Genomic DNA, 72,089 nt, shown 5'->3' with positions numbered 1-72,089 from the left:
ATCCGAAAGATGGGATGATGACTATGGGAACCTCTTGTAGAACATGTTTGGCAGGTTTAAACCCTAGTACACTCCCTTTGGGTGGTTCTTAACCGAGACTCCATGCTCGTGACTTGAAACAAACCTTTGATTCATGGTTGATCTGTTCTTGTATCCTTAATATCAATGGAACTTGGGTGTTGATAAGGTGTAAACCATAATCCACCAAAATGGATGATTGATATTAAGGATGACATGATCCATCCCATGACCTTTATTTGGTGTACTTTGCTTGATCCTTGAGTGTGATTGTTGCATCCATACATTCATGCACCCATTTGCATCCATATCATCAACAATGAGAAAATTTTCAAGGAACTTAAGAGGTCTATTTGCAAATTTTCAGACATGGAAAGACAAAGAAGGAATACGAAGAAGTACAGTTTCAGACAACCCGACTTGAAAGAGCTAAGGAATTTGACATCCTATGTATTAGATCCCTTGGGTTTCAAGGCTCGTTATGGGAAGCTTCTATCTATTCTGAATACTCAAGTGGACGAAGGATTGATGAGTGTATTGGTGCAGTTTTATGATCCCTTGTACCGTTGCTTCACATTTCCGGATTTTCAGCTTTTGCCCATGCTTGAGGAGTATGCCTATCTTGTGGGTATACCTATCTTAGATCAGTTGTCGTTCAGTGGCTTAGAGAGGGTTCCTACTTCTCAAGAGATTGCTGATATGTTGCATATAGATGAATCTCTGGTTGGTGTGCATATGACTACCAAAGGTGGAATTCAAGGTCTCCCTTCCGAGTTCCTTATTGCTCAAGCTACTTTGTATGGGAAGGCCATGAGTGAGGACGCCTTTGAGGCCATATTTGTACTTCTCATCTATGGGCTAGTGTTATTTCCCAACATCGACAAATTTGTGGATGTGAATGCTATTAGGATTTTCTCTACTCTTAATCCCGTTCCGACTCTGTTGGGTGACACTTATTTCTCTTTGCATATGAGGAATGCAAAGGGTGGTGGTACCATTGTGTGTTGCTTGCCTCTGTTGTACAAGTGGTTTATTTCGCACTTGCCACAGACGGTCGCCTTCAAGGAGAACAAAGGATGTCTACGGTGGTCCACGAGACTTATGTCTCTCACTAATGATGATATCTTTTAGTACAACCGTGTATATGATGGTGTGCAGATCATCGACTCTTGTGGTGAATTCTCCAATGTGCCTCTTCTTGGTACATGTGGTGGGATTAACTACAACCCTATTTTGGCACGTCGTCAGCTTGGGTTCCCCCTAAAGGATAAACCTAATAACATTCTGTTAAAGGGTGTGTTCTTTCAGGAGGTTAAAGATCCCCAAGGCTTGAAGGGCAGGATGGTCCGCGCTTGGCGCAAGATTCATAGGAAGGGAAGGAAGAAGCTGGGTCTGAAGAACTGTATCACTTTGGAACCCTATACCTCTTGGGTTAGGAGGAGAGCTTCCGAGTACCTCATGCCTTATGAGTATCCAAGACCTACACCATTGGTTGTGGTTGGGCCTTCAACCCTCCCTGACCAAGGAGTAGAGGAGTTGAGAGACGAAGACCGTTCACGTGCCCAGATCCGTGAACGAGAGGAGTTGCTTCAACAGATTAGGGAGAAGGATGCTTTGATAGAGTTCCTTGAGCACCAGGTTATTGATGAGCCTGATGATGCATTGACTTATCTGCTTCCTCAGTCTTCCAAGTTCTGGAAGAGTGTAGCACCTCAAATTTGCCCTCCTCATTCATTCATTCATTTTTTAGGTCATTTAACATTTCATATTGCATTTCGTCATGTCAATCAGAATTAGCTCCAAGAGGATGTCATCCAAGTCACTTTGTGGGTTCTATCTGAAGGATCAAGCTTAATGGGCTCAGTACAGTTCAAAATTCAACTATGAAGCCAAAAGTCAATTGTTGGTCAACTGAAGGTGAAATGGCCAGGGAATGACTTGAGTTACTTCCGACATGTTCAAATAGGGTCTATTCATCATTCAAAACATTAATCTTGAAGGAGAAAAAGTTTGTTCATGAGTTGTCATGCTCGCTAGGCGAGCAGAATGGGTCGCCTAGCGAGTCCCAAGAAAAGCCACCAGAATCACCTGCGCTCAGAGGAATTTCCTGAACTGTCATGCTCGCTAGGCGAAGCCCGTGCGTTTTGAAATATATATATATATATATATATATATATATATATATATATATATATATATATATATATATATATATATATATATAAAACAGAAAAATCTTGGACTTGGACCTCTCTCATTTGAGCCCACAAAGCCACGAAAACCAGGTTATAAATTCTAAAAAAATTCAGTGGAAAAACCCTAGAGAGATTCTAACTAATTCAGAGCAACCTCCAGAGACTGAAGGGAACTCATCTGCAAAGAACCAATTCCCTCTCATATAAACCCTAAGATTGTTCTGCAAAGCCAATGGTGCAATTCAATTTCAATCGATCTCTCCAATCAGTAGGTATGTCATGTCTTGATGTGTGGATCCTTATCCCTGACTTTGAGTTCTGATACCCTTTTGATGCATTTGTTTGACAAGAGGTTTAGGCTTCCTATCCTTGGTTGCTTTTTGTGAGCTTTTTGTGAACTTTAATGGCATGATTCATGTGGTTACATTTTGATTCTCTTATTCGGTGCAACTCTTGATTGCACCCCACCTTGTTAGTCTAACCTGTTTGTCGAGTTTTTTTTTTGTGAGGGCTCACATGAACCTTGAAGAGATAGTTTGCTTGGTATTCCCCTTTATTTGTGGGATACCATTTGGAGATTTATTCTGATTGCTTTGCTGACTTGTTTTCTTTGATGGTGCTAGCCTGAGAGATCTCTGGGTTTCTTATTTCTTTAGTTACTGTTACTTCGGATCTTTGTCCGTGTGGTAGATCTCTTGATCCCTTTTACATATTTTCCCGTATTTTACCGCTTTCTTAGCTGGAAGACCTCGATAGGAGGCAATGTTTTTGTGTGTTTACTTTTGTGCCCAAAGACCTCCAAGAGGAGGCACCAGTGCTAAAGACCTCCATGAAGAGGCAATTGATGGATAAAAGGGATTAGTAGTCAATCCCCCGTTATTCAGTGTGTCGTTCTTTATGCTTCAGAACAAAAGCCCAAGATCTTTTGTCCGGTCAGTCAGTGGAGAGGGTTCCACCTTTCTGAATCCCCACTTTTTGTCGTGAGCTCACCCTGTCCAGGGTTAAGATCTATGAGGTCTTATCCTCATTACCCACTTGATCTGCTCACCCTGACGTTCAATGTCAGTGGTTAAGAGCCCCTTTGATTACCTTTCCATGGCTTGTTTGTCGAGGTTGATATGACCCCTCTTGACTAAAGCCCTACCCACGGATGTTTGAGCCCCCTTGTTGGCGTGTTTACTTTATGCATGTTTGTTTTGTATGGTGTGATCGTCTCCCCATAGGATTGCTAGGCTTCGTATAGTCTCTCGTTTGCATGTCAATTAAGGTAGCACGGTTCCTTCGTCTAGGACTTCCTTTTTGCATGAGCATTCCTAAAACAAACAAACTCATTGATTTTTCTTCTCCTAAGAACACGTTAACTCCTTCTACTACAGGTGAGTAAGTCTCCAAAGGTCGAGCATCCGGTAGATTGTGTAGTAACGACATTCATCACAAAAAACAAACACATAGGTTAGTCGGGCTACGGTGCTCTGATTCTCAATCCTTCTTGAGATACGTATGCAGTAGGGTAGGGCCTGTGCGAGCAATAACTCTTCTTTTCCCTGCTTTGATTTTCTCTCTTTCGCATTGCATATAGGACTTTTATACACACACTTTAGACATAAATAGCAATCGTGGATCCTGTGGAGTACCACAGACATGAAGGGGTGTGATAACCTTCCCTTCACGTAACTGGCCCCCTTACTCAATTTTCTTTGGTTCGAGACTTTGTTTTATCCGTTCCTTCTTGGTTATGCAGTACTACCTTTCCCTCCTCTTGGGGATAAAAGTACATAGCTGGCGACTCTCTTTTTTCCTCGCCACTCTTTTTCGTGTTTGTACTTGGATTCGGGAAATTCGGGGAGCGACAAAGAGGAAGTACGGTCGACTCACCAAAGAGAAGGCGGATATGGAGGCAGCCTATGAGAGGGAGGTGAAGAGGCTTCGTGCAGCTTATCTTCCAGTCTCCAGAGCTTTATATGATTGTTTCTAGGGTTCCATAGGATGATCATTTTCCTTCTCTCTTGCATTGTATTTGGTTACCAAGACTATACTTCTTTGGTGTAAAAATATTTCCAAACATTATTGATGTGATATTTCCATATGTGATAAATGTTTAAAATTTCCAATATTTGCAAATAGGACTCTAAAGTTCCTCTAATATAAAAATTAAATCATATGCATTGCATGCATCATGTGCATAAGCAGGTTTTGCTCCAGGCTTCTTGTTCTATGGTCTAACCCTGTGTTCTTCATTTATTTTGAAGACAAGCTGACTCACCGGTACTACACCCGAGCCAACGCATCAAGACTAATGGATCATTTAGAGAAAGAGAACTATGAACTCAAGGAGGAAGTAGTCAGATTGACTACCCTGATGGAGTCATTCATGGCTGCCCAGAGCCAGTCGTCTCCGACACCTTCAACTCCTCCCTAGAGGACAGTCATCTCCGAGATTGCCTCTTCAACCGTGCCTGCGGTCAGCGCCCACTTTGCACCAACAACTATGTCAACTGGGTTTCCGTGGGGGATGCCTCCCAACTTCATGCCTGAGGGTCCTGCACCCACCTTTGATTCTCTGCTGGCATCTAGCCCGGTCCTTGTCGTCCCACCTCCTGTCGTGCATACTATGCCTAGAGTAGACGACACCATCTATCATTCTGAGCCGTCTGAGGGCCCAGGTGTCTATGAAAAGATGGATGCTATGAATGATCAATTTCTTGAGCTCCGCAAGGAATTGAAAACTCTCCGAGGAAAAGACCTCTTCGGCAAGTCTGTTGCTGAACTCTGCTTAGTACCAAACGTCAAAATCCCTATAAAGTTCAAGGTACCTGACTTTGAAAAGTACAAGGGAAATACTTGCCCTCTCAGCCACCTGGTCATGTATGCCAGGAAAATGTCGACTCAAACCGACAATGATCAACTTCACATTCACTACTTCCACGACAGTTTGTCCGGTGCTTCCTTGAGATGGTATATGGGCTTGGACAGCGCGAACATCCGATCCTTCAATGACCTTGGCGAGGTGTAACACCTCAAAATTTGCCCTCCTCTTCTTGGGACTAGTTTAGCATATTGCATTTCATTTTTTAGGACATTAGGCATTTGCATTTTTGTATATCATACAAAAATAAGGAAGTCATCCTCCAAAGTCTTTTCAGAGATGGAGAAGTTGCATGATTCAAGCCTGAGGGTTTCTATGGATTGGTGATCAACCATCTGAGGGTTTGCAGTGCATTAGGGTTTCCTGATCCTTCAAAGGTCTTGAGTATTATATTGTTTGCAAGGGTATCACCATCATCATGGTTCTATCCTCATCAAGGGTTTCATTGTTCATGCTCAAGTTCCTTTGGATTAGGGTTTTGACCTCTGGTCAACCCTAATCAATGACTTCTATTCCAGCCAGGGTTTTTCAAGAAGAAGAGGTATTCTATTGAGATGGAAATCACATGATCATTATATTAAGCTTAGTTTGTTTCTGACAAACTACGTAGGCCTAGGATGCGACATCCTGCCGAGTCTGTTTCCTCCGTCTTCCACCTGTGTTTTATTCCAGTTTTGTGCAGATTCTTTGAGCAGTTTATTAGCAACCTTTTCCTATTCTTTTGAGCATGGATCCCGTCGAGTACGGCGGACGTGAGGGGTGCTAATACCTTCTCCTTGCGTAACCGACTCCCGTACCTTGCAATCTCTGGTCGTAAGACCGTTCCTTTCCTTTCTTAGGTTTACTTCGAGCGTTTCCTTTCCCTCCTTTGGGATAAACAACGCACGGTGGCGGCTCTGTGTCTTTTTCCCGCCGGTTGTTTTTCGCGTTGCGACACGAGGCCTTCGTCAAGCAATACAAATATAACGTGGATATGGCTCCCGATAGGGATCGATTGAGAGTTGTGTCCCAGAAGGACAAGGAAACTTTTAAAGAGTACGCCCAGAGGTGGCGAGAGTTAGCAGCACAGATTATGTCCCCGCTGGAGGAGAAGGAAATGACCAAGATCTTTCTGAAGACCTTGAGTTCTTTTTATTACGAGCGGATGATTGCCAGCGCTCCTTCTGACTTCACCGAGATGGTGAATATGGGGATGCGTTTGGAAGAAGGAGTCAGGGAAGGGCACCTGACCAGAGAAGAAGGCTTTTCTGCCAAACGGTATAGGATGTTTGGAAAGAAGAAAGATGGCGAGGCACATGTTGTGGCCTCCCATGCTAAACCTAGAAGACCCTCAGTGAGGAGGAAGACTGTGCGGCCTGCCAGTAACCAGCATCAGGTGGCTCACATAACACCTGTTTTCAGAGAGAATCAGCAGTATCAGCATCATAATAATCAGCAACAGCAACATCCGCAAATTAAACAACAACAGCACCGTCCTCAACGGCATGCCTACTAGCCTCGAAACAATAATTAAGCCAGTACAAGCTATGAGAGGAAGAGGGTCACCTTTGATCCTATTCCCATGACCTATGCCAAATTATATCCCTCCTTGATAGAGAGGAAATTGATTACTCCACGAGACCCACTGGCTATACCTACCAACCCTCAGTGGTGGTATAAGCCCGAGCTACACTGTGTTTATCATTCTGGTGCTCCCGGACATGACGTGGAAAACTGCTACCCACTGAAGACCAAGGTTCAAGACCTTGTGAGATGTGGTATTCTGTGTTTCGAGGACGTAGGTCCCAATGTGAAAAAGAACCCATTGCCCGAGCATGGGAAATCCTCTGTCAACATGGTCCAGGGCTGCCCTAGTAAATACAAAGTCAAATATGTCAGCCATATTCGACAATCTTTGGTCGAGATGCACAGACTGCTGTGTGAGTATAGTCATTACGAGCACAACCACGACAGATGCAGAGTTTGTACTGTCAATCAAAGAGGGTGTCGCCAAGTCCGCAAAGACATCCAACAAATGCTGGATGAAGGAGTCATTGAGATACTTCATAATCGAAATGTTGATGAGGATGATGATGAAGTCAATGTAATATCTCCGGTATTTCGGATCCCTGAGCCCGTTGTCATCAAGTATGATGGTAGCAAACAGAAGGCTTCTCCCTCTTTGATTATTAAACCAGCTGGCCCTGTGCCATATTCTTCTGATAAGGCGGTTCCCTATCGCTACAATGTTGTGGCATTGGAGGATGGGAAGGAGGTTCCCCTGCCCTCTACCTCTGTTGTTAATATTGCCGATGTCAGCGGCCTGACCCGTAGCGGTCATGTTTTCTCGGCTCCGCCGAAGCCCCGAGCTGATATTCGAAGGGTCGATGTTGCTGATTATGTTGAACGCCCGATTGGGACTGCTGTGAATGCTCCGAATCCGACACTTATTGCCAGTAAACCTGTCTCCGTTGTAAAAGCTCCTGTCTTTGTTGGCCAGAGTGGCAATACGAAAGAAGAATGTGATGAGATGCTGAGGCTCATCAAAAGGAGTGAATACAACGGTGTAGATCAGCTTCTATAGACGCCATCTAAAATCTCTGTATTATCTTTGTTGATGAATTCAGAACCACATCGAGAAGCTCTGTAGAAGGTGTTGGATGTGGCGTATATAGATCATGACGTTACAATAGAATAATTCGACAGTATTGTTGCAAACATTACCGCTTGTAACAATTTGAGTTTTTCTGATGTTGATCTCCCTAAGGAGGGAAGAGACCACAATCTGGCACTACACATCTCTATGAGCTGTAAAGATGATGCCATGTCCAATGTGCTGGTGGACACTGGATCATCATTGAATGTGTTGCCAAAGTCCACTCTTGCTAAATTGTCATATCAGGGGCCTCCCATGAGGCAGAGTGGAGTAGTGGTTAAAGCTTTCGATGGGTCCCATAAAACTGTGATTGGAGAGGTTGAGCTCCTAGTCAAAATTGGACCAAGTGATTTCCAGATCACTTTCCAGGTCATGGATATTCACCCATCGTATAGCTATCTGGTGGGCAGACCGTGGATTCACGAGGCTGGCGCCGTGACATCCACCCTACACCAAAAATTGAAGTTTGTCAAAAGCAAGAAGCTGGTGGTGGTAGGGGGAGAAAAGGCTCTCCTGGTTAGCCATTTGTCTTCCTTTTCTTACATAGATGCTGAGGATGAAGTTGGAACGTCGTTCCAAGCTTTATCTATTGCTGAGCCTACTAAGAAAGGAACTTCTTCATTTGCGTCCTATAATGATGCTAAGTTGGCCATTGAGCATGGTACAACTACTGGATTGGGGCAAATGATCAAGCTGGTAGACAACAAATCTCGGACTGGCATAGGGTATTCTTCTGGCATTTTCAACAAGCATGGGTTGTTCAAGAGTGGTGGAATCATCCACACTGTTCAAGATGAGGAAGTTGCTGCTATTGTGGAAGAGGATACAGAGGAAGATTCTGACAACTTTGTCATCCCTGGAGGGGTCTGCAATAATTGGGTCGATGTTGATGTTCCAACAGTTATCCATAAGTCAAAGTAATGTTCATTGTGTTTAAAAACCCTCATCCCATGCCAAAAGGAGGAGTGATGACATTGTGGGCTCATAAATACAATGATATTTTCATTCAATAAATTCATGTTAAATGTTTGTTTTTCCATTTATTTTCCCTTTTCACTTTTGCATGAAATTGGTGATCACATAAAACCTTAAAAAATAGAATAAAATCAATCTTTTCATCTGCATAATGATTTGCCTTGTTTAAATTCTAAAATCTCTTTATATCCAAAATCATTATGCATGTTGATCAAACCCATTGAACATAATGATCCAACACCATCTCCCAACTTTGAGTTCCCTATATTTGAGGCAGAAGAAGATGATGTTGAAGAGATTCCTGACGAGATCACCCGTCTACTTGAGCATGAAGAGAAGATCATTCAGCCGCATCTTGAGAATCTGGAAACAGTCAACTTGGGGTCTGAAGATTGTGTGCGAGAAGTGAAGATAGGGGCACTTCTGGAGGAATCTGTTAAGAAGGGGTTGATTGAGTTGCTGCGAGAATACGTCGATGTCTTTGCCTGGTCATATGAAGACATGCCCGATCTAGATACTGATATCGTGCAACATTTCCTGCCTTTGAAGCCTGAGTGTGTGCCTATGAAGCAGAAACTCAGAAGAACTCATCCTGATATGGCAGTGAAGATTAAAGAGGAAGTTCAGAAGAAAATTGATGTGGGGTTTCTGGTGACTTCTACATATCCTCAATGGGTGGCCAATATTGTGCCCGTGCCTAAGAAAGATGGAAAAGTCTGAATGTGTGTGGACTATAGAGACTTGAATAAAGCTAGTATGAAAGATGATTTCCCTCTACCACATATTGATATGTTGGTAGATAATACAGCTAAATTCAATGTCTTCTCGTTTATGGACGGATTTTCCGGATATAATCAAATTAAAATGGCACCCGAGGATATGGAGAAGACAAAATTCATCACACCTTTGGGAACATTCTGTTATCGAGTGATGCCCTTCGGTTTGAAGAACGCTGGAGCCATCTATCAATGAGCTATGACTACCTTGTTTCATGATATGATGCACAAGGAGATCGAGGTATATGTTGATGATATGATTGCGAAATCAAGAACGGAAGTTGAGCATGTAGAGCACTTGTTGAAGCTTTTTCAGCGTTTGAGGAAGTATAAACTTCGTCTGAATCCTAACAAGTGTACATTTGGAGTCCTTTCCGGCAAGTTATTGGGCTTTATTGTCAGCGAAAGAGGTATTGAGGTTGATCCCGCAAAGGTCAAAGCAATACAAGAGATGCCTGCGCCCAAAACCGAGGAGCAAGTCCGAGGTTTTCTTGGCCGCTTGAATTATATTTCCAGATTCATATCCCATATGACCGCCACATGTGCGCCGATATTCAAGCTCCTTCAGAAAGATCAGTCTCATGATTGGACCAAGGATTGCCAAAAAACCTTCGACAGTATCAAAGAGTATTTGTTTGAGCCTCCGATTCTGTCTCCACCTATGGAAGGGAGACCCTTGATTATGTATCGAATTGTTCTTGAAGACTCAATGGGTTGTGTCCTTGGTCAGCAAGATGAATCAGGAAAGAAAGAATATATTATCTACTACCTGAGTAAGAAGTTCACTGATTATGAGTCTCGATACTCGATGCTTGAGAAGACATGTTGTGCTTTGGCTTGGGCTGCTAAGCGCTTACGCCAGTATATGTTGAATCATACGACTTGGTTGATATCCAAAATGGATCCAATCAAGTATATCTTTGAGAAGCCTGCTTTAACTGGGAGGATTGCTCGTTGGCAGATGTTGTTATCTGAGTATGATATTGAGTATCGAGCTCAGAAAGCTATAAAAGGTAGTATCTTGGCTGACCACTTGGCACATCAACCAATTGAGGATTATCAGTCAGTTCAATATGACTTCCAAGATGAGGAGATTCTGTATTTGAAAATGAAATATTGCGATGAGCCCACACTCGATGAAGGGCCAGAGCCTGGTTCCCGATGGAGCATGGTGTTTGATGGCGCTGTAAATCAATACGGAAATGGTATTGGGGCAGTGATTATTACTCCTCAGGGCATGCATTTTCCTTTTACTGCAAGGCTAACTTTCAAATGCACGAATAATATGGCTGAGTATGAAGCCTGTATTATGGGATTGGAAGAGTGTATTGATCTTAGGATCAAGCATCTTGATGTTTATGGTGATTCGGCCCTTGTTGTTAATCAGATTAAGAGTGAATGGGAGACGAATCAGCCTGGCCTCATCCCATATAGAGATTATGCGAGGAGGATTTCAACATTCTTTACTGAGGTTGACTTCCATCATATTCCTCGAGATGAGAATCGGATGGCAGATGCACTTGCTACGCTTGCTTCAATGATTGTGGTTAGACTCTGGAATGAAGTTCCTAATATCACTGTGATGCGCTTGGACAGACCAGCTCATGTATTTGCAGTAGAGGAGGTGCAAGATGATAAGCCATGGTATTATGATATCAAGTGCTTTCTACAGAGCCAGATTTACCCGCCTGGGGCATCTGTGAAAGATAGAAAGACTTTGAGGAGACTATCAGGCAGTTTCTACCTCAATGGTGACGTGCTTTACAAGAGGAACTTTGACATGGTTCTGCTCAAATGCATGGATAGACACGAAGCAGACCTGTTAATGACTAAGGTCCATGAGGGTTCATTTGGTACTCATTCCAATGGACATGCCATGGCTAGAAAGATGTTGAGAGCAGGCTATTATTGGCTAACAATGGAGTCTGATTGCTGCAAATATGTGAAGAAATGCCATAAGTGTCAGATTTATGCGGATAAGATTCATATTCCCCCGACACTTCTGAATGTTATTTCCTCACCATGGCCTTTCTCCATGTGGGGAATTGACATGATTGGCATGATAGAGCCGAAAGCATCCAACGGTCACAGATTTATTCTCGTAGCAATTGATTACTTCACCAAGTGGGTTGAAGCGGCGTCATATGCAAATGTGACCATGCAGGTGGTTGTGAAGTTTATCAAGAATCAACTCATATGCCGTTATGGTGTGCCATATAAGATCATTACTGATAATGGATCTAACTTGAACAACAAGATGATGAAAGAGTTGTGTAGCGAGTTCAAGATAGCACATCATAATTCTTCTCCTTATAGAACCAAGATGAATGGGGCTGTTGAAGCTGCTAATAAGAATATCAAGAAGATTGTCCAGAAGATGGTTGTTACGTACAAAGATTGGCATGGGATGCTGCCATTTGCCTTGCATGGGTATCGTACATCTGTCCGCACTTCAACAGGGGAAACCCCTTTCTCTCTTGTTTACGGCATGGAGGTTGTGCTCCCAGTAGAGGTGGAGATCCCATCAATGAGAGTCTTGATGGAAGCCAAGTTGACTGATGCTGAATGGGTTCAGAGTCGTTATGACCATCTGAATTTGATAGAAGAGAAGAGATTGACTGCCATATGCCATGGTCAGTTATATCAGCAAAGGATGAAGAAAGCCTTTGATAAGAAGGTCAAGCCTCGTGTGTTCCGAGAAGGTGGCCTTGTGCTCAAGAAAGTCTTGTCTTTCGCGCCCGATTCCAGGGGCAAGTGGACTCCAAACTATGAAGGTCCATATGTTGTTAAGAGAGCCTTTTCAGGTGGTGCTTTGATACTTACAACTATGGATGAGGAGGATTTCACTCGTCCTGTGAATTCAGATGCAGTCAAGAAATACTTTGCCTAAAATAAAAACAGAATAGCTCGCTAAGTTAAAAACCCAAAAGGGCGGCTTAGGCAAAAATGAGCGTCTCGGTGGATTGAAAACCCGAAAGGGCGATCCAGGCAAAAGTTAGAGACATAAAAAATTAATATGTATCCCGCTAGATTGAATACCTCACCCTGGGGCAATCTAGGCAAAAATTAGGGATTTGGCAAGTAACTGCATCCTGACAAGACTTTGTTCTATAAGCTGTCATCCGTCAAAGATTCTTGCTCAGTCATCGTCAACTGAAGCTTCAAATACATCGGATTCGGAGTTGGTGGATAAATGGCCATTATGTTCAATGTAGCCCTTTTCCAATATATATCACCAATTTCAAATTTGTAAAGATCTATGGAGTCTTGCCATTTGCGGACTACCATTCCATCAAATAAATTTGAGCCTTTATCCAATTCTTTGCACTCTTATTTGTTTCTATTCAACAAATGTTTTGCATATTTTAATTGAGAAATATCATTGTTTTAAATAAATAAAATGTTCATAAATTGTTTTTAAACAAAGTGAACATTCACAATGACAGAAGGATACTTGGGATGTCTTCAGTGCTCTCCCAAAGATGGTATGATTTCCAAAAGGGTAAGACATTTGTTCATATTCCTAGCATACTTGTATCCTCTTCATTTGCCTTTCAGGTTGTTTCCTCCGCTGGCACAGAAGAAAGTTGTACTCCCACCAAATCCCAGGAGGTTTGGGAGTTCTGGGTGTGATCTCAATCTTCTAGATCCCCATTGAGTCTGGATTTAGCATTTGTGTTATCAATTATATGGTTGTCATCCCTTATGTGGATTGACCTAAAATCCCTTATAGATTGATAAATTGAGTATGCTAATCTTTCTGAAGGAGTCAGTTTCCTCCCACTCCAAGTAAGAAATTCCCCTCAGGGTGAGCAGGAAATCCTTGACATAAGTGGAGTTTTCATCAAACTTGGTTTGTAGCTTTCCCTCTGTGGACCTGTCTACTTTTGATCTCCAGCAATCTTGCTCCTCGACCATCCTCAGCAGGGTTAATTCCACTATTACTCCCCAGTATGGTCACCAGCAGGGTATCCCCAGTAGTTGCCTACGGGTAATCCTTGATTCAGTCATCAACAATGTTTCCCTAGTGGAATTGTCTGATCAGAGCCTGTTTGTGGTTTCCTCCCGAGCAGAGTGGTTGATGAAGATGTTTATCCTTCCTTCAGCGAAGTAGTGTCCCTTCCTCCTCGGTAGATGTGATTTCTTCGGTAGTGCGATATATATGGTGACACTGGAACCTTCTGATTGGTGGTTGTTCCCCGGAGAGTTTCATCTCCCCCTTTGATAATTTCCCCAGTAGAGTTGCTTCTACGGCGAATTTTATTTGTGTGTTGATCCTGTCCCCAACTGGAGTGGCTGATTCTCCTTGCCCTGCAGAGATCTTTATTTCCTGGTATCTTTTGTCCCCATCAGATTGGATGTTTTCTAGTGGGCCTGGCTTTCTCTCTCGAGATGTAGTACCGGATGTTTGTTCATTGATTCTTAGACCTGTTTGTGTTAGATATGTCTGTTTGTCAACATTCATCATACATAAACCACGCATATACATGCATAATTTTAACATTCAGATATTCATGTTGCATTCCTTGCCATATATCTTTGTTTGTTGTTTCCTGCTATTTGGTGATACATATTTCTCCAAGCAGATATTTGTGTCTGATCTCTCCACATAGAGTTAGCCCTATAGGCAGAAAGTATCTATCCTTTCTTCCATATTCCCCACTGAGTTATGTCCTCGTGGATGATTGTTGTTTATGTTTCCTCCCAACACATATATTAGGATGGAGTTCCCCCCCTGAGTTATATCCTCATAAGGTTAAGTATTGTTTCATCGTGTCTCTCTAGTTTGTTCCTAGATTGACCCCTTGTGATTTTCCCTGCACTTCCCCGTAGTCTAGATGAACGATCGCTCAGTAACCAGTAATTGTCCATCTTTTTCCGGGCGGAGTCTCTGTGGCCTTCTACCCAATAATCGATAGTTGTAAGTCCTATTTCTGTGGTTTTCTACCCTCATACCGGTAGTTATAAACCCCATTTTATCCCCTCGCAAAGTTAACCTCGTTTTGTTCATCCTAACCGATGATGGTTACTCTTCTGTGGTTTTCTACCCAGTATCCGGTAGATGTAATCCCCTCTTTGACGGTTATCTTTATCCAATATTCGGTATTGATATTCCTTCACCTTTTGAGTATATCTCCCAGTAGCCGGTGATATATCTCCCGGATCATTGCCTTTGTCAATGTATCCCCAGCGGGTCATCTTTCATTTACCTTTTGTTGGTAATGATCGTTTCTCCCTTCGATTGGTCATCATTTTATACCTAGTATTCGGTATCCCGGTGTCCTTGCTTTTTGGTCGATTTATCCTTTATTAGCCCAGTAACCGGTTGTGGATAATCTTCCATGCGAGTATGTTATCTATGTTCTGACGGTAATAGATAATATATCTCATGCGCTCTTTGGTCGAAGTCTTTTGTTCTTCCCCAGCCGAGTAAGATTCGTATCCCCTTTTGCGGAGTCGAATGTCCATCCAGTAATTGAGTTTGCTTTTCAGCTCTCCTGTTCAGATGATGAGTGTCTTGGAAATATTCCCCAATTCACGCTTGGTCGGTCACCTATTACATGCCCGGTAACCGGTCCTTGGTGTTCATTCCTTTCTGCTCCCTATTATGACTTTTTTGTCCCCTGTGGAGTCAGATTCCCTGAGTTGAAATATACCTTTTTAGGTCTTCCTCAGATGATTTGGGATGTTTGATATCTCTCACCCTTATACCGGTCTTAGATATTCATTCTCCCCGAGCATGTTGTTCTTTCACCCTCATACCGGTGTTTTGATCACATGTCTCCTTGAGCTTATTACCCAGCAACCGGTAATACCTCATCCTGTTGTTTCCTCGGATGAGTCCTGTTTGGACATTCCCCAGCGAAGTCCCTTAGTGGATTTTCCCCCCATCTGAGTCCGGATTTTTGTCCGAAGTATCCTCCACGGATAGTTTTGTTGTATTGGCATATTCCCTAATACATGCACCTTTGAGTCAGCTCGAGTCCTTCCATTGATTTATTTTCATGGAATTCTTCTCGTGTCTCTCAGCAAGTCTCAAGTCGTGACCTGCTCACGCATTTTATTCCCTTTCTTAACCCCATTAGAGTCCCCAGAGTCTCTGTCTCATGGAGTGTATTACTCATATGGATTGTCAGTTTCTCCTGATTTCTTTTCTCTTTGTGGACATATATCTCCACAGAGTATTACCCTTTTGCATACATACATTTGCATCATGAGGTCTCTTAGGGGCCAAAATTCGTCTCTTTGTTATTATTTAAGCCCATTCTACCTCGTCGAGACAAAGATTTTAACCTTCACTTCTCCGGCTAGAATGACCTTAAATAGGGGCATCTGTAAGACCCCAATTTTGGGCCCTAAGATCCCTCATGGCATCATAACATTGCATTTTGCATTGCCTCAAGGATCATAAGCATCTTGGATCCCTTACCTTTGGGTGGGATCTCTTGTGAATTGGTTTAAGATAACCAAGCATGCTTGAATTGTATATTATTGCTTTTCTCATTTTTTTTTACTAACCAAAAGCACAAAAATATGTCACTAATATTTCTTGTTTGTAGCTTGAGCAGTCACAAGGTCTAAAGCTTCTAGGCGATCCTATGTGCATTGATATGGCCAAGAGAAGATGAAAGCAAGCATGGCAATGGTTCCCAAAGCTCTCATCCATCAAATATGCCTCCCAAGTATCTCAATTCATCATTTTGATCAAAGCAAATCAAAGGGCTTGAGGCTTGTTTCCCAAGGAAACCCTAATTCATTTGTTCATCAACTGTGCCTTGCTCATGAAGCAATCTCAACCCATGATCAAATACAATCAAGGGAAGTTCTTTAATTCATCATTTCATGCATATTTGAACTAATTTGAGTGTCCTCAATCATCAATTCATCAAGATATGAGGTTTGGACTTGAGAAGTTGATCAGTCAATTCATCTGACTATTTTGAAATGCACTGAGACCTAACTTTTTATGTGTTGGTCAAATGGAGATGACCCCAAGATCGAAAATGTTCTTATGAACCATATGAACAACTTTCATGTTCATAAAAAATTGATTTGAATCTTGGAAGGTCATTATCCATTTCAAGACATTATAGGTCATTTTGAACGAAACCCTAATTTTGGGCCAACTTCCCAAGGACATAACTCCTTCATTTTTCATGATTTTGAGGTGAGATAAAATTAATTGGAAAGCTTAAGATGTCTACTTCAAATGTTATGTTGAGAAAAATTTCAAAATCTCAAAATAAATACATGTGATAATGCAAAACATTATAGGTCACTTTGGACCAAATGCATTGAAATGTGAAAAAGTCCAACTTCAAGTGCCCATAACTTCTTCATAAAAACTCCAAATGATGCAAACTGTAAGTCCAAATTGATTTCCTTGAAAATATCTACAACTTTTATGTTTAATATTTTGTCATTTGAAGCTTTCATCATTGAGACAAAAAGGCTTGAACTTTGGCCAATTTTGAAAATCTCACATATGCATGTTTTGCACCCTACACTTCATGGCCAATTTTCATCAATTTCCAAGGCCCAAATGGAGTTTTGATCAACATAAAAAATGATCCTTATGCAATAAGCTTTCCAACCATTACTCATAAGGTTGTGTTTCCATTTTTGGCATAGCATTTTCGAAAGCTTGAACATAATAGTGCAATTATGGAAAATCATTTAATTTGCCTTGCATGAGCTAATACAGTCCAATCTGCACGTCCATTTTGCTTTCATCATGCATCAGCTTTCAATTCCAGTTGGAATTGGGCCCTCCATGCGCCTGTACAGGCCCATGCATGGAGGCCCTTTCCATTCATGCAAGCATTTTGATCATGCATTTCAGCTTGCTTCTCCTATAAATACAAGGCCAATGCTCTTCATTTCTTCAACCTTAAGGCGCCCCAATTGCTGCTAAACTGAAACCTCAGCCCTCACTAAAGGAACTAGTTCATTTTGCTCTCAAGTTTTCAGATCTGAAATTTGGTTTCCTTGATCAATTTTCAGATCTTAAAGTTCCTAAACCTTCTTCTCCTTGATCTATAGTGTGGACTGTAAGCAATAGCATCCAAGAATTGTGACTCAAAGCCTTGCAAATCAAAGGTTCATACCAACTGTTATTTTCTTCGAATCTACTTGCATAGTGCTTAATTCTCATTGTTATTGTGTGATCTGAAGTCCTCTGCATAGAGGCAACATTGATGTGCTTTCAATTTTCAAAAATCATGAAGTTCATATGAACACCACAAATCTTCCATTTCTGATTTCTCTCAATATAAAGATCTAAAATGGATTTGAGTGGTACAGGGGTGATGTACATCACCCCAGCTCTCGATTGATGCCTGGATCGTGCCTTTTGGTTACCATTTTTTCTCTGCAACTTTTGGACATGGTCGGAACTTGGTCGGAGAAGACGGTGGCGCTGGCCACCGTCTGATCTCCATATTCGATCTGGATCATTCGTTCATTTTTCCAGATGCAATCACGTGTGTCCATTGTTATGACTTTTCATTTGGCATGGTGTACCACGTTTGACTCACGCATATGGTGAACATGCGCTTCTCAGCCGTGTGATGATCCACGTCAATTAATGAATCATCATCAGACGGCCCACGCATTTTCTTATTTTTCTAATTTCTGATTTTACTTCTTTTAATTCCATTTCTTTTTAAAAATCCATATCTCTCTCATTATTGGTCCAAAAATTATGGGACCAATTTCTTTTTTCTCCTTTTAATTTCTACTTTCTAAAAATGATTTTTAATATTTTTTATTTTATCATTTGATATTATTTCGTAACTTTCTCTTTTCTGATTATTTTTAATTCATTTAAAATAGTTTTTGATATTCAAAAAATACAAAAATATTTTTCCAACCTCTTTGAATGATGATAGATCTATGAAAAATATTCTCATCAATTTATTAATTGTTTCGAGATTTATTTGAGATTTTAATTCAATTAGGTTATTTTTTATGCATTTTTCATTGATTTAAAATAGTTTCTGACTTCTAAAAATGCTGAAATATTTTGTCAAACTTTGTTTGACCTTGTTGAACTTAGGATAATTCACTTGGACTTTTCAAAGTTGATTTGAAGTGAGTTTGAAGTTTGACCTTTCTTTATTATTTTAATTCAAGTTTTATTTTAATATTAAAAAATACCAAATTTATTTTATGTGCTACTTGACTTCTAATCTTCGTTTTGCTTCTGTTTTCTATTGTTTGACCTTGATGTTCTCTATCTTTGGTCAATGCTTGTTGATTATCTCATTCCATTTCAATTAATGCAGTTTAATTCTTCATCTTCTTCTTCTTCTTCTTTCTTTTTCTTTTTTTGATCAATGAGTTAAAGATTGGTGGTTAGCATTGATACATGGAGGTTTAATCTTCCTTGATTCAAATCTAATTCATCTTGATCATGGATCAAGTGAATGACTTTGCATTAAGGATAGGTTGCTTCCTAAATCATGCAAAGAACCTAAATCAATACAAGATCATTTCTCATCTTCTTTTTGGCATGGTAAGTTGTTGGAGTTTGGTTCACTAATCAAGACCTCTAACTTGTGTTGTTGCCTACATTATTATTGACCGGCCTCAGATAGTTGTGACTTCTACATAAGTCCAATTACGATTGCTTAACATAGCGCTAAATTGCCTTATGGCACCCTAACTCTAACACTAACCATTAACCATTAACATTTACTTCTTGCTCTTTACATTTATGCAATTTACTATTCTTGTACATATTATTCATTTGCTTTTTTCCTTTGCTCATTTGAGCACATGTTTATGTTAATGCAATTTGCCTTTTGCTCACTTGAGCACATAATTGTGTATATATTATTGTGCTTGTGTTTTTGTTTTGATTGTTGTGGACCAAAATCCAAAAAAATGGACAAATGGACTTAGTTTCTAGGACATTCCCTATGCAAAATTGGAGTAAAAGGACCTTAATGTTGAAGATGGATTAGAAGGACCAAACCTCTAAACTCACTCTTGTCCATTCTTGATTTACTTCATAAAACTTTTTGATGTGTGTGCTTTTGTGCAAGGGAATCCTATGTGAGCCAAATGGAAGAACCATTGCCATGTTCATCCAAAGTGAAAGATACAAGAGCCATTGGGGATCTTCTAAGAGCTTGTTTGATTATGTTGATTGCTTGAGCTTACACTTATTTTGCTTGCATATTCCAAAGGATGGGAGCTACTTGAATTATCAATATGATCTCAAGAGAGGAACTCCATTTGTGGTCTTGTTTCTTATCCTTCATCTCTTGTATGATTAGGGCTTTAGCCATTCTTCTTCTTCCCTCCACTCTAACCCAAGCCAAAACTTTTGTGCAAACATTTAACACTTCTTTTCAAACATTAGAAACCTAAGCCTTATGCTTTTGATTTTCAAACTTTTTTTCATAACAATTATTTTGAATTGAATCTTTAAGTCAACTTTGACCATATTTTGTAAGTACTTTTCATTGGTAAATATAACTCATTCAAATACTTTTGTGGTTTCAATGGTCATTTTCTTAATCAAAACTTTTTCATAACCTTTATCTATTAGGTTTGAGTTATCCTTGAGGTAGATGTAATACTCACCTATATCCTTAGTGATGGACAATGAGTCTTCCATGCTTATTATAGGGTTAACCCCTCACTGGCATATTGAAGCTATCCTCACATGGTGGATTTGTGGTTTTAGGTTGAGTTTTCTCCCTTGGATAACAAAAGACCTTAAGGCTTTTGGACCAATCAATTCACCAACTTATTTTGAGATTTTTACCCCGAACTACGAGGTTTTAATCCTAATCTTTTTTTAAGATGGTACGTAGGCAATGGGTTTATCCATCCAAACACAAAATGTAAATAACTTGTATATTCTCTTCTCATCTCTTCAGTCATGTTTGCACAAACAAATTTTCAAAAAATACCAACCTTACAACAAGTGTGAAAAGGGCTCCCTAGGAGACCTAGGATGTTTTGGGTGCTTAAAACCTTCCCATTGCATAACCAACCCCCTTACCCCGATTTTTGACATTTTTACTAGTTTTTGATTCGATAAAACTTTTAGGTTTTTGTTCGCTTTCTAACCATTCCTTTGGATAACTCGAAGTGCGGTGGCGACTCGATTTGTATGGTTTACCTTAGATTTAGTAAATATCTCTAATGGTAACGAATACCCCGCTACAATGAAGATACTGAGGAAGATGAGGAAACTATCAATGAGTTCTTGTTGGTAAGATATATGCCAAGAAGAGTCATCAAGCCACCTCAAAGACTTGGGTATGCATATCTTATAGCTTATGCTTTAATCTCTACAAGTGAGGTTCTAGCTGAAGAACCTAGAGACTATAAGGAAGTTATTAGGAGTCGAAATCAGACTGAATGGATGAAGGCCATGAATGATGATATGAAGTCTCTTCATGATAACCACGCTTGGGAACTGGTCAATACACCTGTTGGAGCCAGGTTAGTCAGCTGTAAGTGGATTTTCAAAGATAAAGAAGGAATTGAAGGAGTGACGTCGAAGAGATACAAGGCAAGATTGGTCACAAGGGGTTTCACTCAGAAAGAAGGTGTCGACTTCAATGATGTATTTTATCCTGTTGTGAAGCACAGGTCCACTCGAATGTTACTTGCCATAGTGGCACAATTCGACCTAGAACTGGAACAAATGGATATGAAGAATGCTTTCTTGTATGGAAATCTAGATGAAATAATCCTGATGAGGCAACCTGAAGGGTATGCAGAAAAGGGTAAGGAAGATAATATGTGCAGGTTCAATAGATATTTATATGGAACAAAAAAATCTGCTCGATAGTGGAATAGGAGATTCGACAAGTTCATGGCACATATAGGTGTCATTAGAAGTCAGTTCGACCACTATGTTTACTTCAGATTTCGACCCGGAAATTAATTTGTTATTTTGTTACTTTATATGGATGATATTCTCATAGCAAGCAACAATGTCGAGGATGTAATGAAGGTGAAGGTTGAACTCAATAAGGAGTTCGATATGAAGGATCTGGGAGCAACATCCCGGATTCTTGGGATCGACATCCAAAGAGACAGAAAGCAGTCTAAATTATGCTTATCTCAAGAGACATACCTACGAAAGATTATCAAAAAGTTTGGTATGTCGAATTCAAAGCCCCTTGTGACTCTGACAAACCCTCAATTCAAGTTGAGTAAAAATCAGTGTCCCAGTACTGAGGTCGAAAGAGCCTATATGAATAGAATCCCATATGCAAACATAATAGGTTCTTGGATGTATGTTATGGTTTGTACTAGACCTAACATAACATATGCAGTGAGCTTGTAAGAAGGTAAATGGCGAATCCTGGAAAGGCTCACTGGCAAGCATTGAAGTGGATTCTAAGGTACATAAATGGGTCTCTGAACAGAGTCATGATTTATGGTGGAGCATGTGGTAAAAATAGTAAAGCAGAAATTGAAGGGTATGTCGACTCTGATTATGAAGGTTGTATGGATTCCAGAAATTTTATTTCTTGATATGTGTTCACTATGTTTGGCACAACAATTAGTTGGGAAGCAACACTTTAGAAGGTTGTTGCATTATCAACCACTGAAGCGGAATATATCGCCCTCACTGAAGTTATGAAAGAAGCATTATAGCTTGAAGGTTTTACTAAGGAAATACAACTTCAAGGTCTATTTATCACTGTTAAATGTGATAGTCAAAGTGATATACACCTATCAAAGAATTTAACATATCATGAGTGAACCAAGCACATCGATGTGAGGATGCATTTTGTCAGAGGAGTAATCGAGCATGGAAAAGTCCAAGTGTTGAAGGTTTTGACATATCACAATGTTGCTGATATGATCACCAAGACATTACCAAGTTGCAAGTTTTTCCACTATATACAGTTGATAAAGTTGCATGAAGAAAGCTAGTTTGTTCCCGTGATGTTATAGAGTTTATTACAAGGTAGAGGTTTATGAGATATCAGATCGAACTCTAGTATGGTCAAAGGGTAGCTTCTTGGTTTGACAATTCGACAGGACCTTAGCATGCCGTCGAAATTTGTTCACATGTTGTAGTCTAAGTATGCTAGGATTATTAGCATGTCGAATTAGGCATGTTTGTTATGTCCAACTGTTTAAGTTAGCTTGTTCTCTAAGTTAACTTGCGTAATGCGCATGTATGTAAAATATCATTAGTTTGGTATGTTAGTTTTCTAATAAATAGCATATTAGTCTCTCATCATTGAATAATGAAAATTTTAATTAGGGCGAGAGAGGTTATAAGCTATTCTATAACACTTGTAATCTTGTTTCTAAGAGAAAATAAAGAATAACAGTTTATAACCAATTTCATTGTGTTCTTGTTATTTTCTTCTTTTCTACCCTTGTGGGTTTCTTACCGATCAAGAAACCAATTATACTTTGTAATTACGACATCGTTTTCACAACAGTTTGTATAACTCATTAATACCACAACTTGTAAACTTGAAAATTGAGCAAATCTTGAAACAAAATGGATTAAGGGCCAAAATTCATTTCAAAGTTTTAATTAATTCATTTTTGCTATATTTACTAAGACTTAATCTTTATTATAATTAGAAATGTTAATTTATCAAAGTTTAATAATAGGAACGTTGAATAAGTATTATGGGTTATAAGTTACTATAGTTTGTTATTCCTTATTATTCTCTGATGTTTCTATTCAAAATGTAAGGCTTATATAAAGCCATTATATTTTCACTTTGTAAAGACAAGAAGTGATCCCACTTGATTAATATTATTAAAGTTATTATTACTACTTTTTTGTTTGGTATTAGAGCTCCATCACGGAGCCTGATATAGTGAGTAAACAAGAGTGTTTCAGAGAAAAAACACTAAAGTGACCGAAAGAAGTGAAATGGTTGAATCAAGCAATTTTACCGCACCAAGTATGCCTAAGTTTGATGGAGACTATTCTCATTGAAGTTTGATCATGGAGAATCTACTTCGATCAAAGGAGTACCAGAGTGTTATTGAATCTGGAATCAAGGAACAAAAGGAGAATGAATGGATAACTGCAGCATACCAAAAGGTATTCGATGAAGAAAAACTCAAAGATTTGAAAGCAAAGAACTATCTATTTTAGGCCATTGACAAATCCATCTTAAAAACTATTATCTAGAAAGAAACAGCTAAACAATTCTGGGAATCCATGAAAGCTAAGTACAAGGGAAGCACTAGGGTAAAATAGGCACAAATGCAGAGGCTTCGATAAACATTCTAAACCTTTGAGTTGAAGACAACTGAATTAGTGAATGATTATTTTGGAAGAGTGATGGAAACAACAAATGACATGAGTAACTGCGGAGAGAATATGAACAATGTGAAATAGTTGAGAAGATACTTAGATCTCTGACAAAAAACTTCAACTTTGTTGTATGCTCAATTAAAGAGTCTAAGGACATTGATCTCCTAAATATGGATGAGCTGCAAAGTTCAATACTTATTCATGAGCAAAAGGTAAGAGAGAAGAGGCGTGAAGAACAAGTTCTGCAAGTTAAGAATGGCATATGTTATGGACGTGGGAAAGGAAGAAGCAATTTTCAAAGAGGAAGTAGCATCTATGTTAGGGGACGAGGAAGGGAAAAACCATTTGTAAATAGGAGTGCTATTATATGTTATCAGTTTCAAAAACAAGGACACTAACAATTTGAATCTCCAAGTTTATAAAAAGAAGTAAACTATGTCGAGTTTGACGAGGAAGGGGAGTTACTCCTAATGGCTCATGCTGAAGCTCAAGATATTAAAGATAAAGGGGCATGGTTTCTTGATTCTGGTTGCTCAAATTACATGACAGGAAATAAAAAGTGGTTTGTAGAACTAGATGAAAATTCAGTTGTACTGTTAGATTGGGAAACAACTCAAGAATGTCTGTAATGGGAAAAGGAAGTGTCAGGTTTGAAGTGGATGGAATCATTATAACTATGAGTGATGTTTACTTTGTCCTTGACCTTACCAACAATTTGTTAAGTATAGGCCAAATTCAGGAAAGACACCTGATAATCATAATAAAAGAAGGTGCATGCAAAATTTATCATCCTTGAAGAGGGAAAATTGTAGATAACAATATGACTCTAAACCTAATGTTTGTGATTCATACTACATCAAAACCACTTCCATGAAATTGGTTAAAGGCTGAGGAGGATAACTTAGAGAACCTATGGCATATAAGGTACGAGCATGTAAATAATAAGTCCATTGTTGCTATGAAGAAGAAACATATGGTGAAGGGCCTACCAAAGTTCAAGGAAACATCGAGGATTTGTGAAATGTGTAATATTGGCAAGCAACAGTAAGACAAAATACCAAAGAAAATCAATTGGAGAGCATCAGGAAAAATTGAATTAGTGCATGCAGATCTGTGTGGTCCAATCACTCCAATCGCTCATAGTGGTAAGAGATATTTGCTAGTGTTTGTAGATGACTACTGTCACAAAACTTGGATTTATTTTCTTATAGAAAAAGGTGAAACATTTGAGATATTCAAATGCTTCAAGAATCTGGTTGAGAAAGAAGCTCAGAAACATATATGTTGTTTACAAACAGACATGGGAGGAGAATTAATCTCAAACACGTTCATTAAGTTTTGCATAGAGAATGGAATTAAATGACAATTAACAGTTGCTTTCACACTACAACAAAATGGGGTGGCCGAACGAAGAAGTTGAAAAATTATGAATATGGTGCGCTGCTTACGTACTAAGAAAGAGATGCTAAAGACCTTATGGAAAGAAGTCGCGAAGTGGATAAATCATATGATTAACATAAGTCTTACCAAAGTAGTAAAGGAGATGGTACCAGAAGAAAGATGGAGTGGACTGAAACCTAAAGTTGACTATTTTACGGTGTTTAGATCCACTGCACACATATATATACCTGAGCAGAAGAGAACTAAACTTGATGATAGAAGTCATAAATGTATCTTAATTGTAGTGGGTGAAGAATCAAAGGCTTATCAGTTGTATGATCTAATATTAAATAAAATCACAGTAAGCAGGGGTGTCATATTTGAAGAAGGATAAAAATGGAATTGGAACATAAATTCAGAAGAATCAAAAGAAATTACTCTTGATTGGGGAAATGATGGTAGTGACATGGAAGATTCTGATGAAGAATCAGATACAGAAACATAGGTGAGTAATGAAGGAAACCATGAGCATACATTACAAAATGAGGAACGATAACATGAAGAGTGACAACATAAGAAACGACCAATAAGAGAGAGAATATCACCTAGTAGACTGCAAGATTACGAAAGTGGTAAGGGTTTCTCTGAAGAAGAACAAGAGGTGAAATGGTTTTATTCATGTCAAATGATGATCCCAAAAATGATAAGGAGGATGTGAATGATGTAAAATGGATAGAAACCATGAAACATGAAATAAATGCCACTGAGAAGAATAAAACATGGGAGTTAGTGAATCTACCAACACAAGCTAAGAAAATTGGAGTGAAATGGATTTACAAAACTAAATTGAATGAAGAAGGCAAGCTTGATAAGTACAAAGCTCGACTTGTTGCAAAAGGGTATACACAGACATAAGGGGTAGACTATAATGAAGTATATGCTCCCGTTGCGTGATGGGACACAATTTGAATTTTATTGGTTGTGGCAGCACAAAAAGGATGAAATGTGTACCCGTTGGATGTGAAAAGTGCCTTCTTATATGTAGAATTGAAGGAAGATGTATTTGTGGATTAACCTGAGGGCTTCATTAAACACGAAGAGGAAGAAAAGGTATATAGGTTGAACAAAGCCTTATATGGCCTAAAATAGGTGTCAAGAATATGGTTTAGCAGAATCGATAGTTACTTCCAGCGAGAAGGATTTACAAAAAGTAAACATAACCATACTTTATTCATTAAGAGAAGAGAAGAAAAAATAATCATAATAAGTATTTATTTTGATGACTTGATATATACTAGGAATAATGAAAAACTGTAGGCAATATTTAAGCATTTCATGATGAAAGAATTTGAGATGACGAACCTTGGTAAAATGAGGTTCTTCCTTGGAGTTGAAGTAAGTCAAAAGGAAAATGGAATTCATTTATGCCAAAAGAAACATGCAAGATAAGTTTTGGAAAGATTCAATATGTGGAATTGCAACTCTGTCAAAAATCGAATAGTTCCTGGAACTGTGTTGTCAAGAGAAGGTGGAGAATATGTTGATTTAACTTTGTACAAGCAATTGGTAGGTAGTCTAATGTATCTTACAGCTACACACCCAAATATGATGTACGTTGTGCGTTTGATTTCACGTTACATGACTAATCCAAAGGAGGAACACATGCAAAATGCTAAAAGAGCATTGAGGTACTTAAGAGGTACTTTGGATTTTGGTTTATTTTATTGAAGAAGGATTGCCTCGAAGCTCTTGGCATATAATGATAGTGATTATGCAAGAGATGTAGATGACATAAAGAGTACTTCAGGGAGTGTGTTTCTACTAAGCGAGACAACAGTTTGTTGGAGTTCGAAGAAGCAAGTCATCGTTACCTTATCCTCTACTAAAGCTGAATATGTGGCGGCAACCTCGTGTGCTTGTCATTGTGTTTGGGAGAACGATGTTCTTGAAAAAATTGAAGAAGAAAATTGTGAATGTATTGATATTCTTTATGACAACAGTTCATCAATCAAGCTCTCTAAAAATCATGTGATACATCGGAGAACTAAACACATTGATGTCAAATATCATTATTTACGTGATCTTTCAAATCAGGGAGTGGTAAAGTTGATTTTTTGTGGAACACAAGAACAAATTATAGACATTATGACAACACCCTTGAAGTTGGATCAGTTTGTGAAACTTAGAAGGCTACTAGGAATACAACCACATAAAAATTAAACTGTATGTTCAATGAATATTTCAGTTTAAGGGGAGGAATTTGTTGGTATATTTACTAAGATTTAATGTTTATTATAAATAGAAATGTTAATTTAGCTAAGTTTCATAATAGATAACTTGAATAAGTATTATGAGTTATAAGTTATTATAGTTTGTTATTCCTTATTATTGAGATCTCTATTACAGTTTATATAAAATCATTATATTTTTATTTTGTAAAGACAAAAAATGATCCTACTTAATTAATATTATTAAAGTTATTATTATTATTTTTTTATTAACATTTAAAAAAAACTTAATTAAAATTATTTATAAAAAATATTAATTTATAAATTATCTTAATCATTACTGCAGCATTAAAATTAAAAAATATCAAATGAGAGGGCCAAACACAAGCATATCAAATCAAATTCCACCAAAACAATTATATATATATATATATATATATATATATATATATATATATATATATGAAAGAATAGTGTTAATTAGACATTTTAATTAAAAACAAAAGTTTCTAAAAAAATAATACTAATTATAAAATGGAACGAGTATAAAGTTTATAAACAGAGGTTAAATAATAAAACATTTAAAGAATTATTATCAAATTTTTGACGTCATAAATAAATTCTTAGTGGAGAAGAAATCCAAATTTCTACTTTGAAAATTAATATAATAAAGAGAAATTAATATATAAATATAATTATAAATGATGATAATTCTCATTGAGTTGAGGTTTTCTATGAAAATATTGTGAAGGAGTCAAGAAGAGGACTTATTCCGAAAAGGCGACGACTCGACTCCTTCCCAGTTCCCACTTCCCTATACCATTTCTCTCCAATTTTCTCAATTTCATTTCAATTTCGTTTCCCTGTGATTCCAATGGGAACTCCAGAATTTCCTGATCTAGGAAAACACTGTGCCGTTTCGGATTGCAAGCTCATTGATTTCTTACCCTTCACATGCGACCGATGCAACCAGGTTTTCCACATTTCTCTTACTCATTTCATCATTATTTTCAATTTTTCAACATTCATTTGTGATTGATTATATACTTAAGTTTTAAATTGGTGAATGGGGACGACTTTGATTGATTTCCTGCTATTTCTTTGGTGAAAATCACTTTTTCAATGAGCTTATCCATTTAAGCTCGTTTCGAAGAGTTTATTTATAATTATTTATTTTGATTTGTAAAATCAAATATAGGTTGTTTTTGATTTGTTTTTATTAGCTCCGAAAAGTTTGCATCTCTAGAATAGCTTATCAATTAAGTACACGATTAAACTATTTAACTCACCAGTGGTACTTGCTGTCAATTGATACAATGTCTAGAAATCGTGGTGACAAAAATCGGTTAGTGGTTCATATTTGGATTAAAGTTTGCTAATTGAAGTCTTAACCAACCTCATTTTGCAAAAGAAACCTTCTCCTTGCTTTCATTTCAATGTTGTTGAATTTTGGCCATGGGGGAATAGGATGACGGATTTTTTGGCTACCACCATTGTCAATTTGTGAATGGGTGCTCGGTGCTCCCCATGGTGCTTCCATAGGCCACAATGGTGTGTTTATATGGCGGATTTTCGACCTTCAGCCATATTTGGCCATCTGTCATTGACAACTTTGCTCCATTTCAAACTGAGTTTAGAGGAAAACTTGGTTTTGCAAGACAAGAGTTGGTTAGTAATTTTGATGAATAGGTTTTCTTTGATAATTAGTAGTGTTGTCAATGGCGGAGAGCCAAAATCCCGCCTTACTGGTCGCTTTGCGGTGCCGTATAGCAGAAAAGCCCGCAATATTGGCTGATATTTACCATTGCGGTGCGTCCAAAAACCGCCATGTATATCCGCCATAGCAGCCATGGCGCTGCTATTTAGTAACACTGATAATTAGTAATATAGGAAGTAAAGATAGGTCGGTTAAGGCTTGCAGTTATATTATTGCCTTAAAGTTATAAGATATGAGTGATGATTAAGAGTGGGAAATCAAAACCAATTGAAGCTTCTCGTTTATCTTTTTACTTGAGCTTCAGAATCCATAAAATGAAAATATCATCAAATTATTATGTGCTCAAATATGAAGTGATGTTATAATGTCTTAAACTTAAAAATTATAAATGACGAAAAACTTGACCAAAACTCTGGTCCTCCTCAAAATAATTGGTTTTGTTTTGCTTCTGTCATGATTTTCATTTTTGGTTCGTATAATTATTATATTTCTTTATATCCTAAATGGGCTTTACCTTCCCAAGTTCATGCAAGCAACAATGTTTTTACTTGTGAGTTTTCATGATGAGATTCTGGGGATTTGTTTCTATGGATTATTATTCTTCCTCTTTTCAGTCTTAAGAGCTCTTTGTTTGACCTAACTGTATTAGTCAAATCCATTTTAGGTGTATTGTTTGGAACACCGAAGCTATATCAAACATCAGTGTACAAAAGCTGACAAGCAAGATGTCACTGTAGTAATATGTCCACTTTGTGCGAAAGGAGTTCGCCTAATTCCTGATCAAGATCCAAACATAACATGGGAGAATCATGTGAACACCGACTGCGACCCATCAAATTATGAGAAAGCTACAAAAAAGAAAAAATGCCCTGCAGCTGGATGCAAAGAGATCTTAGTATTCTCAAACACAATTAAGTGCAGGGATTGCATGGTAGACCATTGTTTGAAGCATAGGTTTGGACCTGATCACAAATGTCCGGGGCCTAAAAAATTGGAATCAAGTTTCTCTTTTATGAACCTTATGAATAGGAATAGAAAACAGGAGTCTAAACCGAATTCAAGTTCAACCTCCTCCTCATCTAAGTGGACAACAAGCTTTCTTAATGCCGCTTCTAATATCCGAGCTTCAGCTGAGTCTGGAATTTCAAAGTTGAGTGGTGAAATTAATCAAGCCTGGGGGACATCAAATGATGTGGGGGGAAAGAGCAATAGCAGTGGTCAAGTGGAGCAATGCCCTCAATGTGGTGCCAAGTTTTCTTCAGTAACTTCTTTGGTCGATCATGTACAGAAAGTTCATGAAAGAAGCAGTAACCGATCTGCGGAAAAAGTTACGATTGATGCATGTCCAAAGTGTAGTAAAGGATTCAGAGATCCTGTGTCCCTTGTGGAGCATGTTGAGAGGGATCATGGTGGCACTTCTAGAGCATAGGTATTAAGTTGATATTGAATTAATTTTGACTTGAAGAAATATAGCATGAAATCGGTGTTTAAACATTCACCTCCCCAGTTTTATAGAAACAAGATATGAATTTGAAGATGTTTGTTATTTCTGCATCACTGTTGAAACAAATACGAATTCAGTGTTTTGACATTCATCTCCCCAGTTTTGTAGAAACAAGATATGAATTTAGTTGTTATTTGATGGATAGCTTGATTACTTTACTAGTTTTCTTCTTACAAGTTTCTTCTTTCCTGGTGTCAATCAAACTGACTTTTTGAATTGACATTAAGGTCTCATTTGATTTAAATATTTTAAAAATCATTTTTGATGATCTACTTATGTAGCTATTTTAAAAAATTATTTTAATGTAGAAAATCAAATACTTATTTTGAATTAGCTTTTGAGAAAATTATTTTTAATAGATGGGAGAAAAAAACATAAATTATGGTGTCTATTTTCGGTCATTAATAAAAAAACTATTTTAACTTTTCAACTTGAATGTTTTTTGAACTATAGTTTATATTTATTCTAGAAAGTATCTCTAATGAGTAATCTCTAAATTATTTATATAAAAACAATTTTTAAAGAATTTAAAACAAACTTGTCTCTCTATAATCTCTAAAAAAACGTGATCTTTCGCGAAGCGCTCGTACGCTCGGCGAAAATATTCGAACATAGTTGTTATTGAATTTTATTTATTCTAAAGTAGGAAAGGAAAAATAAAAAAGAAAAAAATAGTCGTCGGAATCAAATTTGAGTTTAGAGAGTTGGTATGCAAGAGGAAGATATTAGCATCTTTCACATCTGTTGTACTCAACGGGAACCTCTTAGTTAGATTTACGATAGAGTGTTAGCGATGTTAATTGTGATCTTCTACTTACTGAGAGAGAAAAAGAAAGAAAGGAAAATGTTTTTTTTATTAAAAGGGGTGTCTGACAAGGTTTCTCAATCCTGCTCCTACGTAACTTCAGGTGCTATGGAGAACTCAAGGCTATGTAGTTCTACTTAAAAAGAACTACTGAGTTGATTGCTTTTAGGGAGTGATCCTTTAGACATATCGAGTGACTAAACATTTACTTGCTGCTCGTTCTTGGAGGCGGAAGTCTTTGTTTGTTTCACGTCGATATGGATAAAACATACACATTTCTGAAACGGTTTTAGAAGTCGTGCAAAGGCGGAAAACATATTTGATTACTTAAGTGTTTTGTTGGATGACGATTACTCAAATGATTGATTAAGATAACTCATATTCATTTAATCGAGAAGATGAATAGAAGGCTATAGACCATCTCCCTTTTCATCCTAGTTTGTAAAAGGATTTAGATAAGGTTAATGTATTTTGGACGAACGAAAAATACTCGAATGGCCGAGTAAGGCTACTCATATCCAAATACTCGGGGAAGGGAATAGAAGACTCTAGCCCACTGTAGCGGTGTATTCGTCGCTATATGATCTATCGATTAAATCATAAGCTAAGAGATACGTGAAATTTCGAGTCGCCACCGCACTTTTATTTATCCAAAGGACTGGCTAAAAAGCGAACAAAAGCCTAAGAAGTTTTACACGTAGAAAACTAATAAAAAGATCAGAGATTCTGGGTAAGGGGTAAATTACGCAATGGGAAGGTGTTAGGCACCCACTACGTCCTAGGTACTCCTAGGGAGCCCTTTTCACACTTGTTATGCTAAATTATTATTTGTTATGACATAAAGATTGTGCAAACATGATTGGGATGATGAGAAAAGAATATACATTTTTTTATTATTATTGGGTTATTGGGTTCGAACGGATGAACCCGTTGCCTACGTACCTTCCATCAAAGGTAAGGATCAGAACGCCGTAGTTCGGCTAAAAGATTTCCAAAAGTGGGTTAGGTTCAATTTTAAACACGAACCCTAGGTCTTACGTTATCCACGGGAGAAAAACTCAACCTTATACAAACAACAACGTCCACCATGTGAGAAAAGCTTCAACTTGCCAGGGAGGGGTTAACCCTATAATAGGCAAGGAAGGCTTACAATTCAATCACTAAAGACAGAAGGTGAGATTAACATCAACCACTAAGATAAATCAAACCTATAGCTCATGTATGAAAACATTAATGGACAAAGCCAAAACAAGTGAATGAGTGAAGTTACTGATTATGATTATGAAAATGGAGTCAAAGTATGATTAAGATCAATTCAAATAAGTATTATGAAATGGAGTTTGGAAAAAAAGTCAAGGACTTGAGTCCAGGTTTTTAGTTAGAAAACATGAAGATGTTTGCACAACACTTATGTCAAGTTTAAAAGGTAAAGTGTGAAAAGGTTCTAAGACGTAATGAATGATGAATGGATGAAGAATGGATAGTAAAACTTCTTAGAAGGTTCACCTCTTGAAATCATATAGCAGATGATTCAAGTGTGTCCTTTGGAATAGCGATTAACAATAACAAACAAACAAAGCAAGCCAAAGCGGATATCGGATGCCAATCAATGGTCTTATACCAATCTCCTAGAACAAAATGGGATATCAGAAGCCACTCAATGGTCTTACACTAATCTCCACAGGCAAAGAAATAAAAGCGGATACCGGATACCAATATATGGATTTACACCAGTCTCCTAAAACAGAACAGGATATCAGATGCCACTCAATGGACTTATACTAATCTCCTCAGAAGAAAACAAAAATGAAACAGGGAAGTCAACTGCCAATCTATCTGGACTTAGGTTAACTCCACAGTATGCTCACAGGAAATCCAATGCCACATCACAGGGGCTTACAATGGATCCTCACATACAAGAACAAAAGAAACAATATGATCACAGGAATGCAAATGCCAACTTACAGGGACTTATAATTGCAACCTCTCACACAAACAGATAAACAAACTATGATCACAGGAAAGCAGATGCCAACTTACAGGGACTTATAACTGCAACCTCACATACAACATCAAACAGATCAAATTATGATCACAGGATAACAGATGCCAACTTACAGGGACTTATAACTGTATCCTCACAAACAAACAAACAAAGCAACAGAAGATATGAGTGACCAATGAGGTCTTACACTCTATCCTTCCATATCACAGGAGCAAATGCCAAAGCAATGGACTTACAATTGTCCTCAATGGGCAAACAACAATGAAGGTCACACAGACAAATGATATGGTCATGCACTAATGGCAATTGATGATGATGATAAATGCATAGCATATAGGCAAGCAAGTGCTCATGAAGCAATCAGTCAATCAATGAATAGCAAACAACACACTCTATAGCCAAACAATGGGGGCTCACACAAGAGGGTTTGACTTTAAAAGTCCACTGTAATGGGTGAAGGTCGCTCTTAACCTGGCCATTGAGGGACTCAGGTGAAGCAGATGAATAGGAAATGAGGGGTGTGCCTCATGGCTTCAATCTCAAATAAGAGAGAGCATATAAGAAAGTGTGGGAGTTCAGAAAGTAGGAACTCTCTCCACATTATTGACTCGATTAGATCTTGGGTATTTATCTCAATGCTTCAACCATGTAATGGGAGCAAAGAGAGGACACACTGAATAGTGGGGGATAGATTGCTTATCCCTACCTTCCACCAATTGCCTTACTTGAAGGACTTTTCCTGCTTGGGGCAAATTTAAACACACACAAGCATTGCCTCTTAAGGAGGGCTTCAGACAGTTTGCCCGGTCAAATAACAGACCGGGTCTCCAGACTACATGAAGAAGAAGTAATTATACCTCAAAGCAAATGCTAAATAGCAAAGCAAGCAATCAAGTTCAAAGAACTTAGGCAACTAAAGTACCTGCAAAAGTCAAACTTATTAGCAAACAAGTCAACAGTCAAAACCAAAAGGAAATGAACCAATAGTCACACAGTGGGACCAATTGTGCAAGGCACAAAGACTCAAGCATATGAGTCACCTACAAAACAAATGTTAGCACATGATAAACAAACCAACTCAATCAAAATTGAAAGGTCTTTGGGCATTGGTGCTCAACTTGGTTTTGAAGAAATTATGATGCAGTGTTGTTTTGGTGATTATGAGTGCCAACAGATGGTGCTTATACTTTATGTTGATGAATCCTCGAGGTAAACCAGCTCAAAACCACACATGTGAGCTTGAACCAACCTTTGCCAATGTTGAACTCGGTGAAAAGCAGAGCGAGAAAAAGTTGTTACAGCAAGGGAATGGGGGTTCAAAAAGCTTCCTAAAGTTGTCCTAGTGAAGAAACCATGAAGAATTACTCGAAGGCTTTCAAGGTTTTGTGCAGAAAACCAATTTGGTCAAAATGCACAAGGAGAGAGTGAGGTTTTTGGTCTGTGGCTGCAGTGTCTAGGGTTTTTCAATGTCAGAAAATGTCCTTATATTCATCTGTTTAAGGTTTCTTAATCAAGGGCTAAGTTAGTTTGGTTTTTAATGAATCATTTGCCTTTTGCTAATTTCTGCATAAGTGAGTAAGTGGAGGTGTATGTTTGCCACGAGCTGGGCCTGGACAGGCTGCCAAAGACCAAATACTCTGCTATCTTTTACTTGTTCATGAATTGCTAACTTGCCTCCCACTCATGAAAACCATTTGCATATTTGGCCAAACTTGTACAAATGAAGTGGAGGTGTGAATTGGCACAAATTTGGGCCTGCTACAGGCTGGAAACAGACTGCATTTCTGCTGCTTTGGTTGTACAAGTGAAATGCTGTACTGATTTTTACTTTTGTGAAGCTTCTTTTGCCAAATTGCCAAATTTGCATTTTAATTCAAAATGATGGGAAAATGGTGGTATGATGATGGTTTAAGGCTTGAGACAAGTCACAAATGTGATATGAAACACTTCCCAAATGACCAAATCAAGAAAAAGTCAAAAACTCAAAAAGTCAAAGTTTGGTCAAACTTTGAATTTAAATGAAAAAGGTCCAAAAATGCCATTTTGAATGGTAAGGTTTTAGGTCATGAAATTTATATTTTTGGAAAGAGGATGAAAAATGTGATGTGTAGGAAAAAACCCCACCAAATTTGGCCTTATGGTTTGGGAGATATGCTCAGTTGAAGTTCAAAAATTGATGAAAATGATTTGATCATATCTTGACAACCACACATGGGATTTGAGAGTTCTTGGACTTTTTGAAAATGGGAGAACAAGATCTTCAACTTTCATGTTGGGCAAAAATTCATTTGAAGCTTGTATCATGATGTAAGTTTAAGATCAAGAAGTTTCCATTTTTGGCAGTTGAAATTACAGGTCCACTTGCTATTTCTGGAAAATTTCTGATTTCACTTGATTTTCTTCCATGATGAGGTTTGACCATGATAGATGAGGCTTATACAAGCATGAATGAACTCCTTCAAATCAATTCTATCCATCAAATCTTGATTAAATCAACTGTTGACCAAGTTTGACGTTTCTAGGGTTTTGGATGACTGGACCACTTCTGATGAATTCCAAACCCTAATTCCTTGAGGACTTGACTTCAAATGATGTCTCAAGATGTATGAACTTGTGATTATTGGTCATGGTGCCCAAATTCTGCAAGAATAGCCACCATCCATTGCTTTGACTGATTACTGGCTGACTTTGACCTAATTGTTGATGATTACTTCAACTGCAAGCAACAAGGTTAGACTGACAATATTTTTGTACTTTTTGAATGATAAACATATGAAAGCAAAGATATACAAATGCAGAGTATGCTTGGTGATCAAGAAACAAACCACAAAGCCAACCAACCCACTAGGAGGGAAGCTAAGGCATGCAATGATCCTTGAGGTTATGATATGAATGATATGGGCCATGAGGGATCTTAGGGCCCAAAATTGGGGTCTTACAGATGCCCCTATTTAAGGTCATTCTAGCCGGAGAAGTGAAGTTTAGAAATCTTCATCTCGACGCGGTAGAATGGGCTTAAATAACAGTAATGAGACAAATTTTGGTCCCTAAGAGACCTCATGATGCAGATGTATGTATGCAAAAGACACAAATTCTGTGGGGAATATGATTCACACAGAAGAAAAGACGATCCATCGGAGTAATACACTCACCAGGAACAGAGACTCTAACAAGACTCTATGGGGATAATAAAAGAAAAAGGAATGTGTGGACAACACACGACTCCAAACTGGGGAAGCACAAAACTGATACAGCGTGAACAAGACACGACTCTGATTAAGGAAAACAGAAAAACAGACTGGAGAACTCACTGGGGAGTGAAGGACTCACACTGGGAAGAAGAATTCCAAAGGAAAAACATCCATTGGAGAGACACAAGCTGGCTCCTGGAGGAGAAGCAACCGAAAACTTCACTGAGGGAAGTAACAAGCAAAATGAGATGTCACCGAGCATAAAGGTAACAAACTCAGGAAGGAACACCAAGGATACCGGTTACTGGGTATATAATAGGTGACCGACCAAAGCGTGAATTGGATTTCACTTCCAAAACACTCATCATCCTGAAGAGAGCTAGAAAAGCAAACTTGTTTATAGGATGGACATTCAATTCCACAAGGAAAATGAATCTTACTCTAAGGGGAAAACAATCAAAAGATTGACTCAAGAGCGAACGAGATATAATATCCATTACCGTCAGAACGTGGATAGAATACTCAGATGAGACATATTATTCATTACCGGCAGACCGTGAATAATATACTCGAAAGGAAAATTATCCTGAACCGGTTACTGGGTTGTTTATAGGATAAAATCCGAAGACGTGAATTGGTTTTCACTTCCAAAACACTCATCATCCGAAAGGAGGGCTTGAAAAAGCAAATCGACTTATAGGATGGGCATTCGAATCCACAACGGGAAAACGAATCTTACTCAACTGGGGACACAAACCCAAAGAGTGCATGAGATACTATATCCATTACCGGCAGACCGTGGATAAGATACTCGCATGAGATATATTATCTATTACCGTCAGAACGTAGATAATAAACTCGCATGGTAAGAAGCACCAGAGATACCGGTTACTGGGTATATAATAGGTGATCTACCGAAAACGTGAATTGGTTTTCACTTCCAAAACACTCATCACCCGAAACACAAACTGGTTGAAGGATGGCTATTCGATTCTACAAAGAATACGAATCTTGCTCAGTTGGGGAAAATCAACAAAGGATTCCAACTAGAGAGCGCATGAGATATATTATTCATTACCGGCAGACCGTGAATAATAAACTCGCAAGGAAAAGACACCAGAGATACCGGTTACTGGGTATATAATAGGTGACTAACCAAAAAGAGAGACAATCGATACCAAGCATACGGGTAAACGAAAGACAACTCAAAGGATAAATTGCAAGCATCCGGCAATTATCCAACAATAAGAAATATTCGACTCCACAAAGGGAAAAAACGAATCTTACTCGACTGGGGAAACACAAAAGGCTTCGACTGAAGAGTGCATGAGATATACTATTCATTACCGGCAGACCGTGAATAATATACTCGCATGGAAGATTATCCACAACCGGTTATTGGGTTAACAAAGGATAAATCAACCGAACAGAAAGGCATCGGGATACCAAATTAGGTATATAATGATAACCAATCAAAGGAGCAACAGACATTACCGACAAAAGGGTAAATGAAAGGCGATCTGCTGAGGATAAATTGCGAGCATCCGGCAATTATCGACAGAAGACTAGCTGGGGATGCATTGGTAAACAACCAATGGTCCGGGGAACAAATCACGAGCATATGGTGAAAAGACCCACTGGGGATAAAATTGCTAGCATACGGCAATTATCCACAAAAGACTTGCTACGGATATAAGTGCTGATCTGAGCAACTTACACAAGCAAAGGAAAATCATCATCAAAAATTGAATGAAGATAACCACAAAATTAGGGTTTACATCTACCGAATACGGGGTAGAAGACCGAAAACTCCGCGTGGGGATAGAACAAATCACAAATCCGCACGGGAAACCAAAATAGGGTTTATAACAAACCACAAACTGCTGAAGGGCAGGAAAATAGGATTTACAAATACCGGGTAGTAGGTAGAAAACCAAAAACTCTGGCTGGAGAATAAAAGGTGTATAACCACAAATTCTGTCAAGAAAGCCAGGAAAGATAGGACTTATAGCTACCGGTATGAGGGTAGAGACCCAAAAACACATTCCGCTGGGGAACAACCCACTGGGAAGTACAAGATATTTGACAAATAGCCAATCCGGGAACGATCCGAAAAGACAGACTGAATCAAGACACGTCCTAATGAGGATGTAACTCAAATAGGAAAATCCATCCCAATATATATGTTGGGAGGAAACGGAAGAAACCGTCATCCACGAGGGTATATCTCAGTGGGGAACTGCAAAAGGAAAGACAACATATCTTTCTGCTTATGGGGTTGACTCTATATGGAGAGATTTATAACACCCAACATCTGCTTGGGGAGATCTGTAAAGAGATCTATATCACCATAGCAGGAGACACGACAATCAAAGGATACATGGCGAAAAATGCAACATGAATATCTAAATGTTTATGAATATGCATGAATATGCGTGATTTATGTTTGATGAATGCTGACAAAACAGACAATTCTAACACAAACAGGTTCAGGAACCAACGTCCGGTATTATACTTCCAGGGGAAAAACCAGCTGGAGAGCCAATCTGCGGAGATCCATATGCTGTAAAGCAAAGATCTGCGAGTACTGCTGGAGAAGCAGAGAATTAGAGATATCAGGAAACAACCCAATCAGGGTACAGAAAGTCACAACGAGCAAAAACAGCCACCAAGACGAATCTGTAGGGGAACAAGAGAAGTCCCAAAGTATCTCCAGGGGATCCCAGTGTTATCTGAGAAACAAAAAGTGCATAAGCACGAACTGCTGTAGAAGCAACTCCACAAAACTCCGCTGGGGAACAACCCACTGAGGGAGAATGTTATCATCCAAATAAAATCTAACTGCATAAGCAATTCTACTGGGGAAAACTGTCGGCTACTCTCTTGGGGAACAACCCACTAAGGGAGGACAGGTCCAACAAGTAGATTCTGCAACGAACCACTCCACTTGGGGAGAATATACATAGCAAACTGATCACAACAAGTAGATTCTGCAATATAAGCCACTCTACTGGGGATCACAAATAGTCAGGAAATCAATCCGTTCATTGGAGGCTAGAGCCATCATCCGACCATACTGGGATTGGAGGAGTCTTCAACTGGCAAAACTGCCACAACAAACATCCTGCAGACTACGCTGAGGAAAAGATGGTTGCAAATACTGGGATGTCAACCCAAACAACCACTGAGTAGGAAAATAAATCCTGCTCTGCTGAAGAGAATAAACTCTGATGGAGAGATAGCAATAATGCCGCAGACGACTTCGCCGGGGAAAGGGTAAAGTGCCGGGTATCAAACCACTGACTTACCGAGTCTTCAAAAAGAAAGTGAACGTGCTGAGGAAACAGACAAATCCTGCTGGCACGCTGCATGGGGAAAAGCGGTAACAACTCCACTTGCAACCCTGGTGGGGATATTAATGACAGCTTTACCCGCGACTCCGAGGGGAGTATCAATCAATCAGTTATACTCATGACTGTGCTGAGGAGACAAATAAAGTCTGGGGCATATGACCCACTGGAGAAGGTGACGGGGCACCAAGATGACAAACCATCAACCACCGAAACTTCACAAGAAAACACCCATGCTAGGGAAAACTGCTGCTGGAGAGAACGAAGTCTTCAACAACACTCTGTCTGCGACTGTACTGGGGGACGGACCCCACCAACAACTTTGTTTGAGGAACAACCCCAACAAAGGTCTGAAGAAAGAAGATACAACCAAACCAGGAATATGAACCAATGTCTTACCTGTTGGGAATCATGCCACCCTCGGGAGAGCACTGAGATATTCTTGAGTATCCTTTCAATCTTGTGAATGTTCACTTTGTTTAAAACAAAAATTTTGAAAAATTTGATTTGTTTAAAACAATGACATTTTATCAATTTAAAACATGCAAAACATTTGTTGAATTGAAACAAATAAGAGTGCAAATAATTGGATAAAAAGCTCAAATTGATTTGATAGAATGGTAGTCTGCAAATGGCAAGACTCCATAGATCTGTACAAATTTGAAATCAGTGATATATATTGGAAGAGGGCTACATTGAACATAATGATCCTTTCTCTACCAATTTGAATCTCGATGTATCCGAAGCTTCGGTTGACGACGAGTCGAGAATCTTCTGACGAAATGACGACTGATGAACAGAAAGTCTTGTCAGGATGCAGTTACTTTGCCAAATCCCTAATTTTTGCCTAGATTGCCCCAGAGTGAGGTACTCAATCTAGCGGGATGCAAATATATCTCTTTTTTCAAGTCTCTAATTTTTGCCTGAATTACCCTTGCGGGTTCTCCACCGAGACGCTCATTTTTGCCTAAGCCGCCCTTTCGGGTTTTCAACTTAGCGAGCTATTCTGTTTTTTTCATTTGTTTTTTCATTTGCATATACTTTTTTCTTCTAGGCAAAGTATCTCTTAACTGCATCTGAATTCACAGGACGAGTGAAATCCTCCCCATCCATTGTTGTAAGCATCAAAGCACCGCCTGAAAAGGCTCTCTTAACAACATATGGACCCTCGTAGTTTGGAGTCCACTTGCCCCTGGAATCGGGCGCGAAAGACAAAACTTTCTTGAGCACAAGGTCACCTTCTCGGAATACACGAGGCTTGACCTTCTTGTCGAATGCTTTCTTCATTCTTTGCTGATACAACTGACCATGGCACATGGCAGTTAATCTCTTCTCTTCGATCAAATTCAGTTGGTCATAACGACTCTGAATCCATTCGGCATCAGTCAACTTGGCTTCCATCAATACTCGCATTGATGGGATCTCCACCTCTACTGGGAGAACGGCTTCCATGCCATAAACAAGAGAGAAAGGGGTTGCCCCTGTTGAAGTGCGTACAGACGTACGGTATCCATGCAAAGCAAATGGCAGCATCTCATGCCAATCTTTGTACGTGACAGTCATCTTCTGGATAATTCTCTTGATATTCTTGTTAGCAGCTTCAACAGCCCCATTCATCTTAGGTCTGTAAGGAGAGGAATTATGGTGTGCAATCTTGAATTCAGCGCACAACTCATCCATCATCTTGTTATTCAGATTGGATCCATTATCAGTAATGATCCTCTCTGGCACACCATAACGGCAAATCAACTGGTTCTTGATAAACTTCACAACCACCTGCCTGGTTACATTCGCGTACGACGCGGCTTCGACCCATTTGGTGAAGTAATCAATTGCTACGAGAATAAATCGATGTCCATTGGACGCTTTCGGCTCAATCATACCGATCATGTCGATTCCCCACATAGAGAAAGGCCATGGTGATGAAATCACGTTCAGGAGTGTCGGAGGAATATGAATCTTATCCGCATAAATTTGACACTTGTGACATTTCTTCACATACTTGCAACAGTCAGACTCCATTGTCAGCCAATAGTAGCCTGCTCTTAACATCTTCTTAGCCATGGCATGTCCATTGGAATGAGTACCAAATGAACCCTCATGGACCTCAGTCATCAATAGGTTTGCTTCGTGTCTATCTACGCATCTGAGCAAAACCATATCGAAATTTCTCTTGTACAGTACTTCACCACTGAGGTAGAAACTGCCTGACAACCTTCTCAAAGTTTTCCTATCTTTCACAGATGCCCCAGGCGGGTAGACCTGGTTCTGGAGGAAATTCTTGATATCAAAGTACCAAGGCTTGTCATCTTTCACTTCTTCAATTGCAAATATGTGAGCTGGTCTATCCAAGCGCATCACAGTAATGTTGGGAACATCATTCCACCATCTGACAACAATCATGGAAGCAAGCGTAGCAAGGGCATCTGCCATCCGATTATCCTCTCGAGGAATATGATAAAATTCAACTTCTGTGAAGAAAGTTGAAATTCTCCTTGCATAATCTCTGTATGGGATGAGACCTGGTTGATTTGTCTCCCATTCACCTTTGATCTGATTGACAACCAAAGCTGAATCACCATAGACATCAAGATATTTGATTCTCAAATCAATGCATTCTTCAAGTCCCATTATACAGGCTTCATACTCCGCCATGTTGTTCGTGCATTTGAAGGTTAGCCTTGCTGTAAATGGAATGTGCGATCCCTGGGGATTAACAATCACTGCCCCAATTCCATTTCCATACTGATTAACAGCGCCATCAAACACCATCGTCCATCTGGAACCAGGTTCTGGACCTTCATCAAGTGTAGGCTCATCACAATCTTTCATCTTCAAATACAGAATTTCCTCGTCCGGGAAGTCATACTGAACAGACTGATGATCTTCAATCGGCTGGTGCGCTAAGTGGTCAGCCAAGATACTACCTTTGATAGCTTTCTGAGCTCGATACTCAATATCATACTCAGACAACAGCATCTGCCAACGGGCAATCCTCCCAGTTAAAGCAGGCTTCTCGAAGATATACTTAATTGGATCCATTCTGGATATCAACCAAGTTGTATGATTTATCATGTACTGGCGCAAACGCTTAGCTGCCCAAGCTAAAGCACAGCACGTCTTCTCAAGCATAGAGTACCGAGACTCACAATCAGTAAACTTTTTACTGAGGTAGTAGATAGCAAACTCCTTCTTCCCTGATTCATCTTGTTGACCGAGTACACAACCCATCGAGTCTTCAAGAACTGTCAAGTACATAATCAGAGGTCTTCCTTCCACAGGCGGAGACAAAATCGGAGGTTCGGACAGATAATCTTTGATACTGTCGAAAGCTTTCTGGCAATCCTCGGTCCAATCATGAGACTGATCTTTCCGAAGGAGCTTGAATATCGGCGCACATGTGGCAGTCATGTGGGATATAAATCTGGAGATGTAGTTCAAGCGGCCAAGAAAACCTCGGACTTGCTTCTCAGTTTTGGGTGTGGGCATCTCTTGTATTGCTTTGACCTTTGCAGGATCAACCTCAATACCTCTTTCACTTACCACAAAACCCAACAACTTTCCGGAACGGACTCCAAAAGTACATTTGTTCGGATTCAGACGAAGCTGGAATTTCCTCAAACGCTGGAAAAGCTTCAACAAATGCTCAATATGCTCAACTTCCGTTCGGGACTTAGCAATCATATCATCAACATAGACTTCTATCTCCTTGTGCATCATATCATGAAACAAGGTAGTCATAGCTCGTTGATACGTGGCTCCGGCGTTCTTCAAACCGAAGGGCATCACTCGATAACAGAATGTTCCCCAAGGCGTGATGAATGTTGTCTTCTCCATATCCTCTGGTGCCATCTTGATTTGATTATATCCGGAAAATCCGTCCATAAAAGAAAAGACTTTGAATTTAGCCGTATTATCTACCAACATGTCAATGTGTGGTAGAGGAAAATCATCTTTTGGGCTAGCTTTATTCAAATCTCTATAATCAACGCACATACGGACTTTTCCGTCCTTCTTAGGAACAGGCACAATATTGGCCACCCATTGAGGATATGTCGAAGTCACTAGAAACCCCGCATCAATTTTCTTCTGAACTTCCTCTTTGATCTTCACTGCCATATCTGGATGAGTTCTTCTGAGCTTCTGCTTCACAGGCACGCACTCAGGCTTCAAAGGCAGGAAATGTTGCACAATATCTGTATCTAAACCCGGCATGTCTTCATATGACCAAGCAAAGATATCTGAATATTCTCGTAGCAAGCTGATCAAATCTTCCTTGACAGACCCTTCAAGAAGTGCCCCAATCTTCACCAGGCGCTCACCATCTTCAGATCCCAAGTTGACTGTTTCCAAGTCTTCGAGATGTGGCTGAATGATCTTCTCTTCGTGCTCAAGGAGACGGGTGATCTCATCAGGAATCTCTTCAACGTCATCTTCCTCTGCCTCAAATACAGGGAATTCAAAATTGGGAGATGGCGTTGGATCATTATGTTCAATGGGTTTTAGGATCAACCTGCATAATGATTTTGGTTAAGAAAAAACTTCAGCATTTAAACAAGCAAATCATTATGCAGATGAAAGAATGTTGCTTTTACAGCTTTTATTTTGTTTTTATGGTTTTTTGTGATCACTGATTTCATAAAGAAAGCAAAAAGTGAAAACAAAGGAAAAACAAATGTTTAACAATGCAAAAATTGAATGAAAATATCATTGTATATATGCTTTGCCAACAATGTCATCACTTCTCCTTTTGGCATGGGAGAAGGGTTTTAAACAAAATGAACAATTACTCTGATCTATGGATAACTGTAGGAACATCCACAGCGACCCAATTGTGGCAGACACCACCAGGAATAATAAAATTGTTCAGATCTTCTGCGTCTTCTTCTTCAATGATAGCAGCAGCTTCCTCTTCTGCAGGTTGATCAGCATGGATGAATCCTCCACTGGTGAACAGACCTTGCTCATTGCATGCCCCAGAACCATAGCCAATGCCAGCCCGGGATCGATTATCTTCAAGTTCAAGCACTTTCCCTAATCCAGCAACTGCACCACATTCAATGGCCAGCTTAGCATCTCGGTAGGAAGTGAATGAAGGAGACTTCTTCTCGATTGGTTTATCAATAGATAAAGCTTGGAACTGAGTTCCAACTTCATCCTCAGCATCAATGTACGAGAAAGAAGACAGATTACTGACCAGGAGAGCCTTTTCTCCCCCTACTACAACCAATTTCTTGTTCTTCACAAACTTCAACTTTTGGTGTAGGGTGGATGTCACGGCGCCAGCCTCGTGAATCCATGGTCTGCCCAAGAGACAGCTGTATGATGGGTGAATATCCATTACTTGAAAAGTGATCTGGAAATCACTTGGTCCAATCTTGATCGGGAGATCAACTTCCCCAATCACGGTCTTACGCGACCCATCAAAAGCTTTAACAACAACCCCACTCTGCCTCATAGGAGGACCTTGATATGACAATCGTGAGAGTGTGGATTTTGGCAATACATTTAAAGAAGATCCAGTGTCCACCAACACATTGGACATTGCATCAGATTTGCAATTCATGGATATATGTAAGGCCATGTTGTGGTCTCTTCCCTCCTCGGGGAGATCAGCATCACAAAAGCTCAGAGTGTTGCAAGCAGTGATGTTTGCAACAATGCTATCAAATTGTTCCAGGGTGACGTCATGATCGACGTACGCCAAGTCCAAGACTTTCTGAAGAGATTCCCGATGGGGCTCTGAATTCAACAATAGAGAAAGAATAGAAATCTTGGAGGGCGTGTGTAGAAGCTGGTCTACAATATTATACTCGCTCTTTCTGATGAGCCTCAGCATCTCATCAGATTCTTCATCAACAATGCCACTCGGGCCACCTGAAGAAATGGGAGTCTTTGGTATGGAGGAGGAAGGCTTGGCAACATCAAGTGCCGGATTCTGAACATTCACAGCGGTTCCCACAGGGCGCTCAACAGATTCAGAAGAAACAGCAGGAGCTTTGGCAGGTGCAGAAAACACACGACCGCTGCGGGTCAATCCACTGACATCAGCAACAGTGGTCACAGAGGTGGAAGGCAAAGGAACTTCAACCCCATCCTGGACAGCAACAGGATTGTACCGGAAAGGTACGGCTCGATCAGATGAATACGGCACGGGACCTGCCGGTTTGATAATCAAAGAGGGTGAAGCCTTCGACTTGTTGCTATTATACCGAATAACAACGGGCTCTGGCAATTTGAACACCGGGGAGATGACACTCACTTCGGGTTCAACTGTATCCACATTGCGATTCTGGAGAATCTCAATGGCACCTTCATTCAACAATATCTGCAGTTCTCGGCGAACCTGATCGCAACCCAAGCGGTTAACAGAACAGACGCGGCACTGGTCATGGTTATGCTTCAAATAACTGTGCTGACACAGCATCTTATGTAATCCAACCAACGATTGCCGGATATGGCTGACATATTTCACCTTGTACTTCCCAAGGTCTTCCTGGATCATATTCACGGATTTCCCATGCGAAGGCAATGGGTTCCTGGTAACATTAGGGTTGGAGTCTTCAAAACTCAGAATTCCGCTTCTCATGAGGTCTTGAACCTTATTCTTCAGCGGGAAACAGTTCTCAACGTTGTGGCCCGGAGCACCGGAATGGTAGACACAATGCTGGTCTGGTTTGTACCACCATTGCGGATTGGCAGGAATAGCAGGAGGATCCCTAGGAGACACCAATTTCCTCTCCAACAAGGAGGGATAAAGCTCTGTATATGTCATCGGAATAGGGTCGAAGCTGACCTTCTTCCTATCATAGTTCACATTAGCCTGATTGGTTGTACTTCCACGAGGCTGGTAAGCCTGTTGCTGTGGACGCTGCTGTTGCTGTTGATATTGCGGTTGTGGATATTGCTGCTGATGCTGATACTGTTGAGCATTATCCTTGAATACAGGTGCCACATGAGCCACCTGATGCTGATGTCCGGCACGATGTGCAGGCTTCCTCTGAACAGAGGGTCTTCGATGCTTGGGCTGAGACTGCACAGCATGCGCTTCACCTTCTTTCCTCTTAAACGCTCCATATCGTTTAGAGGAAGAACCATCATCTTTTGACAACCGTCCTTCACGGACACCTTCTTCAAGACGCATCCCCATGTTCACCATCTCGGTGAAATCAGAGGGAGCGCTGGCCACCATTCTCTCATAATAGAATGACCCAAGAGTCTTCAGAAAGATCTTGGTCATCTCTTTCTCTTCTAACGGTGGAGTGATTTGAGCTGCCAGCTCACGCCATCTCTGGGCGTACTCCTTGAACGACTCTTTGTCCTTTTGTGACATAGACCTGAGTTGATCTCTGTCAGGCGCCATGTCAACGTTGTATTTATATTGCTTGACGAAAGCTTCGCCAAGATCGTTGAAAGAGCGGATGCTGACACTGTCCAGGCTCATGTACCAACGGAGAGCAGCACCAGACAAACTGTCTTGAAAGTAGTGGATCAAGAGTTGATCGTTGTCGGTCTGCGTTGACATCTTTCTGGCATACATGACCAGATGTGCCAAAGGACAAGTATTCCCTTTATACTTTTCAAAGTCTGGGACCTTGAATTTAACAGGTATTTTCACACCGGGAACCAAGCAAAGTTCGGCTGCTGACTTGCCGAAGAGATCTTTGCCTCTAAGAGTTCTCAATTCCTTTCTCAGCTCAAGGAACTGATCGTTCATTGCATCCATTTTCTCATGTACATCTGAGCCCTCAGAAGCTTCAGAGTGATAAATGGTGTCGTTTACCCTCGGCATGGTATGCACGACAGGAGGAACAGGAATAGGGACCGGGCTAGATGCCGGCATTTGAGCAAAGGTAGGAGCTGGCAGATCAGGCATAAAGCCGGGAGGCATCCCCCAAGGAAAACCGGGAGGCATGGCATTTGGCTGATGGGCACTGACAGGCACCGATGAAGTAGCTATTTCAGAGATAACCGTCCGCTGAACCGGAGTTGCTGGCTGAGGAGCAGGCTGATTCTGGGCAGCAAGGAGTTGCTCCATCAGTGCGCCAAGTCTGGCGACTTCATCTCTCAAAGTCTGGTTCTCTTGTTCCAATTGCTCCATAATCCTCGCAGAGTTGACTCGCGTATAATACCGGTGAGTCAGCTTGTCTTCAAAATAAATGAAGAGCAGATGTTAGAACCGGAAGACCAGAAAAAATGGGTACCTGTTTATGCAGGAATGATGCATGAAATGCTTTGTGCAAATGTTTTGATTTTCAAGGAACCCTTAGGGTTTTGTTTGCAACATTTTGAATTTTAAACATTTTGATTGTTCATGGAAAATATTTCTTTCAAAATATTAAGACAAAGAAGTACAGCATTCTTTTAATTCATTACAAAGAGGAAAGGTAAATGACATCCTATGGATCCCTATCAGCTCGGGATGCTGGAAGACGAGAAGTGTACAATTTCTTGATCTCTCTCTCATAGGCAGTCTCCATATCAGCCTTCTCCTTTGCAAGTTGATCATACTTCCTTTTCCAGAATTTGGATGATTGAGGAAGCAGAGAAGTCCAAGTGTCGTTTGGATCGTCGATCACTCGGTGCTCGAGAAATTCAATCATATCATCCTTCTCCTTGAGCTGCTGCAGCAATTCTTCTCTCTCGCGGATCCAGGCACGCGAAAGGTCTTCTTCTCTCAACTCCTCTACACGTTGGGTAGGGAGGGTTGAAGGCCCAGCCACATCCAACAGTGTAGGTCTTGGATGATCATATGGCATCAGGTAGGTAGCAGCCCTCTGTCTGACCCAAGAGGTGTAGGGCTCCAAAGCAATGCAGTTCTTTGGACCCAATTCATTCCTACTCTTTATGCGAATATTGCGCCAAGCGCGGACAAATCTGGCTTTCAGGCCTTGGGGATCTTTACCCTCCTGAAAGAATACACCTTCTAACAGAATGTTATGGGGTTTATCCTTTAGGGGGAACCCAAGCTGACGACGTGCAAGCGTAGGGTTGTAGGTAATCCCACCACATGTACCAAGAAGAGGCACATTGGGGAATTCACCACAAGAGTTGATGATCTGGACGGTATCATACACGCGATCATACCAGGTGATATCATCATTGGTGAGAGACATGAGTCTCTGAGACCAACGTAAACATCCCTTGTTCTCCTTGAAAGCAACTGTCTGCGGCAAGTGCGAAATAAACCACTTGTACAGCAGGGGTAAACAGCAGACAATGACTCCTCCATTCTTCATATTCCTCAGATGCATTGAGACATATGCATCACCCAACAAGGTCGGAACCGGATTAAGAACTGAAAAGATCCTAATAGCGTTCATGTCGACGAACTTGTCGAAGTTGGGAAACAGCACCAATCCATAGATAAGCAGTACGAATAGAGCCTCAAAGGCATCCTCACTCATGGCCTTCCCATAAAAGGTAGCTTGGGCAATGAGGAATTCGGAAGGAAAACCTTGAATTCCGCCTTTGGTAGTCAGATTAGCTCTAATCAGATCTTCATCTATATGCAACAGGCTGGAAATCTCTCGAGCAGATAGAATACTCTCTAAGCCACTGAACGGCACTTGATCCAGAATAGGAATCCCAATAAGGTGAGAGTATTCTTCCAAAGTTGGCAACAACTGGAAGTCCGGAAATAAGAAGCAATGATAGAGCGGATCATAGAACTGAGCGAGAGTGCTCATCAATCCCTCATCCACTTGAGTAGTCAGCAACGGCAGAAGCTTTCCATAGCGAGCTTTGAAACCCAAGGGATCTAATACATACGATGTCAGATTCCTTAACTCTTTTACATCGGGCTGCTTAAAGCTGTACTTCTTTGTATGCCTTTTCGGTCTTTCCATGTCTGAAAATTTTGCAAATAAACCCTTTAAGTTCCTTGAAAATTTTCTTCTTTTGATGACATGAATGCGGATGAATGCGTGAATGCATGAATGCAACAAACACACTCAAGGATCAAGCAAAGCACACCAAACAAAGGTCGTGGGAAAGCTCTATGTATCCCTAATATCAATCATCCATTTTGGTGGATTTAGGTTTTCACCTTATCGACACCCAAGTTCCATTGATATTAACGGTACATGAACCGGTTCTAACATTCTTAATATCAACCAGCCGCTTTGATGGATTTTAGGTTTTACACCTGATCCGGGATCCATTGATATTAACAATGTTTGAACGACTCAACCACGAATCACGGGTTTGTTGAGAGTCACGAGCATGGAGTCTCGGTTAAGAACCACCCAAAGGGAGTGTACTAGGGTTTAAACCTGCCAGACATGTTCTATCAGAGGTTCCCATAATCATCGTTCCATCTTTCGAGTATTATCGGAGGAACGAATACTCGTATTCCAAGAATATTCTCAAGAGAAACTCTTATGAGTGTAGTATCGCGTAACAATCGTATCAGAACTGACATCTGAACGACCTCCGCACTACGGTCCTAAAAATAGGCCAAGATGAGTTTGGTAAACTAAGGTCCTTGGCTTCTGCGGCACATGATTGAAAGAATAATGCCTAACCACAAATAACTTGTGTGACATTATTAGTTCAACATGACCTCCACCAAGTGAATGGGCTCGCAAGTCAACTGGCTAAGGACTACTCCACACCAGTCGACGAGACTATGCCATTCTCCTATCCTAGAGTGCACTCGAGTTCGGGTACAGAACTCATCTCACAGATCACCAAAGCACACAGCAAATGTATATCAAGCAATTCACACATTACAATCAATACATTCATCCCAAATTGTACAAAAATATGTCAGATAAACAATAACAATATAGCACAACAAGGGTGAAAAGTAGGCAATACCACCAAGGATTCTGGTGATTTATTCCCCAGTGAAGTCGCCACTTTTCTGTAGCGGTGTATTCGTCGCTATATGATCTATCGATTAAATCATAAGCTAAGAGATACGTGAAATTTCGAGTCGCCACCGCACTTTTATTTATCCAAAGGACTGGCTAAAAAGCGAACAAAAGCCTAAGAAGTTTTACACGTAGAAAACTAATAAAAAGATCAGAGATTCTGGGTAAGGGGTAAATTACGCAATGGGAAGGTGTTAGGCACCCACTACGTCCTAGGTACTCCTAGGGAGCCCTTTTCACACTTGTTATGCTAAATTATTATTTGTTATGACATAAAGATTGTGCAAACATGATTGGGATGATGAGAAAAGAATATACATTTTTTTATTATTATTGGGTTATTGGGTTCGAACGGATGAACCCGTTGCCTACGTACCTTCCATCAAAGGTAAGGATCAGAACGCCGTAGTTCGGCTAAAAGATTTCCAAAAGTGGGTTAGGTTCAATTTTAAACACGAACCCTAGGTCTTACGTTATCCACGGGAGAAAAACTCAACCTTATACAAACAACAACGTCCACCATGTGAGAAAAGCTTCAACTTGCCAGGGAGGGGTTAACCCTATAATAGGCAAGGAAGGCTTACAATTCAATCACTAAAGACAGAAGGTGAGATTAACATCAACCACTAAGATAAATCAAACCTATAGCTCATGTATGAAAACATTAATGGACAAAGCCAAAACAAGTGAATGAGTGAAGTTACTGATTATGATTATGAAAATGGAGTCAAAGTATGATTAAGATCAATTCAAATAAGTATTATGAAATGGAGTTTGGAAAAAAAGTCAAGGACTTGAGTCCAGGTTTTTAGTTAGAAAACATGAAGATGTTTGCACAACACTTATGTCAAGTTTAAAAGGTAAAGTGTGAAAAGGTTCTAAGACGTAATGAATGATGAATGGATGAAGAATGGATAGTAAAACTTCTTAGAAGGTTCACCTCTTGAAATCATATAGCAGATGATTCAAGTGTGTCCTTTGGAATAGCGATTAACAATAACAAACAAACAAAGCAAGCCAAAGCGGATATCGGATGCCAATCAATGGTCTTATACCAATCTCCTAGAACAAAATGGGATATCAGAAGCCACTCAATGGTCTTACACTAATCTCCACAGGCAAAGAAATAAAAGCGGATACCGGATACCAATATATGGATTTACACCAGTCTCCTAAAACAGAACAGGATATCAGATGCCACTCAATGGACTTATACTAATCTCCTCAGAAGAAAACAAAAATGAAACAGGGAAGTCAACTGCCAATCTATCTGGACTTAGGTTAACTCCACAGTATGCTCACAGGAAATCCAATGCCACATCACAGGGGCTTACAATGGATCCTCACATACAAGAACAAAAGAAACAATATGATCACAGGAATGCAAATGCCAACTTACAGGGACTTATAATTGCAACCTCTCACACAAACAGATAAACAAACTATGATCACAGGAAAGCAGATGCCAACTTACAGGGACTTATAACTGCAACCTCACATACAACATCAAACAGATCAAATTATGATCACAGGATAACAGATGCCAACTTACAGGGACTTATAACTGTATCCTCACAAACAAACAAACAAAGCAACAGAAGATATGAGTGACCAATGAGGTCTTACACTCTATCCTTCCATATCACAGGAGCAAATGCCAAAGCAATGGACTTACAATTGTCCTCAATGGGCAAACAACAATGAAGGTCACACAGACAAATGATATGGTCATGCACTAATGGCAATTGATGATGATGATAAATGCATAGCATATAGGCAAGCAAGTGCTCATGAAGCAATCAGTCAATCAATGAATAGCAAACAACACACTCTATAGCCAAACAATGGGGGCTCACACAAGAGGGTTTGACTTTAAAAGTCCACTGTAATGGGTGAAGGTCGCTCTTAACCTGGCCATTGAGGGACTCAGGTGAAGCAGATGAATAGGAAATGAGGGGTGTGCCTCATGGCTTCAATCTCAAATAAGAGAGAGCATATAAGAAAGTGTGGGAGTTCAGAAAGTAGGAACTCTCTCCACATTATTGACTCGATTAGATCTTGGGTATTTATCTCAATGCTTCAACCATGTAATGGGAGCAAAGAGAGGACACACTGAATAGTGGGGGATAGATTGCTTATCCCTACCTTCCACCAATTGCCTTACTTGAAGGACTTTTCCTGCTTGGGGCAAATTTAAACACACACAAGCATTGCCTCTTAAGGAGGGCTTCAGACAGTTTGCCCGGTCAAATAACAGACCGGGTCTCCAGACTACATGAAGAAGAAATAATTATACCTCAAAGCAAATGCTAAATAGCAAAGCAAGCAATCAAGTTCAAAGAACTTAGGCAACTAAAGTACCTGCAAAAGTCAAACTTATTAGCAAACAAGTCAACAGTCAAAACCAAAAGGAAATGAACCAATAGTCACACAGTGGGACCAATTGTGCAAGGCACAAAGACTCAAGCATATGAGTCACCTACAAAACAAATGTTAGCACATGATAAACAAACCAACTCAATCAAAATTGAAAGGTCTTTGGGCATTGGTGCTCAACTTGGTTTTGAAGAAATTATGATGCAGTGTTGTTTTGGTGATTATGAGTGCCAACAGATGGTGCTTATACTTTATGTTGATGAATCCTCGAGGTAAACCAGCTCAAAACCACACATGTGAGCTTGAACCAACCTTTGCCAATGTTGAACTCGGTGAAAAGCAGAGCGAGAAAAAGTTGTTACAGCAAGGGAATGGGGGTTCAAAAAGCTTCCTAAAGTTGTCCTAGTGAAGAAACCATGAAGAATTACTCGAAGGCTTTCAAGGTTTTGTGCAGAAAACCAATTTGGTCAAAATGCACAAGGAGAGAGTGAGGTTTTTGGTCTGTGGCTGCAGTGTCTAGGGTTTTTCAATGTCAGAAAATGTCCTTATATTCATCTGTTTAAGGTTTCTTAATCAAGGGCTAAGTTAGTTTGGTTTTTAATGAATCATTTGCCTTTTGCTAATTTCTGCATAAGTGAGTAAGTGGAGGTGTATGTTTGCCACGAGCTGGGCCTGGACAGGCTGCCAAAGACCAAATACTCTGCTATCTTTTACTTGTTCATGAATTGCTAACTTGCCTCCCACTCATGAAAACCATTTGCATATTTGGCCAAACTTGTACAAATGAAGTGGAGGTGTGAATTGGCACAAATTTGGGCCTGCTACAGGCTGGAAACAGACTGCATTTCTGCTGCTTTGGTTGTACAAGTGAAATGCTGTACTGATTTTTACTTTTGTGAAGCTTCTTTTGCCAAATTGCCAAATTTGCATTTTAATTCAAAATGATGGGAAAATGGTGGTATGATGATGGTTTAAGGCTTGAGACAAGTCACAAATGTGATATGAAACACTTCCCAAATGACCAAATCAAGAAAAAGTCAAAAACTCAAAAAGTCAAAGTTTGGTCAAACTTTGAATTTAAATGAAAAAGGTCCAAAAATGCCATTTTGAATGGTAAGGTTTTAGGTCATGAAATTTATATTTTTGGAAAGAGGATGAAAAATGTGATGTGTAGGAAAAAACCCCACCAAATTTGGCCTTATGGTTTGGGAGATATGCTCAGTTGAAGTTCAAAAATTGATGAAAATGATTTGATCATATCTTGACAACCACACATGGGATTTGAGAGTTCTTGGACTTTTTGAAAATGGGAGAACAAGATCTTCAACTTTCATGTTGGGCAAAAATTCATTTGAAGCTTGTATCATGATGTAAGTTTAAGATCAAGAAGTTTCCATTTTTGGCAGTTGAAATTACAGGTCCACTTGCTATTTCTGGAAAATTTCTGATTTCACTTGATTTTCTTCCATGATGAGGTTTGACCATGATAGATGAGGCTTATACAAGCATGAATGAACTCCTTCAAATCAATTCTATCCATCAAATCTTGATTAAATCAACTGTTGACCAAGTTTGACGTTTCTAGGGTTTTGGATGACTGGACCACTTCTGATGAATTCCAAACCCTAATTCCTTGAGGACTTGACTTCAAATGATGTCTCAAGATGTATGAACTTGTGATTATTGGTCATGGTGCCCAAATTCTGCAAGAATAGCCACCATCCATTGCTTTGACTGATTACTGGCTGACTTTGACCTAATTGCTGATGATTACTTCAACTGCAAGCAACAAGGTTAGACTGACAATATTTTTGTACTTTTTGAATGATAAACATATGAAAGCAAAGATATACAAATGCAGAGTATGCTTGGTGATCAAGAAACAAACCACAAAGCCAACCAACCCACTAGGAGGGAAGCTAAGGCATGCAATGATCCTTGAGGTTATGATATGAATGATATGGGCCATGAGGGATCTTAGGGCCCAAAATTGGGGTCTTACACCCACCTCCTTTTTTCGTCCAAGTTAATACAAAATAGTTTGACTTAAGTTTTGATTATGCAAGCAATTTGAGGTGAATCAGATTAAAAGTTTTTAACGGATGACAATTGCTCGAATGGTCGAGTAAAGCAACTTGTATTAAAACAATCGAGGAGAGGAATCGAAGGCTCTAGACCATCTCCATTTTCACCCTTTTGAAACAGTGTTTAAGTATTAAGTAATTTGGATTTGATTAGGGAAAAGACACTCGATGTTTGATTGGGATTTTTATTATTTGTTTGAATTGAAACGGGATAAACTGATTTGAAGGTTTTTGAAAATGATGGAAAAGTGGAAATAGTTTTGATTTGGGAAAATTGCCCGACGTTGGATCGAGTACTTGTTTTTTATTCTTTTTTTGAAATTGATTGATTTTAATATTGAGTTAACGATTAATACAATAGCAATAAAGGAAAGCGGTAAACTTATTACACATTACGAGAATGGGGGTACAATTTTATCGAATGGGGATACAATACAACAATTAACACACAAGCTCAATAGACAATTGGAAATAACAAAAATCTCATTGTAAGAAAGTCCAAGAGAAAGTCAATGGACCAGAAATAAATTGGAGTTTTGAATTACTGAATTTAGTGTTATGTTAAGCAATTATAAAGCGATTCATGTACGAATCACTCTATCTGAGTTCGGTCAATAAACTTTATGCGTTTAAGTAGTTTTTGAAGTTAAATTGAATTTTTAACTCTGAAACTGCAATGCATATGTGAAAAAACGATGAAACAATTTAATTGAATTTTCTATTTAAAAATTTAAAAACAAATAATTTAATTGATAAATAACAGTAATATCTGGCTCTTACAACATGGCTTAATGCCACCTTCAAACCCTCTGTCAAACCAGAGTTCCTCCTAACCCAAAAGTAGGAGTCGAAGGTCTTAGGCTGGCTAAGCTTACTCTCGATGATGGGAAGTCAGTCTCCTTAGAGATTTGTGAAAATTATTCCCAAATCTTTTATAGGTGCAAGACCTTCACTTCAACAATGGAACCATTTTCCAGCCGACAATGTGGTCCCGACTGGTTTAGGAAACCCTTTTCCAATCCAATCTTGTCAAGAGGAGAACGACATACATGAAACTTGATTGCCTGCTTTAACCCCACCACTCTATGGTCGAGGCTTACCTCTTCTTAAACGGGCTTGAGAGAAGCTCCTTACCAACCAAACCTAATGACCAGTCGGTTTTGTCTAAGCCCACTTCCCCCAAGTGCTTCATTCCTAAATTCGAAGCCTTCTTTTTCTCCACTGATAATGCCAACGAGAAGTGGCTCAAAAGCTGCCACGAGTTTTGCAGAAGAAAACAAGTTTTCCTACATGCCTTCGATTACACTCTCTCCTACGTATGCACTTAAGAATTTAAGGAGTGATAGGCCATCCATTACCAAAATGTGCCAGACCACACCCTCATGGCACAAGGTTTGCTTGACGCTTTTTCCTTCTTGAGAGAAAGAGGTCATTCTTGTCAATTGGATCTGAAATAATTTTTGTTGTTTTGCTTTAGATCTTTCTAGACTAACGTATCCTTGTCTTCTCCTTTTGCAGGGGTTCCTACTAATCTAAAGGTTTCGACCACTAGTTCCCAAGGCACCAGTACAACAAGAACTTCAAGGGTAAACTGACTAACCCTCTTAGTGCTATTTTTTTTCCTTTTTGTCGATGCCACTGATCTAAGCTTGCCTTCTCAAATTAGAAAAAATGACAAAGGCTTATACTACTGCAGGTCCATCAAGGACAAGATATCTGGGTGATGGCGCCGACGAATCCTCTAATGTAGAGACTCTGGTTTATATCCTCTACTTTGCCATATATATCGACTTGCTTTTATATTTTTCTAATATCATCGAATCACGTTAGTCTCCCCAGAAAGAGAGCAAGTTCTACATCAATGATGGGCAACAAAATCCTCCAATTCCTCCATCACAACCAACAAATGTAGGAATCCACATTGCTGAGGCTAGTGTTGCACCTCCATAGGCGAACAAAATGGTGATGCTTTTGTCAAGAAGAAGAAGAGGGTAAGGTGTAACAGCCCAATTTTTTAGGAATTGATTATTATATTATTATTATATTTTAATTTAATTATTTGGAGTGTTAAGTAATTAAGCGGTTGTGAGGTAGTATAATAATGGATTAATTAATTTAATTAGTGTGGTAATTAATTATTTAGTTGATATGAGATATAATTAATTAATTATTAATTAACCTAGTGTGCATAGTGAGTGGTTAATTATTTGAATTTAAATAGAGGTATTTAAATATTAGGTATTATGGGGCCTAGTGATTAAATTAGATGGATATCATGATTTAAGCCCAACTAGAATACTATTATAAATAGTAAGGGTGGAGGAAGTGAGAATTAGAATTCACTTGAGCACTGAAGGCAATAGAGAAAGAGGAGAAGAAAAGTAAAGAGGAGTTAGGGTTTCCATCAAATTTACAAGGTAAGGGGGGAAATCCTTATTATTATGGTTAGTATGATTGGGTCAATGGGTAGGAACATGTTTTAGGTTGAAATCCTTAATTGGCATGATTTGGAATTATTAGATTTTGATAAATACTCTTAAATTGTGATGATTAAATTATGCTAAAACTGTGAATGAATATATATTTGGATGAGTCATAATTTTCTGAACGTGTAGCTTCTTACGGAATCGAAATCGGAGGTCCGGAAGTCCTTCAACGATGAAAAATGCGGGGAAATCTGCATTCTGTTTCGTGTTAGCGCAGGAACAGCTTTCTGTTTTGCGTTAACCGGTTAACCCAGGGCGTTAACCGGTTAACACTGTTATAATATTGAGAAAATTGCATTCTGTCTTGCGTTAACCGGTTAACCCAGGGCGTTAACCGGTTAACACTGTTAAAAATTGCCAAGAAGCGTATTCTGTTTTGCGTTAACCGATTAACCCATGGCGTTAACCGGTTAACACTGTTTGAAAAGTGAAAAATTCATATTTAAATGTTGTGTGCATTTTGGAATGAAATCTATGTGTACATATTTGATGATTGGCCTATATTGGTGAATAAAATATTGTATGAATGCATATGTATACCATTATCGAATTGTGAATGATTTATGGTTATGGATGTGTATATGTAATCGGAATTGATGTGTGTGATGAATGTGTATATGTACCAATTGTGAGTCATGGTGATATGTGGGATGTTAAGACGGTATATAGATGGTCTTAATTGCATATGTGTTGGTATGTGTGCATTCATTCATAGCATGGTTGACTTCATTGTGGAAGTGGTTAAGCGGTGATCCTTCATTGGAAACAGACGTAGCAGACGTTAATCCTTAATTGGGATTAGGCGTAGTATTTAAGCGGTGATCCTTCATTGGAAACAGACGTAGCAGACGTTAATCCTTAATTGGGATTAGGCGTAGTATTAAGCGGTGATCCTTCATTGGAAACAGACGTAGCAGACGTTAATCCTTAATTGGGATTAGGCATAGTATTAAGCGGTGATCCTTCATTGGAAACAGACGTAGGGCTTTGGTCTTGTCCGGATCGGAAGCGTGGCTTGGATTCTAGATATTGAATCGGAAAGCGGTGAAACTTTGAGTTCACATTGAGGTACCACATGCATAGAGTCACATTGTCATTCATGGAGTCACATTGTCTTGCATTGAGTCATTTATAGTTATGTGATCATTGAATGCATGTATTGATGTGGGTGTGATATGTGAGATGATTGTTGGTTAATATTATTGATGTGATTATACCAAGTGTGATGAATTCTTGAATTGTTGTTTTCATTCATTGTGCCTTATTATGCTATTTCATAATGATTTGGAATTCTCACCCTTTCTGTTTGAATGTTACCTTTACATGGGTATCGTGCAGATACTATAGAGTAGTATTGCTGGAGTAGGTAGACGGTAGCTCGCTCAAGAATAGCTGAAGAGTTTCCGTATTTAGTTTGAAATTAGGTAATGAGTCAATGCTCTGGTCATGTAACACTGGGTAGATTAGTGGTATTGAACTCGTGTCTTAATTGGATATGCTTTATGTCATTACTTGTTTATTTTATTTGAAGTGATTATTGAGAAATGAGCATGGTATGGGACATGGATCATATTATGAAATACATGAGTATTCTTTATTTTCCGCTGCGAACGCATATTGCTTGAATATTCATGATGAGTGAAATGTGTTATTTTGAATGACCAGGTGTATTGTTGGTTTTTGAAAGTTTTAAGTTTCGAAAACGTCGATGTGACGCCCTTTTCTTTATATGCGTGCTTATTTACTCTAATTATATGCTAATAATTTGGGGTAGAAAAAGGGGTGTTACATAAGGCGTGAAGCTGTGTCAGTCTTCGATGATGATACTGAAGAGAGTGCATTGCCACATTTGAATAAAAAGAAAAATAGTGTAAACACCTCCCAACAACCAATTCAAGAAGATGAAACAAAGCCTTCGAATTCCCATCCAGACACTAAACATGTAACTTTGCATCTTTACGCTCTCATTTTCAATGTTGAACCATACTAATTCGAAATTGTGTTTTGGTAACCAGTCAACACTAACCCCGAAGGCCCTCAGCCTTAGCTAAATGAACCCAACATTCGTCTTGAGGATTCAAGCATCAAATACACAACACCTTTGTTGACCACCCCGTCTGACAATCTGCATAGTGATGCTGAGAATGATGGGGTAATCGACCAAGAAAGGCCAGCTGGTGGTTTGATGATGGAGCCAATTTTGGAGACTGCTGAAAGTCTAGCAATTGAGTCTCTTGCTGCTAGGTAAGGTCAAGGTACAACTGCACCCATTTCCCCCAACCAACCAGGCAAATAATATGATGCAAGAAGCTCTTATGAGAACAGTCCTCTACAAGGAACACCAGGGGGTCCTCATGTCGGGACTCCAAATGTTAATATAACCAACCTTATACAACCACTTGTAGGGTCTCTATTGAAAGTGTTTTGAGTGTGTATTTGTTTTATCGTCTCCACATGGATTGGTGTGATATTACTGCCATTATACGATTTAACATGTCTTAAGTGATGGTTTCAAATGGTTTTTGGTTTAGTGAAAGTAACATTCATAAGAGTTTGTAGCAATGATAAAAGTTTAGAAAGATTAATGTTTTCAAAGACATATCAAGACTAGATTCCATCAACCTATTTTGCATGTATTCGATTAATCAAGCATGTGAACTTCATTTATAATCAACATAACCACGTATCGCTCATCTATACCGCTCATGTCTAAGACGATATTGCAATTTTTACCGTATTATTTAATCGACGATGTATCAACCTATTAAACAATACAAATAATATTAATGATATGATACAAAGTGAATATCAAATTCCACTTCCATGTCTAGACTTGGTCTTTGATAGATGATAAATTTCGGTCAAGACTCAAAATATGTTTCTCAATAATGATTCAAATCATAAATATAAAATAGAAATAAAGGTTATCATCTACATTGATCATAAAGTTGTTCACATACAAAAGATCAAAATAAACACATACTAGTTAGGTTAACTACCTCTAATATTGATACAAAGTGTTTAGTTATACATCATTGTAGCTTGCTTCACAAGAAATCAAGAGAGATGAATGGGCATCCAAATTGAATAATCGATAAAGGATGCAAATCTAGCTCCGATTAAATGATTGTAGCTTCAAATGCCTCTAGTGTGAAGAGGAATGGTATAATATTGAGATATTGGGAAAAAAATCAACAAAATGGCCTATTTATAGAAAGTTGTGATTGTCTTGTCTCGCCCGACGAGCATGAGTTCACCTGGAGAAAGTCACCTTTTTGGCCCATCACGTGTCAAATTGTATCAAGTCGTCTTAATGAAAATATTTGGTCTCGCCCCGTGAACTCAATCATTCAAACCTTCGTCGGGCGACAAACATGAGTTTTTGCTACTGGATTTTGATTAATTCTCCTCGCCTCGAGTTCAACACTTCTCAATGGGCGAGCTCGCTTCCTGGTCGCTACCTATCGTCGGGCGAACTAGATCAAACTCAACATCTTTAGCTTTTCTCCTACTTCATTGTTTTGTGTGCTTTCTCTTTGGTTTCTTGGAAAAATTCCTGCATACTAGCACACACATAAGGGATACCAAATCCACATGCAATTATTATGATATTTTACACAAACTTATGGATTTAAACAATCGAAAACGCAAAAGAGTTTGAAAATGCCAACTTTTAATTAGAAAATCTAGTCAAGATTGACATTCAACAAACTCTCCCCAACTCAAATCTTTGTTTGTCCTCAAGCAAAGTATGTTTCTCATTAAAACAAGAAGATTTGCTCAAGCATAAAATTCAACAAGAAAGAAATAAACGGTTTAAATTCAATATATGAACGCGTACAAGTAATGCTCAACACTTCCTAGAATCACATCATGACTAATAATTAAGTTCTAAACACAAATAGCATGCAATGCATTCTCAAGCAACTAAGTTCTCACACTTGAATCACTCTAACTCTCCTCTTCATAGAATGGATGAATACTTTTGCGCAAATAATTACGCGAGACAGTTTACTCTCACCTGATAACCTTGCTAACATCCTAATCAATTCATGCATTCACCTAAACAATCATATAAGAAATCATGGAAATATAGATCAAAAAGGGCTTTTCAAGGTTGTAATTTGGTTGGGTTTCACAACAAAGGGTCATTTATGAGGTTTTTTGAAACAAAGTTATCAACTCAAAAAGAGCATTCATTTTTCAATTACTTTATACTTCACAACTTTATTCACCTCTTTCTTTTGCTCAATTGATCCACCCTTTTTCACACTTTCTTAACACAATTATTTTTCATCTTTTCTTAAAACAAATCTCTTTTTTTTTCAAGATCTTATTCACAATTTTCTTTCTTTTTCAACTCTTTTTCAAACCTTAGCAACCTACCATTTCTTTCTTCTCCGCAACTTGAATACAATCAATCCTATATGAATGCTCCTTGATTTTCATGGCAAGGGATAACATTTCAATACAATTTTTAAGGTTCAAATGTTTTCAAGAATTTTTGTTAGAATCCCATAAAATTCAACGATGAACCAATTTTTATGTACACATTCATAGTTCATCACCAAAATGGGTCCTATATTTTAAGGCTCAAAGGGGGTTAACAAATACTCACTACTCATAAAGTAGGTTATTTTTGGTTATGGTTGTGCTCAAAATCAACAAAGTGCCTTGATTAGTTCTATGCTCAGAAATTCACAATAATTACAAGATTAAACATGAATTAGCTAAGTTAGAACAAAGTCATCAGTCATCCAAAGTAATATAGTGAACAATGGAAAGTTCCTCACAATTTATGGTTTAGACCTAAGCAATTCATGCATTTGAAACAAGTTTGTAAAATGAAGCAAGAATTGACATTTGTATAAAGCACAAATTTAAAAGTCATGCTAACATTCTAGAAAGCGGAAAACATGTACCTTTCTTGCGTACATCATATAAAAAATTATATCATCACCATCCAAACTTAAATGAATCTTAATTGGATACTTTTTGAACAAAATAGCAACCAATCTTGAAGACAAACATCAACCGATTCACTATAGAAGCAAACTCTAGAAATAATTTAAACAAACTAATTCAAACATTCAAACATAATGTATTCAACCAAATAACCAAATGTTATGGTGTAAACACCAACAAAAGTAGTACAAATCCCAAAAGTTTGAAACTACAACTAAAATAACAACAATATCCAAACTACATCAACATATAAACTACAATATAACATAAATAATAATAATAATAATAATAATGTCCAAAAGCTATAAAGATTCTTCACTTTGTCGAACAAGCCTTTTGATCATATAAAAAAAACTCTACTCCTCATCAGAAAAAGCATCATCATCACCATCCTCCTCGTCATGTCCAACAACAACTCCTACCTCCTCCCTAAAAAATGGACTGCCCTCAGGCCAACTCGCATGAGCAATGAAGTGATCGTGCATACCAATCGAATAGTCACCAGTAGGATCCCTCACTTGTAGCTGTAACTACTTGTAGCGGTGTATTCGTCACTATATGATTTATTGATTAAACCATAAGCAAAGCATACAAAGATAGAGTCGCCACCGCACTTTTATTTATCCAAAGGACTGGCTAAAAAGCGAACAAAAGCCTAAGAAGTTTTACACATAGAAAACTAATAAAAAGATCAGAGAGTCTGGGTAAGGGGTAAGTTACGCAAAGGGAAGGTGTTAGGCACCCACTGCGTCCTAGGTACTTCTAGGGAGCCCTTTTCACACTTGTTGTACAAAATTGTTATTTGTTTTGAAATATTATTGTGCAAACATGAATGGGATGATGAGAAAAGAATGTACAATTTTTATTATTTTTGTGTTTGAACGGATGAACCCGTTGCCTACGTACCTTTCCATAAAAGGTAAAGGATCAAAACGCCGTAGTTCGGCAAAAAAAGATTTCCAAAAAGTTTGTGAGTTCAATTTTAAACAATAGCACTTAAGGCTTTTCATTATCAAGGGGAGAACACTCAACCAAGACCAACATCCACCATGCGAGGATAGCTTCGACGTACTAGAGGGGTTAACCCTGTTTTCAGTACGGAAGTCTTATAGTCGACTCACTAAGGATAGGGTGAGGTTTACATCAACCACAATGATAATTGAAACCTATGGCTAATGCATGAAAAGATATTAACAATGGACAAAGCCAAAACAATTGAGTGGGTGAAGTTAACTGATTATGATTATTCACAAAAGGAGGGTCAAAGTATGATTAAGATTGATTCAAAAGAAGTGTTATGAAATGGATTTTGAAAAGTCAAGGACTCAAGGTCCAGGTTTCTAATTTGAAAAAAGTGAGAAGTTTGCACAATAATGTCTCAAGTTTTGCAAGCAATGTGTGAAAAGGTTTAGGACAAAGAGGGTGAATGGATGAAGATGGAGTGTAAAACTTCCTAGAAGGTTCACCTCTTGAAATCATATAGAAGATGATTCAAGTGTGTCCTTTGGAATAGGCAATGAGCAATAACAAAATAAGCAAACAAATGATACCGGATGCCACTAAATGGTCTTACTCCAATCTCACAAAGAAAAGCGGATACCGGATACCAATAGATGGATTTACACCAATCTCCTAAACAAAGAAACAAGGATATCGGAAGCCAATAGATGGTCTTATTCCAATCTCCTAAAACAAAACTAAACTTGGATACCGGATGCCAATCTGTCTGGGCTTATACCAATATCCAACATATGATCATAGGAACACAAATTCCAACTTACAGGGACTTACAATTGCATCCTCACATACCACAACCAAGTGCATCAAGCAAAGAGAAGATGAGTGGCCAATGAGATGGTCTTATACTCACTTCCATATCATAGGAACAATGGCCAAAGGATGGTCTTACAATTGTCCTCAATGGGCAAACAACAAAGGTATGTCACAAAGACAAATGAAGTGATCATGCACTAATGAGCAGGTAATGATGACAAATGCACAAAGCATACAAGCAGACATGTACAAATGAACTAAGCAATCAATCAACCAAAGTCATTTAGCACACTCTATAACCAAACAATTAGGCTCATACAAAGGGTAAGGCATTGAAGCCAACTGTAATAGGGTTAATGGTTCTCTTAACCTTGCCATTGAGGGGTCAAGGTGAAGCAGATGATAGGATATGAGGGGTGTGCCTCATTGCTCTTATCCTGGTCAGGGAGAGCATCAGATGAAAGAAGGTGTGGGAGTTCAGAAAGTAGGAACTCTCTCCACAGATTATTGACTCGATAGATCTTGGGCTTTTACTCACTATGCATCAACACAAGTAGTGTGAGCAAGGTGAGAGACTCACAGAATAGTAGGAGATAGGCTACATATCTCTTGGGTTCTACCAATTGCCTTATTCAAAAGGACTTTTCCTGCTTGACACAAAAGTAAACAAGCACAAACATCGCCTCTTAAGGAGGACTTCAGACAGTTGCCTGGCTAAGTAACAAGCCAGGTCTTCCAGACTACATGGAGACAAGAGATTCTACCTCAATGCTAATGCTTAGCAAGCAAAGCAATGCAAGTTCTTAAAAGAACTGAGCAACTAAGGGTACCTGAAATCAATCAAATATAATCAGCATCCCAATCACAAAATCAAAACCAACAAGATAAGAATCAACAGACAATGTACAATCAAACAATGCAATGTGCAAAGCACACTCAACTCAAGTGAGCCAAGGCATCCTACAAAATAAACCAAGTTAGTTCATAACAATCACATAAACCAAACTCAATCAACTTGAATTAATCTCCTTAAAGCAAATGCTTCTTCAACCTGAAAATCATATTCAAACATGAGAAACAAGACCACTAGGACAAGCCTAGGGTCAAAAGGGGATGAAAAATTTAAAACAGCAAGTGAAAAATGATCAAAACCAAGATTAATCAATTAAGAAGAAGGTCTAATTGGTCTCATATTAAAACAATGCACCAAATTCATTTCATGCACAAATTAGGTCAAAGTAGGCAAGTGTGAACCACATATGAACAAACAGAATGATCACAATCAAACCAATAGCAAAACAGCTCAATAAATTCCACAAAAATTCAAGTCTAAACAGAACATATTCAATGAGCATCATATCAAATTTCATGCTATTTGGACAAGAGGAAGTAGGGAAATTAAATCCAAGAAGTCATGGTATGCAAAAGTCAACCCAAACTAGGTCACAACTCATGTACCAACTTCAAGCAAGTGTAAAACAGAAATCAAACATGAGAGATGAATGGGACCAAGGCCAAAATGAAGTTGAACATGTTAAGGATTACTCCACCAAATTTCATCTTCATGTGATAAGGTATGAACATTTTACAAGTCATGTAAGTTGATCACTCAAGAGAAGCCCAAAAACGACTAAACAGCATGGAAAATTATCAATCAAATAGGAAATGTATCAACAAATCCTACAAAATATCATGACCAAACTAGACATACATATGTAATCACATGCAAAAATCCAGGGCAAATGACATAGCATAGGCATGGAAACAAAATTCATGAACATGGCATAACATAGTGTGACACACATTGTCACACTCAACTTGGTCACATCATATCTACCAAACCAGAAACTCAAAATTAGCAAACTATACATCAAAATCACCAGGAAAGAGTCAAGAATAGCCATGTAAAATTTCACACATTTTTGAGAAGGCATCATTATTTTATGAATGAAATGGCCAAACATATGTCAAAAGCATACATGTCCAAAGTCTCTAGGCAAAATTAAAAATCAATCAGGCACAACTTTGATTATCATACCTAAAAAAAACTAGAGAGAATTTGGAGATGAACACAAAAATCCTCACTCAATTTGGATCAAAAATGAATTAATTATGATTTTTTAGAAGTTTGATCAAGAAATGAAATAATTATTTAACATTAAGATGAATAATATGAACGCGGATGGCAATTTCTTAATTATGCCAAGCCAGGGGCGAAACGCCCCGTTTCACTAAAATAGGTGGCGTCCTGTGAGTGGCTGAGATCCGCGGGAAACACAATTCGAATATGAAGCCAAGGCAAATAAGATCAAAGCGCATTTCTGGAACGAAACTGGGCAAGTTCATCATGTTCTTGGTGTTCTTCATCACCAAGAACAAATTCTCATGAAAATCAACATGCCATATATGGTTGGACTCGTCTTTCAACATAGATTACAAATATCACAATGAATTCGTCCAGCAATCAACACATGAAAAGATTCAATCAAAAAATGTTTTGACACTCAAACTTTAGATCCAGATTTCTCCATGAATATTGGATGGATTCGCACGATTCGAATTGCATTCTACTCTATGTTGCACACTCTACCTAAACCACATATCAATTTCAAGAATTAGAGACTTTGAATTTTTACCACTTGATGAAGTTGCTGTTGAATCCGTGCGTTTCAGGACCTTATGATGCAAAACAGGTAGCCTATATTGATGTAGAAGGTGTATGGAAGGTGCAGCTCAGCTCAGAAACGATTGGATGATGAGGAATTCTCAAACTGCCATTGATGAGCAATGTTGCAACAGTGCCAATTCTGCACGATTCTTCCACCAATTGCCTCAAACAGTTCCTCTAAATCACCTGTAAATGATGAACAATGCAAAAGGTAGCACGAAAAGAGATGAATTCTTGATGAACAATTGAAAAAAGTATGAAGAAAAATTGAGAAATTTGAGAGAATTTGTGAATTTGTGAGTTTGATCTAAATTTTTGATTGTTGATTCTGAACTTTCTGTTATGATTAGGCTTAAATAGTTCCTCTTAATCCAAAGCCTTAATCATGATTATCTCAAATTGGAGTGATTAGCAAATGAAGCTCATTATGCATTTTGGCCAATTTGCCCTTTTGCACTCAAGACCAATGTAACAGTGATTTCTGTTTTGAAGCAAGTCACAAATTGCATTTGGAAGTGAACTGAATTGGTTTGGCATGGAAATCCTTTGTATTTTTGAAATTGGCCTTTTTTCCCACCAATTTTTAAATGGTTCACTTGAAAAATGACCTTTTTATGTGAAGGTTTTTGATGAAATGTAATGATGGATTTGGATATTACACATCAAATGTGGTTTGCTCAAAAAAGAATCACCCAATTTGGCCTTTCCATTCAAAAGTTATAGCACTTTGAATTTCAACTTTTTCTGAAAATGATTTGATCATAACTTGCCAACCACACATGAGAAATGAGTGTTCTTGGACTTTTTGGAAAGGCAAGAACAAGATCTTCAACTTTAATGTTGGACAAAATTTGATTTGAAGCTTTCTTGGACCTGTAATTTTGAGGAGCAAGACTTTCCATTTTTGGCAGGTGAAAATTACAGGTCATTTCTATTTTTGGAAACTTTTTGCCTGACTTCAAATTCTTCAACCTTGATCTTTGAAATGCCAAATGAGGCTCATATGGACATGAATGAGGTCTTTCTAACCATCTCACACCTTCCAATTCCTGATTTTATGCACAGTTGACCACAATTGACTTTGCTAGGGTTTTGGTTGACTGAACCATGTTCTGATGAATTCCAAGCCTCTACCACATGAGATCTTGATCCAAAATGATATCACAACTCAAATGAACTCTTAATGAATGATCATGGTGCCCAGATTCTTCAAGAATGGCCACCACTCATTGCTCAATGGCTGATTTTGACTGTTTTGACCTAGTTTGCTTCATCTGCAAGTAACAAGGTTAGATGACAGTATTTTTGTACTTTTGGTTAGTAAACATATGAAAAGCAATGATATACAAATGCAATACATGCTTGGTGATCAAGAATCACACTCACAAGATAACCCACCCACTAGGAGGGAAGCTAGGGTATGCAATGATCCTTGAGGCCGTGATATGATATGATATGGGCCATGAGGGATCTTAGGGACAAAATTGGGGTCTTACAGATGCCCCTATTTAAGGTCATTCTATCCAGAGAAGTGAAGTTTAGAAATCTTCATCTCGACGCGGTAGAATGGGCTTAAATAACAGTAATGAGACAAATTTTGGTCCCTAAGAGACCTCATGATGCAGATGTATGCATGCAAAAGACACAACTCTGTGGGGAATATGGTTCACACCGAAGAAAAGACGACCCGTCGGAGTAATACACTCACCAGGAGCAGAGGCTCTAACAAGACTCTTATTGGGGATAGTAAAAGAAAAAGAATGCGTGAGCAGGACACGACTCCGAGTTGGGGAAAGACAAAACTGACACAGCGTGAACAAGACACGACTCTGATTAGGGGATAACAGAAATCAGACTGGAGACCTCACTGGGGAGTGAAGGACTCACACTGGGGAAAAGAACATTCCAAAGGAGAACATCCATTGGAAAGACACAAGCTGACTCCTGGGGAGAAGCAACAGGAAACTCCACTGGGGAAGCACCAAAGAAATGCGATGTTACCGGTATAAGGGTAACAAACTCAGGAAGAATGAATATCTAAGACCGGTATAAGGGTGAGAGATATCAATCAACCGAACATCTGAGAAAGACCTGGAAAGGTACATCAACTCAGGAAAATCTGACTCCACAGGGGACCAAAGTCATAATAGGGAGTAGAAAGGAAGGAACACCAGGGATACCGAGGTATATAATAGGTGACCGACCAAAGACGTGAATTGGTGTGTGTTCCAAAACACTCATCATCCTGAAGAGAGCGAAAGCAAACTTGTTTATAGGATGGATATTTGATTCTGTAAAGAATGCAAATCCTACTCAATTGGGGAAACAAACAAAGTATTCGATAAAAGAGTGCATGAGATATATTATATATAGCCGTCAAAACGTAGATAACATACTCGCATGGAAAGTTATCCTGAACCGGGTTGTAGGCTGTTTATAGGATAAGGTCCGAAATCGTGAATTGGTTTGTGTTCCAAAACACTCATCATCCTGAAGAAAGCTAGAACAACAGACTTGCTTATAGGATGGGTATTCGACTCCACAAGGAATACGAATCTTACTCGACTGGGGAAGATCAACAAAGGACTCCAACCAAAGAGCGCATGAGACATATTATTCATTACCGGCAGACCGTGAATAATACACTCGAGAGGAAAAGACACCAGAGATACCGAAGTATATAATAGGTGACTAACCAAAAAGAGAGACAATCGATACCAAGCATCCGGGTAAACGAAAGACAACTCAAGGGGATAAATTGCAAGCATCCGGCAATTATCCAACAACAGGGAATATTCGATTCCGCAAAGGGAAATAACGAATCTTACTCGATCAGGGAAACACGAAAGGCTTCGACTGAAGAGTGCATGAGATATATTATTCATTACCGTCAGAACGTGAATAATATACTCGCAGAGGAAGATTATCCTTAACCGGGTTGTAGGCTGTTTATAGGATAAAATCCGAAAAGAAAGGCATCGGGATACCAAACTGGGTATATAATGATGACCAATCAAAGGGAGCAACAGACATTACCAACAAAGGGGGTAAATGAAAGGAGACTCGCTGGAGATGCATTGATGAAAATCAATGATCCGGGGAACACAATCACTGACAAAAGGTGACAGGACCTGCTGGGGATAAAATTGCTAGCATACGACAATTATCCACAAAAGACTTGCCGGGGATATAAGTGCTTATTCTGAGCAACTTATCCAAGCAAAGGGAAAATCAACATCAAGCATTAGATGAAGATAACCACAAAGAGGGAATTATCATTGGTTGGGATGGACAACAAAGTTGACTCTGCCAGTGGAGAAAACAGGGCTTATAACTACCGGTTCGTGGGTAGAAAAACCGCAAAGATAGGACTTACGACTGCTGGTTTGTAGGCAGAAGGCCAAACTCTGGTGGGGATGGAAAGATTAGGGTTTACCTCAAACCACCAACTCTGCGTGGGGATGGAAATAGATCACGAATCCGCACGAGAAACAAAATAGGGTTTATAACAAACCACAAACTCTGCTGGAGAGTAAGAAGAACAGGATTTACGACTACCCACCACTAGGTAGAAGACCAACAACTCCTGCCGAGGAATAAAAGGTATATAACCACCAATTCCGTCAAAAGGGCAAGGAAAATAGGACTTACAACTACTGGTATAAGGGTAGAGGCCCGCAAACTCCGCCGGGGAACAACCCACTGGGAAGCACAAGAACAATTGACAAACGCCAAATCGGGAATATTCCGAAAAGACAGACTGAAGCAAGACACGTCCTAATGAGGATATAACTCAATTAGGAAAATCCATCCCAATATATGTTGGGAGGAAACGGAAGAAACCGTCATCCACGAGGATATGTCTCAGTGGGGAAATGCAGAAGGAAAAGACAGACACTTTCTGCTTATGGGCTGACTCTATATGGAGAGATTAAACACCCGACATCTGCTTTGGAAGATCTATAACGAGATCTGCATCGCCATAGCAGGGAACAACAAACAAAAGATATATGGTGAACAATGCAACATGAATATCTGAATGTTTACGAATATGCATGAATATGCGTAATTTATGTTTGATGAATGCTGACAAAACAGACGTATTTAACACAACAGGCCCAGGAATCAAACGTCCGGTATTATACTTCCAGGGGAAAAACCAACTGGAAAGCCAATCTGCCGGAGATCCACATGCTATAAAGCATAGATCTGCGGGCATTGCTAGGAAAGCAGAGGATTAGAGATATCAGGAAACACCAAAACTCTGAATGATGGATCAGCAAACAACCCAACCAGGGGCACAGAAAGTCACAACAGGCAAAACTGCCACCAAGACAAATCTGTCGGGGAACAAGAGAAGACCCGAGATATCTGCAGGGGATCCCAGTGTCAACTGAGAAACAAAAAGTGCGTTGCACAAGCACGAACTGCTGTAGAAGCAACTCCACATAACTTCGTCGGCGCACAACCCACGGAGGGAGAAAGTACCACACAAGTAGATTCTGCAACAAGCCACTCTACTTGGGGAGAATAAACATAGCCAACTGATCACAACAAGTAGATTCTGCAATATGAGCCACTCTACTGGGGATCACAAACAGTCAGGAAATCAATCCGTTCTCTGGATGCTAGAGCCACTAACCGACCCTACTGGGGATTGAAGGAGCGTTCAACAGGCAAAGCTGCCACAACAAATATTCTGCAGGCTAAGCTGAGGAAAAGTGGATGAAATACCGGGATATCAAGCCAATCAACCACTGAAACTTCCAAAGAAACCCAAACAACCACTGCATAGGAAAATAAATCCTGCTCTGCTGAAGGGAAAATAACACTCTGATGGAGAAATAGCAACAACTCCGCAGACGACTTCGCCGGGGAAAGGGTAAAGTATCGGGTGTCAAACCACCGACTTACCAAATCTTCCAAAAGGAAAGCGACCGTGCTGA

General features: G+C 39.2%; 1 protein-coding gene across 1 annotated transcript; it reads left to right on the top strand.

Moving 5' to 3' along the window:
* The first annotated feature begins 28,033 nt into the window (after positions 1-28,033).
* On the top strand, positions 28,034-30,716 carry LOC127093591 (zinc finger AN1 and C2H2 domain-containing stress-associated protein 11). The gene is made up of 2 exons (XM_051032537.1): positions 28,034-28,315; positions 29,724-30,716. The coding sequence occupies exons 1-2, from the start codon at positions 28,217-28,219 to the stop codon at positions 30,486-30,488; spliced, it is 864 nt and encodes a 287-aa protein (XP_050888494.1). The 5' UTR covers positions 28,034-28,216; the 3' UTR covers positions 30,489-30,716.
* Positions 30,717-72,089: the final 41,373 nt, after the last annotated feature.

This window comes from Lathyrus oleraceus, chromosome 6 (genome assembly GCF_024323335.1).
Source record: "Lathyrus oleraceus cultivar Zhongwan6 chromosome 6, CAAS_Psat_ZW6_1.0, whole genome shotgun sequence".
Taxonomy (NCBI): Eukaryota; Viridiplantae; Streptophyta; class Magnoliopsida; order Fabales; family Fabaceae; genus Lathyrus; species Lathyrus oleraceus.
Note: the sequence above shows the minus strand (reverse complement) of the source record. Positions and strands in the feature narration are given on the sequence as shown.

Bases quoted from the DNA above. Each gene is read 5' to 3' on its own strand.
- LOC127093591 (XM_051032537.1), top strand. From the start codon at position 28,217: ATGGGAACTCCAGAATTTCCTGATCTAGGAAAACACTGTGCCGTTTCG. The intron at 28,316-29,723 runs GTTTTCCACATT...AATCCATTTTAG, and splicing joins CATGCGACCGATGCAACCAG to GTGTATTGTTTGGAACACCG.